The 72,089-nt window shown below is 38.8% G+C and overlaps 2 protein-coding genes across 5 annotated transcripts; one reads left to right on the forward strand and one right to left on the reverse strand.

Moving 5' to 3' along the window:
- Window positions 1-8,671: 8,671 nt before the first annotated feature.
- Window positions 8,672-9,898, forward strand: LOC129238535 (uncharacterized). The gene has a single exon (XM_054873594.1). The coding sequence runs from the start codon at window positions 8,672-8,674 to the stop codon at window positions 9,896-9,898; it is 1,227 nt and encodes a 408-aa protein (XP_054729569.1).
- Window positions 9,899-16,285: 6,387 nt separating this feature from the next.
- On the reverse strand, window positions 16,286-59,130 carry LOC129240835 (probable serine/threonine-protein kinase nek3). Of its 4 annotated transcripts, XM_054876860.1 has the most exons (6): window positions 58,779-59,130; window positions 58,507-58,575; window positions 28,858-28,980; window positions 21,668-23,927; window positions 17,670-18,132; window positions 16,286-17,105 (listed from the first exon to the last, which is right to left on the reverse strand). In XM_054876860.1, the coding sequence occupies exons 1-6, from the start codon at window positions 59,073-59,075 to the stop codon at window positions 16,868-16,870; spliced, it is 3,450 nt and encodes a 1,149-aa protein (XP_054732835.1). In that variant the 5' UTR covers window positions 59,076-59,130; the 3' UTR covers window positions 16,286-16,867. The 4 variants fall into 4 exon arrangements, with proteins under 4 accessions (XP_054732835.1, XP_054732843.1, XP_054732851.1 ...); XM_054876868.1 differs by lacking the exon at window positions 58,507-58,575; XM_054876876.1 differs by lacking the exons at window positions 58,507-58,575; window positions 58,779-59,130 and adding an exon at window positions 38,283-38,384.
- Between the last annotated feature and the right edge of the window lie 12,959 nt (window positions 59,131-72,089).

Below are 72,089 nucleotides of genomic sequence, written 5' to 3' on the forward strand. Positions count from 1 at the left end.
ATAGACTACGTAATCCCTAGTTTTGAGCAGTAAATGCCCGCTCGCAATCCGTCTAAAGTTTTAAAGCCGTCTGTGTAGATATGAGAAGTCCTATGGCCAGGCTTCATGCCTTTGTCTAATCACTCCTCTTCAATTGTAGTACGAAACCTTATCTCTCAATTAAAATACGGAGTCATATAGTCTGTGCAATCTGGACTCCTCTCTCCTATTGAGCTGTGTCCGAAGGTTCGGCGGGTCAATACTCTATCAGCCACTAACCTCCTCGCGGATTTCGCTGCCAGGTTTTCCACCATAAGGTCAATAGGTGGCATGCTGAGTAGCATTTGCAGCGCCACCGTTGGAGTGGTTTTCATCGCTCCTGTTATGCACAGAGCAGCGAGTCGCTGAATTCTTTCCAGAGGCATTCTCGTCCACTATACTAAGCACAGCAATATCGGTCTAACTACTGCTGTGTAGCACCAATACATCGGAGAGGGTGATAGACCCAAGGTGAGGAGTTGCTTGAGGAGTTTTATGAGTGTTCTAAACCTCTTTTGTTTGTACCCCTCCAGTAAAGTTTCACCTCGTAAAGCCTCATAATTTGGTGCCAGTGAATGTTTCTTCGCCTTAGCTCTTCAGTCCTAAGCTTCTCCATATTGGTGTGTCGTCCCATAGCCTCTCTTGCTAGTGCGTCCACTACTTCTTTCCTAGTTACACCCCTGTGTCCTGGAACACAAACTAGACTATTACAATTATGTAGATTTAGTTTCTCGATACACTCAAAGACCAGTGAGTACTTAATCTCACGGAATGTGAGAGCCTTGAGTGCCACCTGGCTGTCGCTCAGAATGGCAGTTCGCTCATTCCGGACATTCCTGTCTAAGTTTATCTCTGCACATAGAGGATGCTGAGAAAACTACCTATTGGCACAGAACGCTTGGTTCTGTGGCTGCAAATTCCATCTTATATGCTTTCTGGTGCCTTCGCACCTCCTTTGTACCAGTGCTGGGTACATTTCTGGATTTTTCTTTCATATGCAGGTGCACTTCGGTTTGCCTTGTTGTCCACTTCAATGTTGACTTATTTGCGAATTTGATGGCTTCATCTCTTACCAAGCTAGCGGTAAGTAAAAGTTGCGGGCTGAGCAATTCCACGTTTTCAGATGACATTATTTTTCCTCAACCAAAATATTTTCCAGTAATATTCAACAGAGCACGCTTGGCTGATTACTGAATAGCCGTATGATGCGGTGTCAACTCGAGCATCACTTCCATCGCAGCCGTAGGGCTGGTTCGTGCCGTCATAGTTATGTAAACGCATGTCAAGCGCTGAAATTGAATTTATGCTGCCCCCGCTGTCAACAGAGCGACTCTCGTTGCCCAAGTAACCACCCCATATTTTATCATTGGTCTTATTATCATGATGTACATTCATCTCAGGATTCTTAGGCTGTTGCCCCTGCTAGATTTTTGCAGATCATGGGAGCCTTTGTTGCTTTGTACAAGGTTTGCGTCAGCATGCCTCTCCCAGTTAAGTTTGGCATCCAGGAAAAGGCCAAAATACTTACCTTCGCTGACAAGTCCAATAGCAACTTCGTCTATGCGGATCTCCCTCATTTCTGATAATCCTTTTTCCTGGTATCAAATATTTTAATAATTTTTTAAATTCTATATCCCATTCATGTTTTTTAGATAGAGTGTAAGTTTGAAACGGCTCAAAACTATAGTCGTTGACTATAGTTGAGAATATCGTTTTTACGCCCACTTTTTAAAAATTGTGTGATGGTAGTAAAACGTTGATGAAAACTCCAGAGGATACAAATTTATTAGAGATAATCACAAAAGGCGGCCTCGGTAGTCTAGCGTAAGTGCACTAACCTGCCATCCCAGAGGTTGTAGGTTCGCACTTTTCTAAATTTACCTACTTTCCCTGTTTCTAAAAAAAAAAAAAACAAAAAAAAAACGCGCAGAAACACCAAATTTAGCGAAGTCTTCAACCAACTGTGTGATCCTTCTGCCTGAAAAATGTGACACACAGATGGCGCTTCAAGCAGTAAGAAGGCGTTGTTTGTAAGCAACGACAGGTAGGCATTCCCACTACTTAGGACTGATAGCGGAGGTCTAATCACCTACCGTGCCATAAATCAAATAGATTAACGAAACCAACGTAAGACAAGTCTTGTTGAGGCTCTATGCTACCGTGAGGAGTGAACAAGGAAAAAAAAATCACTGGAGGAACTATTAAAGGTGGATACCTATCGAGCAAAATAGCTGAGAGCTCGCCAACATTTCTTTGCGACGAAGTTATATATCTTCAGATGAAATATGCAATATGCCAAAATTAAGGAATGAAAATATTTCAGAAGACAAGTCTTTGGGCTCCTCAGCGTCAGACACATATTTCAATATATAGAATTCAACAATTATTTTAGTTGTCTCGGCAGGCACAACGCAAGTTTTTTTGCAATTTCTATTATTTTTGAAGTTCCAGAAATGGCTACATCACATTAGGCTAGTTTTTATGTCAGCACAATTGTGAATGGGACATTTTTTCTTATACCCCCAGATGCAACCAAATACGTTCAAATATTATGAATTTTCTTTGTTAGACTTTGGTCGTCGTTTTGCAGTATTTTCTCAAGTTCTACTGAATTACTTAATCAACTCCAGATATCTACAGCCAAACAGAGCTGTTTTTGCTTTAGAGAAGATTGTTGGAATTTATCGAGTAAATGAACACCCAGTGACCTTGGTCATAGTTAGCAAGGCTAGAAATATTTAAACACCAACGCCACGGGAAATGGATAAAGAGGCAAAGCGAATGGGTCTGGTGGTGAACGAGGACAAAACGAAGTACCTCCTGTCTTCAAACAAACAGTCAGCGCACTCGCGTATCGGCACCCACGTCACTGTAGACAGTTATAATTTCGAGGTTGTAAAAGACTTCGTGTATTTAGGAACCAGCATTAACACCGATAACAATGTCAGCCTTGAAATCCAACGTAGAATCTCTCTTGCCAACAAGTGCTACTTTGGACTAAGTAGGCAATTGAGTAGTAAAGTCCTCTCTCGACGAACAAAACTAACACTCTACAAGACTCTCATCATGCCCGTCTTGTCGGTTGTATGTCGCAGAGGCGTGAACGATGAGCTGTATGAGCTTTACGACGACATAGACATAGCGCAGCGAATAAAGATCCAGCGGCTACGTTGGCTGGGTCATGTCGTCCGAATGGATACAAACGCTCCGGCTTTGAAAGTATTCGATGCGGTACCAGCTGGTGGTAGCAGAGGAAGAGGGCGGCCTCCACTGCGTTGGAAAGATCAGGTGGAGAAGGACTTGGCTTCACTTGGTGTGTCCAACTGGCGCCGGTTAGCACGAGAAAGAAACGACTGGCGCGCTTTGTTAAACTCGGCCAAAATCACGTAAGCGGTTATAGCGCCAATTAAGAAGAAGAAGAACGCCACGGGAAAAGTATTTTTTCAGGACAAAAAGTAGAAAAGATAAAAGAAATTCTATACCTATGATTAAGGTTGGGTTGAGATTAGGTTAGGTTGAAGCGGTTGTCCTGTGGCACACATTCAGGCTCACAGCTCATTGTGATGCCGCGTGGGGAGCTTTCCCTATTTCTCCTAAAACCAGTGTGTGCTTTCAAAAACTTTAGAATACCTCCTATTTCTGCAGAACTGAGATCGTCCAATTCGTTAAAAAATTGTCTGCCCAGAGTAGTAAATCTCCGTCCGGATAGAGCAGGACAATGGCACAGAAGTTGCAAAATTTTCTCTTCCTCTTCCTCATCAAGACAACTTCTACAGTAGTCATGTGCTTGCACACCCATCCTTTGGGCGTGTCTACCTATTAGGCAGTGCCCCGTTACGACTGAGATCAGTGTTTTAAGACTGCGTTTATTTTGGCTTAGCAGAGATTCTGTGCGTTTCGTTTGCTTTCCTTATGATTTCCTCAAGGATAGGTAGCTTACGTATTTGTAAGAGTATGTCTATGTCATTGTCTATGTACTCATCGGTCAATTTGGTGCCGAGTCTCGCTAGCTCATCGCTACAGTTACCCTTCATGTCGCGATGGCCAGGAACCCATGTTATCTTTAAGCGAAATGACTCAGCCATCTCGTTAAGGGGGGATTCTACTGTAAAAATCAAATTTTCATGGATTTTGTTTTCATACTTGTATTAATTTAATTAGTAAAAAAAAGTTTAGCGTTACATAAACACAGGTCTTGAGTGTACAAAAAAATTTTTTAAATTTATTTTCATTTCAAAATGGCAGCTGTACAGCCGCTCCCCCGAAACGCCTTTTGAAATCTGCCCACACTGTCGCGCATTTAAAAAAAATCTGAAATGAAAAAAACCAAATTTTTTTTATTATATATCATTATTTTTAGTTGTTAAGCCTATTACTTGCAAAAAAAAAAATTTTTGTAAAATTTTTGAAGTTTTTTAAAAAATCGACATTTTTTTGTTGTCATTTGGTTATTAAAAAAGGGGTTATAAATAATAAATTTTTTCCCACCATAGCTTTAAAAACTAGTAAATATTGTTAAAAATATACTATCAAAGTTTGAGCTTGATATGTTAATTTTTCACGGAGCTGTGATGTGGGCAATTTTGAAAACGTGGTTTCGAAAAAAACACGCTTAAACAATTTTTCATACTTACAGCTTAATCAGCTATTCCTGCCCCATATAACATTTCGTCTGCTCTTAATATTTCATTATCCTCTTCAAGAAGAGCCTCTGTACGAGCTTTTCGGGCTTCGTGGGTGGATTCAGAGCGACGTTTAACCTTTTTCTTCTCACGACGATTGTGGAGTAGGGAACGTCTTATCTCTTGATCAAGCGCATATGACCGTAAACCGCTCGAGCGCTCAGTTTATACCTGCTTTGCTAAAACTTATATAACTTGAAAACTATTCAAGATTTCTTTTTAAGATTTTCATGGAACATTCTGGAGTTGTTTCTGAGTATGTTTCAACAAAAAGTAAAAAATCGATTTTTTTTAAGTTTTACAGTAGAGGCTCCCCTTAAGAGATGTGCAGCATTTCGTGGCTACCTTGCAGGTTGTCGGCTGTTTTGTGCCGGATTTTATCGCCACTTGGCTATCAGTGAAAATGTAGATATCATTTCCGGATATAGCATCACACTGTACCAGTGTCGCGGCTTGTATTATTGCCATCAGTTCAGCCTGAAAGACACTACAGTAGTCGGGGGGGCCGAATACTGAAGGAGATTCCCAGATTCTCGAAGTATACACCTCCAGGGTATACACACCTATGAGTAAAAGTTCCAGAAAGTTTGATGCATTCATCTTTGAAGTTATCGTAAAACACGATTTTTTATTTTTTGTTGCACTGTTGACCTGCCGATCGTATTTTTCTTATGCTTAAATAGGTATGCTAAAATAGGTATGTAAAAATTTAGATTCTTTATAATGGATTTTCGAATAAGAGGTGTTATTTTGATATTCAAAGAAAAATGCTATTTTTTAATATAAATGATCGGCTGTTTATTTAATTATAAAGAGGAAGGTATGCCGTTAATAGTGGGAAATAGCATCAAGCATATGACCACGCTTACAGGACAACATCCTTTTCATGAAACTTTCCATAACCGAATTGCAAAGTGGTTGCCCTATGTCCTCGATAGCCTTACGTATTCCATTTTTGAGGTCTTGAATCGACCCTGGGCTGCTGGTGTAGACCTTCTCTTTCACGTGGCCCCAAAGAAAAAAGTCACAAGGTGTTAAATCACAAGATCTCGCTGGCCAATTGTGATCATCTCTTCGAGAGATAACAGGATCCGGAAACTTTTCCCGTAAAAGATCAATGGTGTCATTGCTTGTGTGGGACGTAGCGCCGTCTTGTTGTTGTCTAGATCAACACCCTCCAATTCCGGCCATAAAAAACGTTAATCATCTCTAATCTAATCTAAGTAACGCCTGTTATTGGAAAACCCTTATTTAATTATTTATTCCATATATGACTCTCAACAACTTTATGCAATAAATAACATAATTTAAATAAATAATAAATAAGTATGAGCCGCACTGTAACATGGACTTGAAGTTATTTCCACTAATAAGGCAGTCTCGTGAATATTTTGCACACAAGTGCATACCGCTTCCTGGGGAAAGCCGTCAATACAGCACCCTGTATCTTTAATTTTTTCCCATTTATTTTTTATTTGCGGCTTTGAATTACTCCTGATTCACTTGTCCATTTAATAAACTTGCAACGGCGCCCTGCCATCTAATAGCGTTGCAACCCTCAGCCAGCAAAAAATCAATTTAACCCCTCAAATAGGAAGAAAAAAAATCGGAAATAAAATTCAATTATCGCTTTTAAATTAAACTGCCACTTCCGGTTTTGATGACATTATAATCAGTTGGTCGCGCGGAGAGGTCAAAGTGCTTCCAGTGCGGTTGCAACGCTAACACAATACCTGATTGTGCTTGCGTGCGTGTGCGTGTGCGTTGATCGCCTGTCGCATGTCGCTTGTCGCCAGTCACCGCTGCACTTGCAATTGACACGCTCGGCTAATGGCAGTTGGTTAATGGGCGCGGACCGAGCGGTTAACTGCGCTGTTCGTTAGCTGCTTGATTGGTTGCCTATTTCTATACGGCCATTCAGCTGCTGGCTTGACATTGCAATTGATTTCTGCAGTGTTCGCGGGTGTGGCCGAAAACTAATCAATTCTTCATTGTTTTGCGTAAAAGAGGTCGCACCACAGCGGCCTCAAGCCACTACTTATTGGGCTGCCTTGCAACTTACGCTGTTAGTTTTTCGTTTCTGATATTTCTTGCTTTGGCGCGATTTCCCTCATTAGGCTTCCTTATTCGTGGCATATTTATTGAAATTACTATTATACACACATATTTGTATAGCGGTGATGTTGCAAGTGCCCATTGCAGATTTTTTTATTTTATTCCAATTATCTGGACCGTTTTTTTATATGAATTTGCCATAACGCGTTTATAATAAAAAGATCGCTGCGGCCACTTTATAAATAGCGGGCCGAGTTGTGAATCCCGAACCGGCGAGTGCTTTATTTTATAATCCTAAACAACATGGGAGAATCAATAATCATTCAATATTGATTTTGAAAATATTTTTTATACCTTAAATAAAAAAAAAATTATTAAAAAAAAAAATTAAATGATAGAAATATTTTTTTTGCCTTGACATAAATTATAAATCTTCTGTTGGAGGGACTAATTTTGCAACCTCCGTTTATATAAATGCTCGATAGCTGGGAGATGTGTTCACTAACACTATTTTAGAGACACTTAATAGTGTAGGAATCGATCCTGTCGTCCGGCATTCGAAGTGTAGTCAATTAAAAAGGTCATAAATTTAGTTTGGAAAATTACGTTCATTCAACTCAAAGTAAAAAATGTGTGAAAATAATACAAAATTAAGAATCAATTTAATTTTGCTCGATATGACCACGTTTTGCCTTCACTATGGCCTTGAGACGGTCCTGAAACGAATCGCAAGCTGACCGTATGTGACTTGCAGGTATTTTGGCCCACTCGCGAACAATCACTTTTTTCAGCGCCTCGAGACTGGTGAATCTTTTAGCTCGGACTCTGCCCTCCAAAATGATCCAAAGAGAATAATCCATTGGATTCGCATTTGATGAATTTGCGAGTCATTAAGTTGACATTATGAAATTCAGAACGTTGTTTTTTAGCCATTCTTGTTTCAATCGAGCTTTGCCTCCTGGTGGCCAAACGATGACTCAGATTCTCGTATGAACGGTCGGTGAAATACACTATATCGTTTTGGGAGTTAACGAATTGCTCAATTTTGAAAAATTGTTCGGAAATTGACTACTTTCGGCCAAGCAAAGCAACTTCTTCATGCGACATTTGGATCTTGTAAGGCTTGTCCTTGAGATAATTTTTCAGTATGCAGCGAATTCGAAGGTCAGCTATTATTAGTTCTTTTGCCATTTGATTGGCACTTCGTCGGGGATTCCTCTCATGTCGCTTCTTCACTTGTTGACCCATTTTACGTGACATTGCAGTCTATTGCTGACCTCCTCCATGCAGAAGGAATGGAATGAGACAATATTAATGAGGCTATCGAATAGAGGGACTCCTCAAGGTGCATCTTATTGCCTCTCTGGTTGTTAGTTGTGGGTCAAGTACTCACTCGATTTGAAGGTAGAGCTCAAAGACTGGTTGTATTTGCGGCGACGCTCTTAAAACAATATACAACTGTACTAGCCCTTGGGGGAACCTGTTATCCCTATAGGGCGCGTCCCCAGGTGGTGGATAGGGGAACGCCTCCCAGATATGGAAGGTAGGAGAGCAGGTCTCCCGCGAACCAAACAGGTCGAAGACGTAAACTTCGTTAAAAAAACTCCCTCAACCGAAGGTGTGATGCGACCCGTGCCTATTGGGTGGGTTTGGCAGCCGGGGGACTAAATAAGGCTGTCTTCGTACGGAGCCCTCCTGATATCAGGCCGCCTCAGGTTGTAACGGTGGCCTTGTCATGGTATGGGGCGCTGCCATGGTCGACCGGATATTTCCCCTTTATCCTCTTTGGTCACCGCGCATGGCGACATGCGCAGCTCCCTTGGCGGGGCAGGTGACCGTACGAACCAGATGAAATGAAACCACAAAAACTTAAAAATTCGGATGACGGGAAAACAAACACGGAACAAACGGACAAAATGACGGGAAAACATACCGACGCATCGACAGCACGGACTGATAAAAAACCAAACACGCGGACAGAACTACAGGACAAGCAAACAGACAGACAGGAGGAAGCGACGGACGCACTTAAAAAACAGTCAGACAATTGGACAAGACGTACAAGCAAGGACGAACTGAGGATGACGGGGTCACCCTCAGAGGATGAGCTCTTGGCCTCCAGCCAAGAAACAGTTGAGGGCAAAGCTGTGGGCCACAGTACGCCAACAACCATAAATGAACCAACAACATCCGCTAACGCCATGGGGCAAAAGCGCACTAATAAAGGCCCATCAAGGTATAAACTCTACCAGAGGTCTCTCGCTATCCTTGGCAGGATTCGTAAAAACGAAACCGAAAGTAAAGCTCATCCCAAAGATGAGGCTGACAAGGCAAGGTGCCAAAAGGTGGTGGACGAATACCTGGCATTCCAAACCGCCCGAAAGACAGAGGCCAAAAAACGTAACCATTCGCAAGACGAAAACAAGAGGGCCACAAAGAAGCACAAGGTCTCAGATCAGGGTGCGGTTGTCCCCAAACTTACCAAACCATTCAGTGAGGTGGCACGGGACCACCTTCAAATGGCACTGGTGGACGAAACTTCTAACCGCGGCAAACCTGTGCTTGACAAATGGTCGGAGATTGAGGCACGGTTGTCTCGCATAATTGTCGACCATGTCATGGCGAACCCGGAGGGTCAATCCCCAGGTTTCGACTCGGTGGAAGTGGTTCGCGGTTGCCGGGTAATCAAATGTGATGACCAATACTCATTGCATTTCCTTACAAACGTGATTGGCGAAATTCAGAACAGCTGGGATGGCTTGAGGCTCAAGCTCATTCCAGCTAGCGAGATACCACGAAGGCCGAGGGCTCGCATCTGGATACCAAACATGGAGTTTGAAGCCAATCAGTTAATTCCCTATCTCCAGGCTCACAACCGCTCAGTGCCGATGGCCGATTGGTCGATCATCAAAGCGGAGGCTCCGCAAAAGCACAGCGTGTCGTTCCTCCTTCAAATCACAGAAGAGAGCCTTGAACCACTGCAAAAAGTGGAAAATAAACTTCGGTTTGGCATACGGAAGGCCCAGCTGAAGATATTCCGTTCTGCGAATCCGGAGGAGGAGCAGGATGAGGTCGACGGCACCAGCGAACTGCTGATTGGCATGCAGTTAAATGATGCCGAACCTGCGGAAGCAAACCAATAAAAAGATGGTTTTAAAGGTTGTCCAAATTAACCTGCAGCACTCACAAACTTCAACGGACAACCTAACCGTTCTCCTAGGGGAGGAGAACGTTGACATAGCCATAATCCAGGAACCCTGGGTGAGAAGCAACGAGGTGAAGGGGTTCCCTGGAAGAAACTACAATCTGTACTATAAGCGTACTCAAGGTAATCCTAGATCATGTATTGTAGCCAAAAAACACTTAAACATATTTTTAATCCCATCATACAGTTCACAGGATGTGACGGCCGTTGAGGTGGAAGCTGCTGACGGTGTCAGCATCACACTTGCATCCATCTATATGGCACATGATCCGCCAGAACCCCCCGAGGAGGCTTGTGGGCTTGTGCTTGAAGGAGCCAGGAACAAAACCCTGCTACTCGGATGCGACGCCAACGCGAGGCATGCGTTGTGGGGAAGCTCTGAGACAAACGACCGAGGTGAGTCTTTATATAATTTTATTATTAATACTAACTTATCGGTATGTAACAGGGGTAACACTCCCACTTTCACCTTTCCTAGTACGGAGTACTTCAGAGGATGGGAGGAAGTGATTGATGTTACTCTGCTGTCTGAAAATAGCTCAGTAAGGGTAGATAATTGGAGGGTATCCAATAAAAGGTCCTTTTCTGATCATAGTTGGATCCTCTACGATTTAGATCTTAAGGTAGATCCACCCCTACCGTATCGAAATCCTTTAAGAACCAACTGGAAGAGGTTCAAAAATGCAGTTAACAAGAGGATAGGAGAGATTCCTATCCCTCAAATCACTCTCACGGAAAACCTTGAGAGTAGGGTCATAACACTGGAAAAGGCATTTAGTAGGGCCTACAAAACGTCCTGCCCCATAAAATTTAGCAAAAAAATTCACCCTCCTTGGTGGAGCAGTGAGCTCTTAAAACTAAGAGAAAAATCCAGATCAACGTTTAACCTCAGCTACTCGACGGGAAATTGGGAATTGTACAGAGAAAGTCGGAGACAGTACAAGAAGGCAATCAGGGCCGCCAAAAAAGAGAGCTGGAGGGAATTTTGTTCGTCAATCGAATCCACCAGGGATTCTGCTAGGCTCAGCCGTGTTCTTTCCAAAGACCACTCAATGGCTTCTTGGGTCAAGAAACCTGATGGAACTTGGACTGCTACAGCAGAAGAATCGCTAGAGCTTCTGCTAAACACGCATTTTCCGGGATGCATCGCTTACGAAAGTGAGAGGGGAAACATTAGGCGGAGCCAATATAATCCACAGCATCTTGCAAATGAAATTATTACCAAAGAAAAAGTTGCATGGGCAATCAAATCTTTCTCACCCTTTAAATCTCCGGGGCCAGATGGGATCATTCCAAAGATGTTACAGGAAACCTTGGACTAAACTCTACCATGGCTAGAGGAGATTTTTAAAGCGTGTTTAAACTTTGGCCATATTCCAGATAGCTGGAAACTAGTCAGGGTCGTCTTCATACCAAAAGCAGGTAGAAGAGGACATGAATCAGCGAAGGACTTCAGGCCAATCAGTCTTTCGTCTTTCCTGTTAAAAACTTTTGAAAGACTTTTGGATATGCACCTCAGAAGCTCTTTGGAGAGCTCTGGCATATCAACTGCACAACACGCATACCTTAAAGGCAAATCTACGGAGACAGCGCTTCACGAGGTAATCCGAACTATAGAGGGCTCTCTAGAGAGCAAACATTATACCATGGCGGCATTCCTGGATATCGAAGGCGCCTTTAACAATGTTAGCACAGATGCCATCCAACGGGCGTTGATAGACCTGGAGGTGGACAGTTGCGTTAGTAACTGGGTCATCTCCATGCTAGAAACCAGGATCATCAAAGCTAATATGGGTAATATCAACATAACCAAGAAGGTCCACGGGGCACTTTACAAGGGGGAGTATTATCTCCACTTCTTTGGCACATAGCCAAATTGATTAGCAAAATCTTAATAAAACTTGACGGAGGTGGGGTAAAAGTGGTGGCGTACGCTGATGATGTGGTGTTAATGGTGTCAGGACTGTGTCCAAATACGATCAGTGGGATCATCCAAAGGGCGTTAGGCGAGCTTAACTCTTGGGCCACAGGATGTGGGCTAAGTTTAAACCCACGTAAAACAGAACTTATGCTTTTTACCACCAGATACAAGGTACCAACTTTCACCCTACCAAATATCAACGGACAAACTCTGTCACTATCAACCAGTGCAAAGTACTTAGGAGTAATTCTGGACTCCAAACTTAGCTGGAAGTTAAACGTCGAAGAACGGGTAAGGAAAGCAGAAATTGCTTTATATGCCTGCAAACGTATGCTTGGAAGAAGATGGGGTCTTCAACCTAAGCATACATTATGGCTGTATAAGGCAGTTATACGACCCATTCTATCGTATGGTTCGGTAGTTTGGTGGAAAGCTCTAGGGAGAGAGTACAATACCAAATTACTCGGCAGAATACAAAGATCAGCCTGTGCAATAACGGTCGGTGCAATCAGATCATGTCCTAGAGAGGCTCTCAATGCTCTGACAAACGTTATTCCAATAGGCCTACATATAAAGAAGACGGCAACCATGAGTGCATTTAGGTTAAATGAAGCGGGTCGCTGGAAAGAAAAAAACTTATGGTCACGCTAGTCTATTATTGCGACAAACTCAGTTAACCTCGGTGAGGACTGACTACATCGTCCCGATGGCAACGTTCAAAAGGAATTTTGCCACACTCTTTCCATCTAAAAAAGAATGGAATAAGGGATTCTCTCTAAACAACTTCGATACCACAGTCTATACAGATGGCAGTAAAATGGATTGTGGTGTTGGAGCTGGTATATATTCTCATAGACTTGTAATTGAAAAATCTGTGCGTCTCCCTAATACCAGCAGTGTCTTCCAAGCGGAAGTACTAGCAATTGGGGAAGCCTGTAGGTTACTAATCGCAGATTTCTCTTTCAAGGGCAATATCGCTATTCTTTCGGATAGCCAAGCTACAATCCAGGCGCTGGACGCGACTATAACAACCTCTAAAGTGGTGGAGCAAAGTAGGAGTAGCCTCACCAACTTGAGTGAAAACCACAGAGTAACCTTAATTTGGGTCCCGGGACACCGGAACATAGAAGGTAACGAAAAAGCTGATGAACTGGCAAGAGGGGGATCTGCCATGAATAGCGCTCTTGCAGTACCAGTATTCACTCCACTAGGTGCAGTCAAGAATGCAATTTCCCTAAAATACCTTCGAATTGCAGATTGTAGATGGAGAGACCAGACGAAATGCAAAATCAGCAGAACGTTATGGCCCACCTACAACCTCAAGCAACCGTCGACATTAATAAACATGAAACGACGGGACACCTGTAGACTTACGGCAGTCATAACTGGCTTTTGGTCTGTTGGAGAACAAGCAGCCAAAATGGGCATCCCTCACAACACATACTGTCATAGTTGTAAACAACCGGGGGAAAAAGAAACAATCTTCCATTTCCTCTGTGAATGCCCTGCCCTATGGAAGGACAGAATGTTAACCCTGGGCAAACCGCTGTTCGAGAGTCTCGAGCAGCTGTCTGGCTTAGAAGTCAACAACCTAATAAGGTTCCTAAACCGCACAGACTGGATATAGTCCTGCTGTAAATAACTGGTAAACAATTTGGTAACGAGGATGTGGCAACAAAATGGTGCGGAAGCGCTAGTTGGATTCTGGATGAATCACCACTCTAACCAACCAACCAACTAGCAATGCTGGTCTGAGTGTCAATGCTGAAAAAACGGACTTACAAAGACACCCCCGCTATATCCGCAGGCGTAGCGAAAAAATGAGAGCCCAACTGTATAAATCTTTGCCCGACGAGAGCAGGGCAGCTGAGAAGAAGGTGTTGATATAATTCCACCTCGTCCTAAAGAGAGCTTCTACAGAACCGACTTGAGGCACTCCCAAGTCTCACCGCATGAACACCTAAAGGATAATGCCCTATAAGGATACCCACCAAATTCGAGAGCTGGGGCTTTGTTAGCTTTAAAAGTTCCCTCGCGCGTCCCCGATCTTCCCCTTGTTAGAAGGATCTCGCGACCTTGCACGTTTGTGCACTAGCCCAGGGCTCGCTGAGTTGACTCGAGGCCCATCTTTCCAGGAGTAGACCACAGGTTCTTAAGAGAACCCCAATCCTCTCATTTCGTGACAAAACCGTATCCAAAGTTCCCTGTCTAGGCAGCTCATCAGCTCAGCAATTTCCCTCTATGCCGCTCTGACCGGGAACCCAAGTGAGCCTGATGTCGAAGTAATCGGATTTAATCGAGAGAGAAGCCAGACATTCCCCGACCAATCTCGAATGCACAAGCAACGAGCCCAAGGCCCTAATTGCCGATTGGCTATCGGATTAAATATTTACTTCCTTAACGGTAATTACCGAGGTAAGCAACCAATCCACTACTTCCTTAATTGCGGCTAGCTCCGCTTGGAAAACACTACAGTGGTCCGGGAGCCTAAATTTAAGTTTGATGGGAGGCTACTTACATAATACTCCCCTACCAACCCTTCCGTCCAACTTCGAGCCACCCGTGAACATGTTTGCCATGCCTTGCCACCAAATGTTGAACTCCCCACTCATCCCTTGAGGGAATACAGTGATCCAGAACCTTGGGGATGAACTCAAAATTTTTAAGAATACTAGAGTATCCGTAACTTAAGTCTAGCCTATGGCCCGAACACCTTAGTCTGATTGCGGCTTGTACAGTGGTAGTTTTTCCTACAATATCCACGGGTGCCACATTCAGCATAGCGTTAAGCGCTAGAGTAGGAGTGGTACGGAGCGCCCTACTGATTCCAATGAGGGCAGACCTTTGTACCCTCTTCAGCTTCTTAACTGATACCATTCTTTCTAGTGATATCCACCAGACAAGGACTCCGTACAGCAAGATTGGTTTCATAATCGTGTTATAAAGCCAAAAAGTGACTTTAGGTGAGAGGCTCCATCTTTTGCCGATAGCGCTCTTGCAACCATACTCGTACAAGGCGACTGCCCATTTTGGCTGCTTGTTCTCCAACAGACCAAAAGCCAGTTATGACTGCCGTTAGTCTCCAGGTGTCCCGTCGTTTCATGCTTATTAATGCCAACGATTGCTTGAGGTTGTAGGTGGGCCTTAGCGTTCTGCTAATTTTCCATTTCGTCTAGTTTCTCCATCTACAATCTGCAATTCGGAGGTATAGGGTGGGCCATGTAAAATTTGCTTTTTGAATCGGCTATAAAAAAAACTAATCAATATTTTTTCAAACTTTTTTTTTTATTTTGAAGATTGAACATTGTCATTTATGAATGAAAAATAATATCGTTCAAATGACTGCCACGACAGGCTTTACAGTAGGCCATACGATCAACCCAATTTTTAAGCACATTTTCGATTGTTTGGGCTCCAATTTCATGAATGGCAACTTCGATTTCGTGTTTTAAAGCACCAATCGTCTCTGGATGGTTCGCATAGCATTTGTCCTTAATGGCTCCTCACAAAAAATTGTCCAAAGGGCTTAAATCACAGCTCCGAGGTGGCCAATTGATATCGGAATTTCGGCTGATTATTCGGTTTTCAAAAACGGTAGCCAAAAGTTCGAGTGTAACTTTGGCAGTGTGACAAGTTGCATCGTCCTGTTGAAACTAAATGTCGTCCAAGTCATCCTCTTTAATTTTTGGAAACAAAAACTGTAACCGCGGAAGAAGAAGAAGACTCACTACTTTGGAAATAGGTTTTCAATATTTCCCAATTTTGTTCAAGCGTATAGCGTCCCATTTCGTAAATGCCAAACCTTTAAGTAAATTATGAACACATTTGACATTTCATTTGTGTTACCATTCTCAAAAAAATAGGTGGTTCAAAAAGCAAACACTATATGGCCCACCCTGTATTTTTGGGAAATTGCACTCTTGAGTGCACCTAATGGTGTGAATACCGATTCTGCAAAAGCGTTTTTCATGGCAGTTCCCCCTCTTGCCAGTTCAACTGCTTTTTCGTTGCCTTCAATGTTCCGATGTCCTGGCACCCAGATTAAGGTAACTTTATGGTTTTCACTCAAGGTGTTGAGGCTATTCCTACTTTGTTCCACCACTTTAGAGATTGTTGTAGGCGAGTCCAGTGCCTGGATTGCAGCTTGGCTATCCGAAAGAATAGCGATATTGCCCTTAAAAGAGAAATCTGTGATTAGTAGCCTAGAAGCTTCCCCAATCGCCAGTACTTCCGCCTATATGAAGATACTGAGTATGAAGATGAGGAGCGCGCTTTCTTCCCACACCGGCTTCTTCTTGGCACACCGAAAGAACAGCTCTGCAACGAGCTATTGGTGTATTTACACTTGAAGAAATAATCGAGAAAACTATATTATGATAGACGAAGAAAAATCGCGTAAATCACTGAAATTCAAAATTGCATATCCATTTTATTTGGAACTTACATTTTCTTAAATAGATAATTTTAAATGAAATCCAGCTTTCACTTCTTAAACACTATTAACATAATGTTTCCACTTCCTTTAATCAGCAAATTTTGCTGAGATATTTAATTTTTATTTTATGTCGCTCATTCCTTTATTTTGTATTCTTACTTCATTTGCCCAGCGCGCCCAACATAATTACGGAATATGTCCGACGCAAGTGCAACTACGCCACGCTTTGTTTGACCTGGACTAGCAGCGCCATTGTTGTTGTTTGCGCTAATGCTAATGTCATAGCTGTAGTTGTTTTTCCATGTATAATCGCTAAACCTCGTTGGCCTGGTAGGTAGGTAGTCCTATTTATTGACCTCGTTGCTCTACGCCTGCCAAGTGGCATTGTTGTTGTTGCTGTTGGTGACTCATGCTTGCCGCCAATGTGGTTTCAAGCTGCGGCCAAGCTATTGCTGCTGCAAGTAAATGGCGTTAGTGCTTGCGCTGTTGTTGTTGTCGTTGTTGTGGTTGCACTTTGATGTCGCTTGTGCTTGTTGTTGTAGTGGCTGTCACTATTTTGTTGTGGTTCCTTTGGGTTCGGCCACGGCGCTGCTCGCCGACCATTGTGCTGTGACTGTTGTTGGCAGCGGCGGCGGCCACTGTTGTAGTTGCAGCTCAATCGCCACCATTTGCGCTTCTTTGCCCGGCACCAGTGTCGTGTCACCAATGCCATTTAATCGCATTTTCAACACATAATCAGCACTTTCCGCTGCGGTTGCTTGCAACAACGCTGTGGCATGGATGGAATTACTGAAATAAAAAGTAAAAAAAAAAACAGGGTTGAGAATAATAAAGTGTTTTTTTTAATGCGGTTGAGTGAAGTGAAATTTTTGTTTGCTTTTGAAAATTAATTTTTTTTTTTTAGTTTTTAGATTTTTTTTTCACAATTTTTTTATTTCACTGCTGTTAAACATGAAAGTTCTTAAATTTTTATTTTAAAAATTTTTTTTATAAAATGAAATTAAGACTCGCGTACTGCAAGCGCGGCCTCAGCGTCGTCGATCTTAAGTGGATTTGAAATTATCGCACAAAATGCGCTTCGAGCATCATTCAAATGCCAGCTCAGGCACTCGAGCGTTCTTTTCACTAACTACCCCTCTCGCGCGCGTTTCCATATCTACTCTACTTTGACTTTGGCTTTTCGTATGGATTTTATTTTTGCGCTGTGGCAAAGACATGCGTTCAAGTGATGCCATTCTTTTAGTTTTCGCTTTTTTGCATTTTTGTGGCGGCCACTAGTGGCACAAAACAATGCACTTGCACAAGAATCACAAGCAAACACACACACACATACATAGACAATAGTATACTTACTCATGCGCTTTTAATCTAATCCAACATTCCCTAGTTTGCTCCAGTTGCTTCTCAATATGCTTTGAGTGCGCCTCCTCCGCTGTGTGCCTGCTGGCCTTCTCCACGCCTTTGTGCTCATTCTGGCTATCGATGGCGTATGACTCGCCGTCGTCGTAGTTCACGCTGCTCCTCTTATGAGCCGCTCGTCCACACGCATCACTGAACGCATTGTCCTCATTGCAGTTGCTCTTAGTGTTAGTATTGCTGTTGTTATTGTTGTTTTCATTGTTATAGTGTTGGTTGTTGTTGTTGCTGCTGCTGCTGCTGTTATTTGTGCTTTCGTTTTTGCATGCTTCCAATATGAGTACCGCATCAGCGACTGGCTGGCTCAGCGGCACTGCGATATGCGCGCCCTCTTCGCCACCAAAATTCAATATGGGCAGGCGATGCGCCACCTTGACATGTCGCTGTAAAAGTGATGATGCTGCAATTGCGTTAAGAAAGAAAAGGCGAAATTCAGAGAAATTTAAAATTGAAAAGGATTTAATGGCAACGAAAAAACATAAAAGGCATCTAACGGCAATAAAAAAATAATTAAGGAAATCATTTGATAGACCGCTGCGTTTTGCATGTAAGCAATTTTTGGGTGCTGCTGATGCATGGATGCATGAGAATATCAGAAACAAAAAAACAAAAAAACAAGGCATAATCATCCACCCTAAGGCGATGAATGTCTTTAACCCTTTAACACCCTCGCCATTAAGCTGAACTCAACTCTCTGTTTAAAGTTCACAAATTCTATAGAGTGACAATTTTTCTCAAACTTTAAGTAAAAAGAATAAAAGCTGCTTGAAGTGGCATATCCGTAGATGCTCCATAGCCATTAAAGAGTTAAAGAATTGTTTGAAAGCTCAACCACCGGTTCAGTTTTTTCTACGTAAGCTCCAGTTTCATTTCTCATCACCTGTCAATTTGCCTACCTTTCGGTGTCTGTTTTTTTCAGTTGCAGCGGAGCAGTATAAAAAATGCAGTGAAGCTTTAGCAAATTAAAACTATACACTCATATTGTTGTTGTTGTTCAACTAAGTAATTGAAAATTTATCGAGCAATGGCATACATATATTTGTGCTGCTGAAAAAGTGCGCGAAGCATTTGACTAATTGCAATCCAGGTTTTCTGTTTTAGTTTCTTTAATGCGCAAGAATGGTCGAAATGCAGGTATCTCTGTGAATCATCTGTTTCTTTAACACTGACAGCGCACAAAATCTTGACTGCGCGTGGGTTCCCAGTCACTGTGAATTTCATCAATATTGGAAACTTTTGCAAACCTTTTTTCCAAAATGAGTGCTTTATTATCTAAAAGTCTGAAATACAGCCCCCATTACGCGTATTGTAGGCAATTTTCCTCAAAAATTTCATGAGACTGGCTTGCCGCAAGGCGAAAACATTTACGATTTCTGAATTTCGTGCGAGGCGTAGAGATGGGAATGCCGCTGATGGGGCCGACGGTATGCAACTCAAAAATAGCTGCAGAAACTTTGCTTTAGCGAGGTAGTGAAGCAAGTCGGGGGTTTGATAGTACGAGAATAACTTCTTAAGTTTTTAAGTATGACAACAACAGTGTGAGTATAAGCGTTTTGTCCTACGTTATTCTGTATAACTCCGTGGTTCTATTGGTACAGAAGTTTTCAAACAGTGAGTTAAAAGGAAGGGTTGCGCAACATTATAAAATGGGGGAGAGCTAGAGTCTGCCAGCCTCGGTTGAGCATCAAACAGTGGTAGAGGTTTCTGGATTATTGCAGTACTTCTAAAGTGCTGTCTTTGTTGTCTTTACACAAAGGCAGCGTGCAACCCTATAATAAACTTATGCAAATACAGCCAGACAGCTGTAAAGGTAGTTGCATCATCTAATTTTTTATTATCTAACGACTGGCTGCCTGTAAACATACGGTTGCATATCTTTTCGGTTTCTGGCTTCAAGACAATAGAGGGAAGCTAAGTGCTTGATGCGATGACCAGAAAGCTATTGGTATGATTTTTGCCAAAATCTTATCGAGGAGGATGCAAATATCAGTTTGTATTTTAATAACAATGTCATTATGCTCTATTCTCGAGTCCAGGAGTTGCACTCAACCTTCTTCTTTTTGTTTGGTGCGTTAACCGCTTACGCCGAGTTTAACAAAGCGGGCCAGTCGTTTCATCTCGTGCTAACCGGCGCCAGTTGGACACACCAAGTGAAGTCAAAGTCTTTCTCCTCTTGGCCTGTTCAACGCAGAGGAGGTCTTCCGCTTCCTCTACTACCACCAGCTGGTACCGCATCAAATACTTTCAGAGCCAGAGCATTTGTATCCATTCGGACCCAGCCAACGTAGTCGCTGGATCTCTATCGTCTGCGAAATTCGCCGTTGCCAACGTGCGAAGGCCAAAAAATCTTACGCAGAATCTTTCTTTCAAACACTCCAAGCGTCGCTTCATTGGATGTTCTCATCGTCCACGCCTCTGCGCCATACCTTAGGACGGGCATGATGAGAGCCTTGTAGAGTGTTAGTTTTGTTCGTCGAGAGAGGACTTTACTACTAATTTGCTTACTTAGTCCAAAGTAGCACTTGTTGGCAAGAGAGAACGTTGGATTTCCATCATTATCGGTGTTAATGCTGGTTCCTAAATAAACGAAGTCTTTTACAACCTCGAAATTATAACTGTCTACAGTGACGTGGGTGCCGATACGCAAGTGCGCCGACTGTTTGTTTGAAGACAGGAGGTACTTCGTTTTGTCCTCGTTCACCACCAAACCCATTCACTTTGCCTCTTTATCCAGTTTTGATAAGGCAGAACTAACAGCGCGGTTGTTAAGGCCGATGCTGTTAATATCCTCAAGCAATTGTGCTCTCTTATAAAAAATTGTGCCTGAGCGATTAAGTTCTGCGGCTCGCACGATTGCTTTCAGCATCAGGTTAAAGAAGTCATCGGACAGGTCATTCTGCATAGCCGTATTAGTTTTGCAGGCATACCAAATTCAGACATCGCATTCATTCAAATCCATTGACTGTGTAAAAAGTGAAGATGAAGCCAATTCCATTTTTCAATTCCAATTGAATTTTTAAACTCCTTGGATGTGCCTGGTTTACCACCGCACAATTTACGCCTAAAAGTTGGCTCCGTAGTAATCATGCTTCGAAATATAAGTCCCCCAAAACTTTGCAACGGCACGCGTTTGGTGGTAAATAAATTGATGAACAATGTGATTTACGCGATGGCACTCTAAGGGAAATTCGAAGGTGAAGAAGTTATCAATCCGATGATCCCAACCGCTCTTCCGTTTGAGTTTAAAAGACTTCAATTTCCGATCCGTCTTGCATTCGCCATGACCATTAACAAATCACAAGGTCAATCCTTGAAAGTTTGTGGTCTGAATTTAGAAAATCAATGTTTCTCATATGGTCAATTATATTTATGTGGCATGTTCACGGGTCGGAAAACCATCTGCGTTTTTCGTTCTTGCACCTGATAATAAAACAAAAAATGTCGTGTATCACAAGGTGCTTAACTGAACAGTGCAATCTATTAAGGCTTCATTGAAATACTTGACTAATAAAAAACTTAATAAAACCAAAAATTCTGCTTTTTTATTGCCTCTAGGGCGGAACAATTTTCGCCGGGTCAGCTGGTATGAAATAAATTTGAAGCTTAGAATAATTTCTTACGCTTATGTGCTGTACCAACACAAATGCCCTTTAAGAGATTGCGGTTCTCTCAATTTGAGAATCCAGATGACACCTAAAAAGTGGAGCTCAAAGCATTGCTGAAATTCGCGAAAAGCATTGATAACCTAATAATTCAACTCACAAGGGATCGAAATCCATCAGGTGTCGTTACAAAACCAAATGGTCAACATGTGGCTTCAAACCAGCTTGAATGACGCAACATAAACCACGAATAATCACACATACATTTATTCATGAGGATAATTTTCTTAATATAATTTTCTTTCCTTACTCAAAAATTTAAAACCAACTTACCATTAAAAATACCATTGCAATCGTCAAAGGGACATCGATAGTGCGTTGCAGCTTTACGAGACTTACGGCACAATGAAGTCGATTTCGAAGGGGACAAATCAGATGGCGTTGAAGACAACGACGACACTGATGACGTGAGTGTCATTACAGCAGCGGACGGAGGGTCAGAGCTGAATGAAGAATTAATGGAAGTAGCAGCGGCAGGTTGATACGCTTCAGCGGGCACATCAGCCATTGAAGGTAGCGGCGATTCGTCGGATGCTGATGCTGATGAAAACGATGATGACGCCAGGGACGATAACGAACGCAATGACGAAGTTATTGACGATGGTTGCCCCAAGCTGGTCATTGGAGATAGCAGCGCATTTTTGTTTACGGTAATGGTAGTAATTTTTGTATGTTTTTGCTGCCTTCTGTGCTGTTCAATTGTTGCAGCTAAATCGTTTGGGTCCAGTGAGCTGGAGAATACACCGGAAGAGATTGAGGATGCAGGTGTTAGAATCGAATGTGATGAGTCAACGATGTCGCTGCTGTTGCTGCTGCTGTTGTTGTTGTTGCTGCTGCCATTGGAGGAGGAGGAGGAGGAGGAGGAGGAGGAGGAGGAGGAGGAGGTGGAGGTGGAGGAGCTCTTTCGGTTGTTTGTTGAATTGCTATTGCAGCACATCTTCAAATTCATAGTAGGAGACAAGGAAGCTGTTGCTGTTTGCCAGCAGCTTTTGTTTAAATATTCAATGGAACGGCTCAACGTGTGACCGCTGGAACGTTGTTTGTCCACAGAGCGCAGTGCCGATGATGGACAGCTGCAGTTTTCATAATTGCTGTTGTTGTAGCTGGCAAAAGCGCTTTGAGGCGGTTGCGGGCTGCGCTGCCAAAACGGACAACGTTTCACGGTGTTGATGTTGCTTGGTGGGGGTGTTGAGGGTGTTGGAGGGGAATATGTTAGCACTTCTGCTACGCCAACACATTTGCTGCAACCAGTTAAATACTGTTGTTGTTGTTGTTGTTGCCACGTACTCAATATCAGTTGCGGTGAATTTTTTCCATTTCGTGCTTCCCCTGCTTCTTCTCCCTCTCCCAGCTGGCGCTTTTCGCCTGCTGGTTTCTGCTGTTGCTGAAATGTTGCACCGTACTGCGGCAGTGCCGATAAATCATTTGTAGTCGGTGTCGTTGCCGATAAAAGCTTTGACATGGCATTTACGTGTGCAACATCATTTGTTGCTGTTGAATTTAAAATTGTTTTCTTTGCTGTCGCACAATTCAATGGCATTGTCATCGTCTGCGTACGCGCCGGTATTTCCGTTATTGTTGTTGTGGCTGTTGTGGTTATACCTTCGTCGGAGCCAAGTGTCCCGGCGCTATTGTTCTCGCTCAATGTCGAGTGGTTTTGCGAATCTTTTAGCACTCGCTCCACATCCTCGATGGCATTGTTAACAGATCGATTTGAAGATAATTGCAATGTGTGTGTGGGGCACGCTGCTCTAACTGTCATACCAGTCGCTGGGGTCGTTGCACCATCCGCACACGCCAATCCATTAACACCGCCACCCGCCCCAATAAGGCTGCTACTCAACTGTCCATTCCTAGTCGTTTTTGTTTTCGCTGCAACACTTGTGGAGAGATTCTCCATGGACGCTGCTTTGCCACGCCATAACTTCATTAGAATCTTTTTTCTGCTGCTCTCACGCTTCACTGCGCTCGCACTGGCACTGCCCTCTGCGTTAGGAGCTGTGACTGCTGCCTCCGCGCCCCGGTCAATGGTCGCGGCCTCTGTCTCCGTTCTAAATCTAAAATGCCCAGGCTGTCCGCCACCAGGCGCCACATCTTGACTTTGACATTGTCCCTCCTTTGTTTGCGTCTGTCGCCTGCGCCAGCGCTTCTTCGCCTGCACTCGCTCTTCGCCAATGCTTTGTTTGGCCGCTTCAGCGCGCCGCAAACGCCGACTCATCACTTGCGCTCCCTCTCCGAAAAGCTTCTGGCGCAATTTGTCTTCATTGGTGCTGCACAAATTGTATGCGCCCGTGATGGCTGTATAGATTTGCTCGGCAATTAAAGCGCGCTGTGGCGTGTAGCGATCCCGACAGACAGGACACTTTTCTGCACGTATGCGGCAGTTGAGACAGAGCAAGTGCCCATTCTGGCACTGCATCGCCGGTGGGGTGATGGTGTCCATGCAGACGGGACACTCGATTATGGTCAATACGGATTGCACAATGGTGGCGAGACGCTGCAGGGTGCGTGGCATCGGTGCACAGCAAATGCTCTGCGTATGTCGATGCGTTGGGGCGGGGATGAAAGCAGACCAGAGGCGAAAATGTAGAAATAAAAGCGGAGAAAAAATAGATGTAATTATTTATAATGCGAGTGCGGATGTACAAATGAATGATTGAATATCTACGAGTAGGTATGAAGTGATTGAGTGCTGAGTGTTGAGTGCACTTGCGTAGTTTTTCGACTAGTCATTAATCATAATTACACTGCACAACCGGGGAGAAAAAATATGGCATGCAGCGGCTTATGGTAAAGGGTGGCAAGAAATGACAGCTGTCATACACCTTTTTTTGAAGTTTACGTTTGAATCTTATTTTAGAGAATGGGTGGGGCTAAAAATGCTACGCTTTCAAACCAAATCACAAATTCTTTACGGTTGTGGTATAAAATACGTTCAAGAATTTTATACGTGAAATTCTGAGGGGAACGTTTTTGGAGGCGTAAGCCGTTGCGTTTGCACGAATAAAATCAACATTAAAACAATAACAAGAGAAAAATATTATTTGATTTAAAATATTTATTGATTGCCAAGAATTAATTAATTAGCGAAGCTATCGCATGTCAAATTGAGTTGATAAAAAAAGTTAATCTCCTTTTCCGATATGGCAAATCGATACTCTAAATTTTTTGCTGGAATGTTGGTACAACTGCCCTCTATAGAGTCGCTGAGTTTATGGTGACCTGTCAATTAGCTTGTTTTTGGCATTAAATTATATCAGCCAACCGCAGGTGAGCTCTGTGATTTTCACTATATATAAAAATATCGAGCGAAGAATTTGTCTTAAATTTTGAGTTTTGAACGGGATTTCGTTTGCCGAATCGTTGAAAATGTTGCAGAAAGTCTATGGCGAGTGTACTATATCAAAAACACGGACCAATGAGTGGTATAAGGCTTTTTCAGAGGGCCGGGAAGTCGTGAAAGATTTGGTCGACCATCATCGTCTTCAACGGATGAAAATGTCGGCAAAGCCAGGGAAATGGTGCTGGAAAATCGTCATTCAAGCTTGAAGAAAGCAGCTCGTGAACTTAGCGTGTCTCACGAATCAATTCGCAACATTTCGCACCATCAATTGGGCATAAGACTCGTGGCTGCTCGACTCGTTCCAAGAGAGTTAAATTTCTTTCAAAAAATTCATCGGAAGAAGGTGGCTGAAGATATGCTTGAGCAAGTGAATTTGCATCAGCGCATCATAACAGGTGATGAGACGTATGTATACGAGTTTGGCATGCAAACCAATCAACATGCAACCAGTCGGCGGAATGGCGCTATCCACATGAGCCGAAACCCAAAAAACTAGGTCAAAGTCGGTCAAAAGTGAAAGTCATGCTACGCGTTTTCTTTGACTTTCATGGTGCTGTGCACTCGAAATTGGTTCCAAATGGCTCTGCGGTAAACCAAGAATATTATGTGGAAGTTATACGACATTTGAGAGAGAATGTGCGTAGGAAACGACCCAATTTGCGGAAAGAAAACTCATGGATCTTGCGCCGTGATGACGCACCGTCTCTCAAGGCTCATATTGTGAACATGTTTTTGCTCGAAAACTTGACAAATATCAACGCACGACCAAAGTATTCAGCGGATTTAGCCCCCTGTGACTTTTTTCTTTTCCCAAAACTTATGGAGAATTCGCTGAAGGAGCTGAAGAAGATCGCCTGCAAAAGTGCTTCGTTGACGGGACTAATCGCAGACTAATTGGGATTTGTCTACTGCTTCGAATGGAGCCTATTTTGAAGGCGACAAAATAAATTTTGATGATAAAAAATAGTTTTTCGAAGCAAAAATATTAAGAAAGTTTGCCCTAAAATTCATTTTTTTAAGCATTTTATTCCGCAAATTTTTTTTTTTTTAATTTTTTTTAATTCATGCCCGCCGATTGAGAAGCCCCGCTGCGACCTTCCTGGAACAATTGAGTGTACATCCGCCATTTTAAATGATTAAAATAAAAAAAAAGTTTTTATATTATTTTAATGTATAAATAAACCGTATGCCAATTTTGAAAAAAATATATTGACCTCTTCATTTTAAATAATTTTAATGAAAATCAGGGATAATATGGCCGTTTACAAGTATCTGTCCCCTTAGAGGCGAATTTATTGTTGTTGAACGAATTTTTGTTTGCCGTTTTACATACATTTTTCTTAAGGCGTTACCAAAGGGTAATCGTGGGTCGCCTAGGGTACAGGTTTTGCTCGCAGTTCATGTGGTTTTCTGTGCTTTTCTTTGTGATTGTATCCAAAATATTCATTCATATTTTGTGGGCATTCATAAATTTGGTGCTTCCAGAGGGCTACAGTTGCAACAATTGCTTGATTACATTCAAGAGCACGATGATGCAGGGGATGACAATAAACTAAACAACTGTCATTTACATCGAACCTCCTATTGATGGTAACATATCTGGCGATGGCGCAGAATGTGAGGGAGTCCCAGATAATGTTTTCCCAACCCAGCTAAAAAGTTATGAAAATTGGCTTGTTTTCATAGGTTTGACTCCCGAGAATTTGGATGGTTAGCAGGTCGGATGCTATATCCTGTGCCGACCGAAAGCACTCCAAGATGACGATGAATTATATCGTTGACATTTTTGACTGGAACCTCTGTATAATATTAAGATTTGATTTTGAAGCTGAAGCCCCAGATTTGCACTTCATATGCTCAAAGTGGTTTCAATATTGCTTTATTTGTGAGCAGCTTATTATCCAGTAAATGCTCTGATTTATGGGTAGATCGGGGACGCTCAAGGGAACTCCTAAGGCTAACAAAGCCCCAGCTCTCGAATTTGGTGGGTATCCTTACCGGACATTGTCCGTTAGGTGTTCATGCCGTGAGACTTGGTATTGCCTCAAGTCCGTTCTCCTTCTTCCTTCCCTTCTCCTTTTTCCTCTCTCATGTATGGCACCACAACGAACGAATTTTCAATATTTGTCCAAGTGTGCCCTTAGCTGGGGCAGCCATTTAACCTGATCTAACCTATCGTGCTTTGTTTGGGAGAGTGGGGTAAGAAGTATCATTGCGAAGCGTAAAAGTTATTTGCGCTTACTTTGTTTTACGCCATTTGCCGAGCCATTTGCTAAGGTTGTCAAGGTTTTGCTGAAATGAATTTCACGCAGTAGAAGCGTGACTATTTCTAGCCATACAAGAGTGTCATCTGTACATATATGTAGCCGTATGTGGGATAGCTGTTAAAGGAAGGTCGGCAGTGAAAAGCGTATAAAGTAGTGGTCCCAGGACACTTCATTGATGCACACCTGCTGTGATTTTAAAGATATTCGTAATTTCTTCATTTATTTGAACTCGAAAATGTCTCCTTTGAAGTATGATTTTAGTAGCATAAGGAAATTATGAGGAAGATTCATTTTTAGTTTGTACAGGGTGTGATTGTAAAGTAATGAGCCTTTCCGCGCGGAGCGTCTGCCAAGCGATCAACCGAATCGGCTGATGGGGCAAAATGATTGTTGGACCTTCCCCTTCCACTAGAAACCGGTCCCAGTTCGCTGGCAGCAGCGGTGCAGTCAACATCGCTCCTCGCGTGAAAGCTGTTTTTAAAGTGTGTTAAGATTTTGCAGTAGCGAAAAACCAGCGATCGTTGGAGCAACGTTACTCTACCGAATTTTGCGTTAAACTAAACAGTTTGTACCTCCAGGAAGTAGTGTAAACGCGGAATTTTACAAAGAAGTGCTCCTTCGGCTGAAAAACCGCGTCGCCCGGGTTTGGCCCTACCTCGTCAACAATTGGATCCTTCATCACGACAATGCGCCGGCGAACACCGCCTTCCTCTGCGCCTCTGCATTGGCCAACATGGGGGTTCCGGTGCTTCCCCACCCTCCCTACAGCCTAGACCTGCCCCATCCGGACTTCTTCTTGTTCCCGCACCTGAAAAGAAAACTGAAGGGGAGGCGTTTCGACTCCATCGAGGCGATCCAAAAAACTGTGACAGACGAATTGAACGCGATTCCGGCGCATGAGTTTAAAAAATGTTTCCTGCAGTGGAAGGACCGCTACCAGCGGTGTATTAACGCTCAATGGTCCTATTTTGAAGAATATTAGTTGTATAAGCCAAAAGGTTTAATAAAACTGCTTAAAAAAAATAGGGCTCATTACTTTTCAATCAAACCCTGTATAGCAGCTCCGCGTGCCACACCTTGTCCAATGGTTGTGGTATTTGCAGAAAGATGGCAACTCAGTATTCCTTATTTTTGAATGTTTCTGCGGCGAAATTTTGTATATAGTTGACCTGCTCGATGGTGGAATAAGGTTTCTTTAGTCGAAGCTGGTGCGTAGGCATAAGATTGCTTTGTACAGTTATAGGATTGAGTCGTTTTAGTAGGAGTTTTTCGAAGGCTTTCAATAAAAGAGGAAGCAGACTTAATGGTCTTGGCACAACACTTGACAGGTTTTAATATTTTTTAAAAATAATAATTAACTAATTTTTCACAATAACTAAATCCATCAGTTCACTTACTTTAGTACACTTTTGACTTGAACATTGGCGAATGTTAGGCTATGTAGTCTACAAGGACCTAAGTCAATGTACCCTTTTTCTGCATATGTTTGGAAGCAGTAACTACATACCTGTATAATCTGAAATTACTACACTTTTTAATTAAATTTTTATATTTGCTTATTTTAAATTTTTATGCATTGCCTAGCACAAATTTTACTAGAATGTTTTTTTTTTTTGCAGATATACAAGTAAAATATGACTTTTCGACCGCAAAATGAGAGCACACGCAATCTCTGCGAGACCATCACCAGCACTTTGTTGTTATTTCTGTACAAACTACGCCATAATTTAACAACATCATATTACGCATATACCTGCATATGTAGTGCATGCACACATACGTCAATCTAGGATATGAAGTTGTGTGTGTGTGTGAATGGGTGGTTTATATGTACATGCATATGGTAAACTTACCTCCGGGTCACATTTGAAATCACTACCACAGTTCCAGATCAACAACGTGACATGCCCTGATTTGGCTTGGACCAATTTTGCAATATCCGTTATGCGCTGCCCCAACACGTCTTCGCCATTAACCTGAAAATGAAATTTGAAAAATGTTATTTTCCACATTTTGCAAACGAACAAAACACACGCACACAAATGCGCTCATCGAAATATTCCCTACAGGAAAAAGGTGAACCAGCGAAACGAATGCCTAATTTAGGACTAGTATGATTTCGCTATTTGTGAAGCACTTTGGTACTTATGTTGAGTTGTAGTCTTGGTATTAATCGTCAAGGAGCAATGGTTTCAAAGAGGGAAAGTAAGTGCAAATATTGTCTTTTCCCGCATTATATTACCGTGGCAAAAATTCAAAAAATAAAACACAAAAAAAATTTTTTTTAACTCCAACGGTGCCCAACAAATTCAACTTACTGAGCCAAACAACAACAACAACAATACAAGTTACAGTGACATCGTTCTTGGAATGACAAAACATAAGCGCCTTCGCCTTTGATAGTAGAATAAGTCGGAGTACTTAAAAACAAAAAAAAAAAAACAAAAATATTCGCATATTTGGCTAAATAAGCCACAATTAAATGTAATTTTAAGAAAATTTAATTCAAAATTCGGGGTTCGGAAAAATTCACATTCAGTAATTTTAGATTTTAGTTTGCTTACAAAGTGAAAGACGAAGTTAAAGACGTTACGCAAGCTTGAAACAATGCGGCACTGTTTTAAATGACGAATCGCTTACTGTAGAGAATTATTTACATTTCATCCATCGAATTGTTTGCGACTGGAGAATAAACGCGAGTTACTTTTAAAAATTTACTAGTGTCACTAGAGAGGCAACATCATCGATTTGATTTTTTCAAGACACATTGCACTCGAAACACCACCTTTCATTTCCTACTTTTCCTATCATCGTTCTATTCTATCCTATAAAGTAATTACAAAAACATTAAAACAACAGGTATTATTAACAACTAGTTCGGTATATAAAGGGTGGTTAAGTTTCAAGGGCCGGTGTTGATTTTGAATCAAATAAAATTTTTTTAAGAAATTATTGTCATTTCTCTTTATTATCATAATATTGGTATAGCTCAATTACGTATGGAACACAATATCGACGAAATGGCTTCCGCGGTCTCCTCCTCCACACCTCCATCCGATGGTCCAAATTTCCAACACAACATAACATAACATAACATAACATAACATAACATAACATAACATAACATAACATAACATAACATAACATAACGTGACATAACATAACATAACATAACATAACATAACATAACATAACATAACATAACATAACATAACATAACATAACATAACATAACATAACATAACATAACATAACATAACATAACATAACATAACATAACATAACATAACATAACATAACATAACATAACATAACATAACATAACATAACATAACATAACATAACATAACATAACATAACATAACATAACATAACATAACATAACATAACATAACATAACATAACATAACATAACATAACATAACATAACATAACATAACATAACATAACATAACATAACATAACATAACATAACATAACATAACATAACATAACATAACATAACATAACATAACATAACATAACATAACATAACATAACATAACATAACATAACATAACATAACATAACATAACATAACATAACATAACATAACATAACATAACATAACATAACATAACATAACATAACATAACATAACATAACATAACATAACATAACATAACATAACATAACATAACATAACATAACATAACATAACATAACATAACATAACATAACATAACATAACATAACATAACATAACATAACATAACATAACATAACATAACATAACATAACATAACATAACATAACATAACATAACATAACATAACATAACATAACATAACATAACATAACATAACATAACATAACATAACATAACATAACATAACATAACATAACATAACATAACATAACATAACATAACATAACATAACATAACATAACATAACATAACATAACATAACATAACATAACATAACATAACATAACATAACATAACATAACATAACATAACATAACATAACATAACATAACATAACATAACATAACATAACATAACTCCGTGTGGAGTTGTCTGTCTGTCTCCCATCGGACGCGTCCCCAGGTGGCGGATCGGGGAAGGCTCGGCATCATGCAGTGTAAGTGTGAAATAAAATACCACTCGCGGACCAAAACAGACAAACACCTGCTTGGAGGTGCGGATAGTTCAACTATACAAGCTACGGTAGGAGGGCTAGCAACCTACTTACCCAAACAAAACCAAAACCCAGAAGTGTCTGCCGCAGATTGAGCGGCTCTCTGGTCAGCGTCTGTTCTCCATGTAAGGAGCGGCTGTACCAATCGTGTAATGCGAAAAAGCTGGGGCTATGAGCCTCTGTTACCTGAGTATGCGGAGTGGAATCTTGCAAAAATGGCTTTCAGAAGGGTTCATGGCCTCTTCCGCTCCGTTAAAATCTGGCAAGCCTCATAAAGCGCTCAAAGTGCGTAGTCTTAAATGACCACGTAGGTTGGGTTGAGATTACTCCCCATTAATTACGGTTGGAAGTCTGGCACTAAACACTGGACCCCATAAGGGCCAATGTCAACCCTCGCATGTCCTCCCTGTTTACAAAGATAACCATGGGACTTACGGTAACTGCCTACACGCGCTGAGATAGCGGCTGTGAGTTGGGGCCCATACAGCAGGACAACACAAACATAAATAAAAACAAAAACAACGATGTAAACAGCTCTACTAAGATGGTAACAGAAGAAGCTATGGAGGCTTTCAGGAGGAGCTCCGTGATTGTAAGGACCAATCCGCAACCAGCAGCAACAACAGGCAACACAACGGAGAGCAGCTTGCCAGCAACGACTACCCAGCGGCGAACAGGTGTATCAACGCTGGAGATGAAAGGTCGAGATGGCACGGCCGGGACGCCGACGACCCATCATTTCAAAAAAGTCACTGACGCTCCTAAGTCGCAACAAAATCCGACTTCCTGCAGCACTGATACAAAACAAAGCAGACAATTTGAATTGATTGACATACTTGGAAGAGAAATTGATGGACTTATCCAATACCATAACGACGCATTTTTTCGTGCGTGCAGCCAGCTAAATCGAATTATAAGACGTTATCACGTCAAAATTTGAATGAATTTCTGTCTCATTTCAAATGAATGACCAGGGGTCGCATAGGGGAAGGGTTACTTTTCCTAAAATTTTGATTATGATTTTATGTGGTTTAAGGTGTCACACCACTTCCCCCCTCCGCCAGCTACCCCAAAAGCAGCGGGCAAATAAGTAAACATTTTCCATTTGGACATCTACCTTAAAGTCACAAACAATCTTTCAGCGGTTATGATCGTAGTTTTATTGAGACTTTTTCAAAATGTAACCAAACGTATTAATTGACATTCTTGGATATTCGAAAAAATGCTGTTCGTTTTTCTGTAGCTCTTCATACAATACAAATTGGTGAAATTCTCTTGATAAATTTATTTCGTGAATTTATTTCTTTTCTCTTTCCCTGCTCTACACTATCGGAATTGTGGAAAGAAACATTAGAGTCCTTCACATCAAGTTCATTAAGGAATCGTAAAGAAATTGTGAAACGCTTAAGCAATCCATTATCTTAATTATCCCAAGCAAAAATTCCCCAAGCTTGTTGTGTCCAAAATCAAAAAAGATGTTTTCGTAGATCGCTACATTAAAAACCTAATTGAAAGATGAATCCTCTACTTCGACCTACACCTAGCGAAGTATTAAAACAGTCATGGAACTCTTTTGTTGATGTCGCAAAAAATTCCGAAATCCATTGACATTCGCAAAACAAAAAAAAAAATAAAAGTGTTGTTGAAGTGCTATTATCAAATGGAATGAATTACGAGTATATGTCGTAATTATCGTATTTTCTTCACCCACATTTGAACTTTTTACCCGAAAATTTGGGTTTAGTTTGTGATGTTACCAAGAAGGATGTGAGCCCACTTTGCTCGCAAATTACTTTTGAAGCTTTATGAGATAAGCTCTGGATTTTCAGTACAAAAGGAAAGCCAGCTGCACCAAAAAACACTGCTGTTTCAATGAAAACAATTATAAGAATCGAAGTGAATATTTTAGTTTGTAGGAAAATGTGGATTTTATATTTAGCTCTTTATCTAAGAACTGAGATATGATAAAAAATTTTCTTTACTCCTCTTGTATTGATGTTTTTCCACAAATGGAGGCGCCTACAGTTTTTTGCCTCCTCCAAATCGCAGGTGATTTTGCATGAGGAGCTTTTTCGTTATAAAACAGCAGACATCTATCGGAAACTTAGTATTTTAAATAAATTTGCATATTTTAAACTAAATTTTGTATTTATAATTTCAGCGATGAAAGATATTTTAATACGTACTTATTGCAGTTTTTTTAATATATTCTTATATTTGATATACAGGGTTTGATTGAAAAGTAATGAGCCTTCCCGCGCAGAGCGTCTGCCAAGCGCTCAACCGAATCGGCTGGTGAGGGAAAATGATTGTTGAACCTTCCCCTTCCATTAGAAACCGGTCCTAGTTCGCTGGCAACAGCGGTGCAGTCAACATCGCTCCGCGCATGAAAACTGTTCTAAAAGTGTGTTAGGATTGTGTGTTAGAATGCAACGATCGTTGGAGCAACGTTACTCAATCAAATTTTGCGTAAAGCTAAACAAAACGAGTACCGAAACCATTGGGCTAGTCAAGGAGGCTTACGGGGGCCAATCTCTGTCCAGTGCTCAGGTAAAACGGTGGCATAAGTCGTTCAAGGAAGGCCGGGAGGACGTCGAGGACGAACAGCGATCTGGAAGGCCTTCCGCACACCGCCTTCCTCTGCACTAGCCAAGATGGGTGTTCCGGTGCTTCCCACCCTCCCTACAGCCCAGACCTGTCCCCTCCGGACTTCTTCTTGTTCCCGCACCTGAAAGGAAAGCTGAAGGGGAGGCGTTTCGACTCCATCGAGGCGATCCAAAAAACTGTGACAACCAAATTGAACGCAGTGGAAGGACCGCTACCAGCGGTGTATTGACGCTCAAGGGTCCTATTTTGAAGAATATTAGTTGTATTAGCCAAAAGGTTTAATAAAACTGCTTAAAAAAAATAAGGCTCATTACTTTTCAATCAAACCCTGTATCAGTTGAAAATGCGTAAAATAATTAATTAAAGAAGTGGTTTTTTTAAATAGTATTTTGCACGGCTCTTCAATGATTGAGAGACTGTATATTTCTGAATTAAGTTATTGTTGTTATTGGTTTGTTATTATTATTATTATTGTTGTTGTTCATGTTGCCTTTGTTGGTGTTGTTATTATTGTTACCACTATTACTTTTACTGTTGTTCTTGTTGTTGTTTTTGTTGCAGTTGTTGCTGTTGTTTTTGTTGATGACGGTTGCTGTTGTTATTATTTTTGTTGTTAGTGTTGTTGCTTTATGGTTTGTTGTTGTTATTTTTGTTTCAGCAACATAAACATCCCCCATGCATATACGAGGAATACTGCTGAAGTTATATTCTTTGGCCGGATATACGCCCGAGTCGTTCCGGGAACGTAGAACCGACTATCGTGGGAACGCTGTATGAAGTCATTAGCAACGGCTGCAACAGATATCCATAATATCCAAGCAACCATTCTCTAGAGTTATGACAGTCTATTTATTTAGCATATGGAACTTTTTATACGCTGCTCCTCCAATTGTAAACATCCTCTTTATTTAGTTTTTGTTTTTTTTTTATAAGCATTTATTAGCAATATAATTATGAATATTTCTGTATTTAGTACAACGCGAATGGTAACTATTTGTTGCTTAACAATATTTAAATTTTTGTAAACATATTTTATTTTCCATGCTTACTGTTTTTAATGCTGCCACAAACAATTGTCGATTTCATTTCAAACATTCCTTGCGATCGGCAAACCATTTCTCTCAATGTTCCACATTTTTTTGAACAATACTCAGGGAAACACTTTTTTTCGACCAATCGAGCATTTTGGATCGAATCGATGTGACTTGTCTATTTCTTACAGATCCATTCATGCATAGTTGACTTGTCAATTTAGTAATAAAGGGTTTTCCAATAAGAGGTGTTATTCCCGTACAAGATCAATGGTTTCGTTGCTTGTGTGGCACGTGGCGCCGTCTTGTTGAAAATAAGCGTTGTCCAGATCAATATCATCCAATTCCGGCCATAAAAAATCGTTAATCATCTCTCGATGCATCGTGCAATCCATTCACCATAACTGTTGCTCCAGCTTTTCGAAAAAGGAAGGTCCAAGGACTCCGCCGGACCATAAACCGCACCAAACAATCACACGTTGAGGATAGAGAGGCTTTTCAACAATAACTCTTGGATTTTCTGAGCCCCAGATCCGACAATTTTGCTTGTTGACGAAGCCACCGAGGTGGAAATGGGCCTCATAACTCAAGATGATTTTTCGATGGAATTTCGGATAATTTTCATGCATTTCAACGACCCAACCAGCAAAGACACGCCGTTGTTCTTGTGTTAACTGGACTTTATAAGCCTTAAGACCCAAATCTTTATGCAACATACGGTGTAATGACATTTGTGGAGTGCCCAATTCCAAAGAACGACGAGGAATGGACAAACCTGGGTTTTCCTCAACACTTTCGGCTACAATAGCAATATTTTCGGCTGTTCTTGAGCGACGTGCACGGGTTTTATTCTTCACATCACTAACTTGTCTCAATAACTCGAATTTTTTCATCAATTTCTGTACTGCGGTCAGACAAGGTGCTTAACGATGACCCAAATATGTTCGAGTTTTACGAACCGCCTCTGCCAAATTTTCACCATTTTTGTAGTGAATTTTAATGAAGTGAATTGCAATGCGTTGTTTAAGCGAGTATCGTTCCATTTTTATGAATGGCGTAGTTTCTACTTGTCAAATATCAAAAAGTGACATCTACCGAAATAGCGGGCTATTTAAAATAACACCTGTTATTGGCAAACCCTTTAGTTTAAAACTATCAATAAAGGGTATAATTAACACTGGGACATTGCCGTGTAAAATTCATCAGTAGTTTATACGAGCAAGAGAAGAAACGCCAACTAGTTATGGTTCTAAATTCACCAGAAGCGCAACAGTCTGATTGCAGTGTAGATTTCTCTAAAGGGGCTCATATGCGCGCTTACATTTACATACTTACATACATATATTCATATACATAAAAGGATATATAGAGTAATAGAACAAAATGTAAAGAAATCAGCAAAAAAAAGCAAACCAAAAAAAAAAAATTAAATAAACGTCAAAGGTAGTAAAGAAAGCAAAGCTTGTTGAAACTGCCAACAACTACATAGAAGCGAATGCATGATGTGCAAGTGTGGTTGAGTGTGAATGAATGTGAATGAGCGGCAAGCGAGAGTGAATTTGTGGTTAGATACTCCTCCTCGTTTGTGTTATTGGCCGAATTATTGCACGTTGCTTCTGCATTTACCAAATCAATGACAGCATTACAACAACATACTACTGCAGTCACACACGCCCACGCAAGCAGAGACGGAAGGATCTGCAAATTGTACGTGAATGCACATTAAGCCAGTCTCAATTTTTATTCTGCGCTATCAGTTGGTGTGAAACATAAATTATTTCGAAAAAAGAAAAAAAATGGTTTGCAAATTAATTGAATTTTAAAAATTTTAAATTTAATTGAAGATTTTTAATAATTTCATATTTCACAAAGTTTTAATCTGAGTATAAATGGTTTGCAAATTAATTGAATTTTAAAAATTTAAAATTTAATTGAAGATTTTTAATAATTTCATATTTCACAAAGTTTTAATCTGAGTATACATAATTTAAGAGCGGTATTTGTTGTTATTTTCAAAAGCTGGGATCATTTCAATTGTGCTAACTTGGTTACCTAGTACATTGAGCTGGCACTTGTGTCCTTCGGAAGCCTTAGCCGATTAGTTCCCTGAATTTTAATTTCTGAGTGAATTTAGAGTAAAGCAAAAAAAGGCATCTCAGGCAAGCCAAGCTTTTTGGTTTTTTTGTTCGGTACAGAGAACATAAATTCGTTAGGCAAAGCTGCTGTGTATAGCTGAAAAGAGGTACTGGCTTGTCAATTGTTCCAATTAGTTCTGTCTGCTGAGACATGATAAGTTATCCCAGTAAGATATGTTTTTCTTTTGCGGATGAGAAGGTTTAAAAATCCTAATAGGCATCATTAAAGCTGTCGTCGCAGCAATGGTGTGCTCGGGCACTAAAAAACTCGCCCTCATTTAGAACCGTCATCCACAATGGAACCGATTTCGCATTACTTCATATAGTCAGATTTTTTGATCGGCTATTCTTCTATCTAGGCCCATAACCAGTTGAAATATTTGAAGAAAAATGCACAAGACCGCCAGAAAAAAAGGAGAGGAGTTGCCGAAATTAACGCGATTTTTGAGCCATTTGAAAATTGCATTTTATTATATAAAAATTTAATGGGCTATAAAACTGCATGCCAGAATTTCTGATTTAAAATTCTCATACAAAAATAGAAAACTTCGATTGATATAAATTTTTTTAATTTTCACAAGTCTGAAACTGGAATTTGTATGGGGGCAATAGCTTTTTGCACAGCCTGAACTACATTGCAGAAGTAAAAAATCACGATCGCTTACCCTTCAACTTAAATGGGCTACCATTCACACACAGCCGCAGTCACTGGAATTCCACTGGCATCTCAATGAAGCTCATAGAAGATGTCATTTATTTTCTTACAAAATCCTATAAGAAAGGGATTGAGTAGATGCTGTATTGAAATCTTGCAAACTTTGGTTCACAGTAAATTGACTTCAGGCAGTGCGAATTGTGTTACTCTAATAGCTTTTGTTATTTACATTCTGTTACTCTAACATCTTTGTTATTTAAATTCTGTTACGCTAACAGCTTTGTTATTAACTTTCTGTTACTCTAACAGCTTTCTTATTTATCTCTAATTTATCATTTCTCTCACTACGTTAGGCTCTCATTTACTTTTAAGCAAAGCTTGGAATTTCAATCTTAAGATCATTGTTGAGAAAACCACAAGTTTCAAACGACGACCCTGCATTTTTATTCACATTACTCTCGTGCAGCACAAACACCAATACAAAGAAATCCAAAGCCTCCTTGTGGTAAAAGTTGATTTGGACCTTTTCAGAATCATTAAGATATTTTTCCCTTGACATTTTGATGAATATCTTAAAATGCGTATTATTAAAATAATTTTGCACTTTAATAGTTAAAAAAACTTAGCAATTAACAATTTAACACAAAAAAAGAGTTAGTTTTTATTCACTTCAATTTTTTCGGCTTTCTTATTCAAGTAATTTAAATTAAATGGTCTTATTTTTGTATGATAATTAAGCAGCAACAATTTGTGTTAAGTATAACAACAGCAACAGCAACGGCATCAGAACTTGAATTTTGCATGCAATCTAAATCACCGTTACTTTGACAAGAAGTATGAGTTAGCTGTTGTTGCGAGCAATGCTTTGAGAAAGGGAGAGAGTAATGAATGCATTAAAACAAGGAATATACAGGGTGAACGGTATGAAGTGTTACCAACTTCACACTGCTTGTATCTGCAAAACAGCTCATGACATTAACGTCAAAGTTGTTCTAATGACAGTTCAATATATTGTTTATAAGCCATCAAAAGCATTTGTGTCTCAGTTTTGTTGAATTTTTTTTTTCCTGTGATGGAATTCAAGCGTAATAGTGTGATTGCGTTATTGGTTTTGGCTGGAAAATCACAACCAGCCATTGTTCGTGAACTCAGTCACCTCAAAGTGAATAAAATGTTTGTGCATCGCACTATAAAACGTAACAATGATACTGGTAGCATTGCAAAACGCGATTGAGGTGGACCAAAAAAAACCGCAACAGCGCCAGAAATGGTTCGGAAAGTGAAGGCTCGACTTGAACGAAATCCACGTCGAAGTGGAAGAAAAATGGCCAAAGAACTGAAAATATCGCAAGACAGCATTCGACGCATATTGAAAAACGGCCCAAGGTTAAGGCTTACTAGTTCCAAAAAACACTCGACCTTTCACCCCAGCAAAAAAAAAGTTCGGTGCGAAAGAGCAAAGGAGTTGTTGCGCTTGCACGAACGTGGCGAATTTCCTAACATTGTGTTTTCTGATGGAAAAAATTTCCCAATTGAGCAGTTCATAAACACTCAAAACGATCGTGTTCACTTGATCGAACGCTCATACGAGAATTTGACCCTACGTATGTCCACTCGAAGCGATTTCCCATCGCTAGTAATGGTTTGGGCCGCAGTGACCGCTGATGGACGCTCTCCAATCGTTTTTATCGAGCTGCGACTTATTACCTGGAAAATGTTTTAGAAGCTGCTTTAGAGCCATGGTCCATTTTGGAGAGCAAGGTGAGGACTAAAAATATGCCAGTATGGATGCGCTGAAAAAAGCGATTATACGAGAATGGGCCAAAATACCTCAAGATCACACTGATGCAGCATGCATTTTTTGACCGTTTGAAGGCTATAGTCAATCAAAAGGTGGTCATATCGATCTAAAGTGAATATATAATAAAATTGTAAACATTTTTGAACAATTTTGTCTTTGAAATAAATAAAAACTAATTTCACACAAGAAAGTTATTGTGTTTTGGTAACACTTCATATCGTTCACCCTGTAGTACAGCTAAAATAAATAATGCGTTTATACGAATTTGTGGTACTGTAGAAATCCAAACCTGTATTCGGAGAGAGACACTTTGTAGGTTTCTCCTCCAAACTCAATCGCGTTTTAGTTATTATACCAATTATTTATGCACTCACTCACAATAAGATAAATTTAAAATGATTTACCATAACTCAGGTTTACATAGCCTCCAAGGCGGAGGATTGGATTCACTTTGCTTCGGGTATAAGAAAAGTCTTAGTTGAACAAAAAATTCGTTTTGGCTCCTATAATTTTTTGCTAGGGGAAAAACAACGGGGAAGCGTCGCTGGTAACATATAGAATTTTTTATAACAGAATAATAACAGAATGTAATACCATAATAGAATGATAACAGAATATAATACCGTGCAACAAATTATTCCATGCGAGTGTAAAAGTTATTCCGAAAAAATTCATATGCAGATAAAACTATAGATTTTGTGTAGTAATGCTGCATAACCAATTTTTCATTTTCTCACCAATTTAATGTTTTATAGCCCTTGAAAGTTTTAGGTTTCAAAAGACTAAAGCTTCAAAAAATCATTTTAAATACTTATGCTTATTTGATGATATCAACATGGATCTCATTAAAGAGGAGCTTTTCAATTATTAAGAAAAAAAATATTTACTTTTAATCTCCGTTCCGCTTGTTTTTACAAAAACGTAAAACAAAAAGATACCTAAACTTTCCTCCCATGAAATAAAGTTACACAATGGATTCTACAAAAAATTCATATGTGTTTGTGCAAAAAATTAACAAACAAATTTTTTTAATAGCTGAATATATCCTCACTCAATTGATATCAATTTTAAAAGCATAGAGTGAGTGAAAATATTAAAATCCTTTACAAATTTAATTGATGAGGAAATGAAAAACTGATTAAATGGCATTGCTATATAAAACTTATGTTTTTACGCGCATATTAAATTCCTCTTGGATAACAAAAAATGTTAATTTTTGTTACACGGTGTTATTATACAAATCAATAACGCCTTTTTTTACTAGCAGAGGATTATAAATATACCAGGTGGCGCAAAATTATTATTTTTTTTATACAATATTTTATATTTTATTTTTTCATTTTTCATATTTCATATTTTAGTTTTTTTTTTTCATTCAAAAAATTTAAAAACTCAGTATTTCTTATGGACTATGAAAACCATATTAATCCTAAATAATTCAACCAAAAATAAACTCAATTTTTCATTATTCACTTTTTTCATTGTATTGGAAAACCGTAACGTTTCTTAAATTTTACCGAGAAAGAATGTTAAAAAATACTTGAGCACTCGTTAAACAATTCATTTAGTAAAAATGTGAAATGGTAGTTTTTTGAAGGAAAATCCCAAAAATCATGATTTGAAAGCGAATTAAATTCTCTCCAAGTTCTAGAAATCGGAGCAATCTAAGCATAATTAGTTCTAACCATCCCTAACCAGAAAATATTATGAATTCGTAAGTTTCGCTAAGGAGTATTGAAATTAATTTTCTCGAGTAGCGATGGGAAGTCAATCACCCCACTTATTCAAGCAAAACCGAAGGTGAATGAGATAATAAATTTCCTACTATATGATGATTTTAGATTAATGATCGAACACCGAATTTTATTGGATGGAATTGGATCAGAAAAATTCAAAGAATGCAACGAATAACGCACAAAAGTTTTCGGGATACGTTCAAGCCTGCTAATATAAGAAGCATAATATGGTTTCCTAATAAAGACGACGTATTCCAACTGCGAATGCACCAGAGATGTAGGTATATAACAACTTTAGAGTGCATGGCGCAACAGAGGGCTGGAGATTTTTATTTTGATCTTCGCGAGCTCCACTGCTGGTCTAACACAATGACTGAAAACTTCCGGGCGTAACACATAGATGGCACTATACATTATTTTTCAGTTAGTACTAATCTTAAGGGGTTATATATACTCGTACAGATAGAATTTTCAAAAAATCGATTTTTTTAATTTTTTTTCTTAATGTAAATATGTTTAAGAAGAAATCTAATATCGTTCCGGTGAATATTTTCGAAGTTACATACAAATTTGAAAAGGCGTTTCCGAGTGCTTGTAAAGTGCTTTTCAAATTTTAAACGCGTTTTTCTCAAAATGATGTTTTCAAAGTCGATGAGCAACATTTCTCAAAAACGGCTAAACCGATTAAATATATTTTTTAGTAATTGTCGGAGATTTTTTCTCGCCGATAAATATTTTTGAAGTGAAACTTCTTAGGCGTCGATGGACGAGCAAGAATGGAGAGTAAAATTTCAAGGTCATGCAACGTCTTGGGCATTTTCGTTCCGTGAGAGAGAAAAAAGATATAACGTAGAGGAAAAGGAGAGAGAGCGCCATACCTTATATATATCTTAGATATACTTTAGGCTATTCACGTCTCCCTCCGTGCTTTCTCCCACTCCTACGCTAAGGCTATAGTGCAAGTCGTACGACGTTACTCGTATTGTAGGAGCAAGAGATGACCACTTATACATTATACACAAGGCGTTACAATATAACAGAGATAGAAAGACAGTGACGCGTAAAGGTACAGCACTAACGCAACATATTGATAGAATAAGATAGATAGTATTGGGTATTCACGTTATAGTGTTAGACGTTCACGGCTAACTGTGTTATAAAATTTAAACGGCCGAATGTTCGAGGAGGAGGAGTGGCAATATACCTAAATCAATATGATACTGTAAATATTGTAACGCCAAACATAGAAATGACTGCCATGCAATCTCAATTATATTCATCAATAGTAATACCAGTTGACGATATTTGTATTGCAGAGTGCCAAACACCAAATGGACAAGTCATTATTCTAGCGGCTATTTACATATCACCGAACCAAAAAATACACGATATATTATATTTTATACATCGCACATTATTAGTCTACAGTCACGCTGGTGCTAATGCGCTTGGTGCTCTCAGTAAAGGAGAAGATAAGATGCCGCTAATTCTCGGGGGTGATTTTAATGTTAATTTTGCATCTAATGATGCAGTAGAATTAACAAATTTTCTACCCGAGACATTTGGTCTACATATAAATAATAATATAAATGAATCGACTACTAAATCCGGAACTACAATAGATGCAATTTTGTCTCTTAATATCGATAATGTACAATCAAAGACATATAATATATTTCATATTTTAGTTATCATAAACCAATCGTAACATTAGTACCTATTGAAGCATCTAACGATGACAATGTAAATAATAATTAAATAGAATATTTCATATATTAAATTAGTACCATTAGATTTTCTAAAAATGTTGTAAAATTTAGTGAGTGACGACGTTAATGTAAAATGAACGGATTTTTTTTTTGTAAATTTTGTCTATTTGTATTCTCTGCAAATGTTGTGAATTTATTTAGATATATGTATATTTTTTCTTTATCTCTCTCTCATTCTCTTGCGTCTCTCTCTCTCTTTCTTCGTCTGCCTTGAAAGTTTCACTTCTGTTATGTGTACTACGCTACACTCACTTTTTTTTATAAGCAAAAATCTATTTTTTTTGTTTGCGAAACCGCCACTTTGTCAAAAATATGTTTGTTTAGTTTGCTTATTCCTTCGATTAATTACTGGATTTAATATCACTTTAACGAACTCTGTTTGGTTTTTTAATTTCAGAGGTTCCAGTTCAGAGATATAGCGGTCACAGGCAAAACGTCTTTTTTGAGAGGAGCTCCCGGTGATCAGCTGTACCTCCTTTCAAAATGAATGTTTTTACTAATAATAAGTCCTAAAATACAGTTAAAAGATAGCATTACATGGGTAAAATTTTTTATAATAGATCAATAAATAAAGTTCGTGAGTTAGTGTACTAAGAAGGACGCTACTTTGGTGTTTTCATTTTACACTGTTTCTTGATGGGAAAAATACCGTACAAGCGAAGCAATAACTTGAAAAGTATTATGGGGACTCCTCTCTCCTAAAACGATGGTTTGCAGACTTCAAACGTGGTCGTAGAGACACCGATGATGCACAACGCAGTGGACATCCAAATGAGGCCAGAAAACATCAACATAATCCACAAAATCGTTTTGAGTGATCAAAAAGTAAAGTTGCGTGAGTTAGCTGACATCGTAAAGATATCAAAAGAACGTCTTGGCTTTATATTGGATGGGCATTTGACTATAAGAAAGCTTTGTTCGAAGTGGGTTGATGATTCTGAGCAGTGCCAAACTACATTAATTGTTCTTCGAATGGCTCCCACATCCACCGCATTCGCCAGATTTGGCTTCCAGCGACTACTGGCTGTTCGCAGAACTAAAAAAAATGCTCGCCGGTAAGAAATTTCGCTCGCATGAAGAGGTTAACGCTGAAACTGCGACTTATTTTGTGGCAAAACATAAATAATTCTACAAAAGTGGTATTGAAATGTTAGAGCGGCGTCGGAATGATTCCTTTGGTCATGAAAGGTATTACGTTGAGTAAGAAAAATAATCTTGAATAAAAAATACGTGGTTTCTTTGTTAGGCCTCGGAATTTTCAGCCCATGTGTTATTTGTATACTACAACTGTCTATGTTTTTTTTTTTTTTTGTTTTTATTCCTTGTTCGCTCCTCTCAGGAGCATAGAGCCTCGACAAGACTCAGTCTTGCGTTATTTTCTGACATTGGTGATTAGCCAGCCTCTACCAGTCCTAAGTAGTGGGAATGCCCACCTATCGCTGCTTGGGAACAACGCCTTCTTACTGCTTGGAGCGCCATCTGTGTCTCACATTTTTCTGGCAGAAGGATCGCATATATGGTTGAGGACTTCGCTAAATTTCGTGTGTCTGCGCTATTACCGCGCTCGCCCGCTTACTCTGTTTGTTTTTCTTTTTTTTTTGCCTGTTTTAGGAGCCGTTTTTTTGGGGTTGTGGAATGGAATTGAAGGATTTTTTCTTATTTTTGTTTAAGAAACAGGGAAAGTTGGTAAAGTAAATTTGCAAAAGTGCGAGGACCGTGCTTTACGTGGGATTCGAACCCACAACCTCTGTGATGGTAGGCTAGTGCACCTACGCTAGACTATCAAGGCTGTCTAGTTTACAAGTGTCAAATATCATTGTCGTACGACGCCATTTGAAAAAAATATTCTTCCGATAGGGCGATTAATTTTGCGCCACATTTTACTACCAATGCGCACTCAGTTTTTCTTCATTGCCTTTGGAAGTTACTCTTACCAACCGTATTAAAAAGTTTGAAGAAAATAGCTTTTGAGCTAACAAATGGGCAAATCCTATACATTTTTATAAATTACATTTTATCAAAAATAATTCAATTCTTCATACACAATTTTTTGCGCTTTAATATCAAAGTCGGCTGATATGAGTAACTTTCAGGTGCATTTTAACAGAAATGGCGAATTAATTTAGAAATATTTAAGTCCATTGCATTACATTAACTTCACATTATACGAAAATTATATTATTTCGTATCCCTGAATTTCTCTTAAAGCAAATGTTTTTCAAATAAAAATATCTCCCATACAATCTCACACACCCTAATGCAAGTTCTGTACTAACAAGTGTGCAGTACCACCACAAGCGGTTTTTGCACATACATACATACATATAAACATAAATGTGTTCAGGTGAACATATGTTCATACACATATGCCAATATGTGTGCTCTGCCGCCGATGCGACACGTTCGTCCGGAAATGTCGATCGAAAATGGTAATGATTTGTTGGGTGTCAAAACCACAAAATGGAAAATCGAGAGCTTAAATTGACGATATTTTGCCTGAATGTTAGAGAAAGATTCCATTGTTGTTTTTAGTGCATTTGTAGTTGCTGCCTAGAGGGGCATATGCATGCTAGAGAGGCATAGGTTTCATATAAACACATCAATTCGGAGAGTTAACGTCAAGCGTTACACTAATTTTGAGTTGTGTGTGGGAAAGAAGTGAGTTCGGTTCACTACGGCCAACCAATAGCGACTTCTGCTATGCCAAATTGAGTTTATTAACTACTGAACTGCTTTATCGACCTTCCAAATGCATGAAAATACAAGTGTATTCTACTACTTATATGTTTGTTACATGCACGTGTGTGTTTCTTTCGGTAAGCAAACATTAAACTTTAAAAACCTGTTCTATTCATTTACGCAGCTTCCGCCAATGTTAGCTTTTATTATTGTATTTTATTATTTATTTTAATACTGTAATTTTTTATTGTGCTTTTTGTTTCTCCTATAACTCACATTGCTATTACATTCTATGGCTTGCTGTTGACTACGCATGCTGGTGTACACATGTACATACATACACGTGCTTAATGGTTACATATGGATGTAACATACTCTATGGAAGTGGTTCTCTATGATCTCCCCTGAACCTGACCTTGTTGTTGATTTCGTTGATTAAGTGCGCACTCAAATTTTATGCTGCTTCATGTGTGTACTTGTACTACATTTTAAATAAGCGAGAGAGAGAGAATGGAGGCTGTTTGGGGTGTGCTCATGTACATGTTTGTGCGTATGTACGTGTAACTGTCATTTTACATGATTACAATGCGGAAGAGTCACGAAATATTATGCGTAGAAGACTGAGTTGAAGCTTAGAAATAACTTTTGAATGTAAACGCAAATTATAGAAATTATTTATAGTCAGAACAAGCTTTTGCAAACTAAGGAAATATACTGTAACATAGGGTGGTCTAAAAGGTTTGTTAACCAATTTCGCGGTACACAAATTTGAATGCGAATAACTGGGATCTGATAAAAATACTATGGGGTGTGAAATGTGATATTTTCTAGATTTTCGTTGAGAAATCTTTTGTATATATTCTAGACCAAATAACGTAGAAACATTAAAAAAAGTATTAAAAATAAAAAAAAATTAGAAATGATTTATTTATAAGAATTTGTGAAATAAAATAAATTTAATAAGTAAATACACGAAAGCCGCATTAGCTTCGAAGCCTTTAGTTGAAAAAATTAAAAATGTGTATTACTTCATTAACTCATTTATAAAAACAAGTATTTGAATTTCCACAGAAACATTTGAACATTTCGGTCACTTAATTAAACTTTTTATTTTTACTTATTGTCAATAAAAAAAGAATATTGGCAGGTCGACCACGATATTTGTGATGTTTACGGCCTTAATAAGTCCAAAAGTTGGCGACTTAATAACTAGCAGGCGAAATTGGTTACCAATTTTCATTCTAAAAAATTTTATGTCAACGTTAAACCGCGCTCTGGTCAACCAATCATTGAAAGAGTTCATGAAATTTTAGAAAACATTAAAGAAAGCCAGCAACGTAAAGGGTGATCAGATCCGAGGTGCTTTCTCCAGAGGTTTTCTTTGACAGATCGCCCGTCACTAATGTCAAACTAAATACAGGTAGCCCTCCTTCAATACGGCAAAGTACTGTACTTCTACACCTGCGGCGAGGGGGAAGAAGGAAGAAACAGTGTTGCCACTGAAATGTTTATATTTCTATCTCAGTGAGCGTTGGAGAAATTATTTCTTTTCATCTCCGTGACCTGAAAACAAAAGTGTCTAACGCTGCTGTTCGGCAGTCTGCGTCGAGCAACCTTGTGTTAAAGAATAATTTTTTAACATTAAGTTTCAGTCCGAGAAAGATAAAAAAGCAACATTCAAGAAGAAAATTATTTCTTTAGATGTAAGGAAACACATCTTGGATTGTCTTTTGAAAGGAGAAAAAGCGTCTAACATTGGAAGAAGCCTTAATTTGAATGAAGAAACAGTCCGGACTATCCAGAAAAAGGAAAAGGAAATAAGAAGTACAGTTGCTGTACGATCAAAACGTGCAGTTCGCCTCCGGGCGTCAATAATTGAGAAAATGGAAAAGTCACTCTGAATTAGGATTGATGATTGCTGCAAAAAAAACGTCCATTATATGGCAATTTTATCAAACAAAAAGCACTAAAAATTTACAAACATCTTAAATAACAAGGAAATTCCGCTATCAACTCAGATTTTGTGGCAAGTAAAGGTTGGTTCGAAAAATTCAAAAAGCGTTTTGCAATTCATAGCATACAGGTAAGAATCCAAGAAGAGTCAGCGTCGGCTGATCACGAAGCCGCTAGGCCGTATCCAGAAAATTTTAAAAACATTATATTTAGAAGAGCGAGGATGCGCAGCAGTTCAAGTTTTCAATGCCGCCAAAACTGGGCTTTGGCTTTTTATCTAACGATCGTCTAACACTCCTTTTGTGCAGCAATGTATAGGGGCACTTTATGACAAAACCCTTACTAGTTTTTAGATCTTTAAATTCTCGTGCACTTAAGGGGACAGATACCTGTAAAATTTCGAAAAAAAAAAATTTTTTTTTTTCATAAAATGTTAATATAATCTTTTAAGAATATTTCAAAAAATTTGTAGAACGTAAATTTAAGTATTTCTTATATTATAGATCAACCGTGACGACTATATTCTTTGCGTTCGAGCGATCTCCCTGAAATTTTGCACACATATTTTTTATGATACTAATTTCTATGTGAAAATTTTTCGAAAAAATAATTTTTTCGAAGCAAAACTAGTAAGAAAATTCGCCCCAAAATTAATTTTTTTGGAAGCATTTTATTCCGCGATTTTTTCCCCCATTTTTGTTTAATTCATATTGAAATTATGACATTAATAAATAAAAAACTTTTCGGCTTTTTGTATTCAGGTCACTGACACCGATGCTACAATGCCCGCCGATTGAGAAGCCGCTGCGCCCTTCCTGGAAGAATTAAGTGTACATCCGCCATTTTAAACGACTCAAATAAAAACAAAAATTTGTATATTATTTTAAAGCCAATTTTGAGAAAAATATATTGAATTCTTCATTTTAAATAATTTTAAAGAAAACCAGGGACAATATGGTCATTTACAGCTATCTGTCCCCTTAAAGAGGAAGAGAAAGAGACAACCTTGCACCTTCTGCGCCATTGTCCTGCTCTATCCAGACGGAGATTTGCTATTCTAGGCAGACAATTTTGACGTGATAACGTCTTATAATTCGATTTAGCCGTCTGCACGCACGAAAAAATGTGTCGTTATCTTGCTCAATGGTCGTTACCTTGCATGAACTGCAAGCGAAAGCGCGGAGCGAACGATAAAGAGCACAACTTTCGGCAACTTTCGACATCTTGCTCTCTGCTTAAGTGAGCGTATATATGTATGTATATGCGCGTTTGTATATAAATTCACATACTTGTATTTGCATATGCCTTCTTCCTGTGTGCATGGTAATGAACCATTTCTCTGTTGAGAATAGGACGATGATAGAAAAAGTAGGAAATGAAAGGGAGTGTTTCGAGTGTAATGTGTCTTGAAAAAGGCAAATCGATGATGTTGCCTCTTAGTGTTGTTGACTTATTAACGTCTGATGCACAATCGAAATTGAACATATCTTTCATGAATTTGATAAATGTTTCGTAATTTTTCACGTTTGTGTAAATGAAACTTGACCTATTCCATTGCGATTCCATTTACCTCCTCCTCTATATCCATACAAAATATCTATCAAACAAATAAAATTAAAATTTTGTTTTGAAAATTTCAACCATTACATCAGTATTTTCTTATGACATTGTCACGTTAAACTATCGTCAGTAAACAGACTTTACAGACAACCTCTTTTTTAACGAATTGAAAGATCTTAGTTCCGCAGAAATAGTAGGTATTCTAAAAATTTGTGAAAAGCACACACTGTTATTAAGAGAAATAGGGAAATCTCCCCACGCGGCATCACAATGGGCTATGAGCCTTAGTGCATCCCACAGGATAATCGCTTCACATTTGTGACTGTACTGGTAATGGTTGCAAAATATAAATAAACGAAAATGTTAACAAAACTCAGCTGATTTTTTAGCTCTCAGTAATGTTATCAACTGCTACTGCTATCGCACTGTTAATGTTATTACCCACACCAATGTTATCCCATTGCTAAAAAGGGATCACTTAGCAAGAGCCTTTTCGTCGTTCTCATCTTCTCGGCCTTCTGAGACGTTGCTTTGGTCCAAAGTAGCGTCTCCGTATGACACAGTCAACATTTGGAATGCATCCGCACACTTAATTTCGTTTTTCACACAAAATTGGATACAGGTTCTTTGATCCATATTTTTGAATAGGTAAAAGGAAGACGAACATTCAAAATGGCCGAACTCGTCGGCATGAGTGAGAGACATGAGTACCAACATATCGCCACAAAAAAATCGAAATTCGAATATACGTAACCTGCGAAAATTCAAAATTCGCGATACTTTTTCAACACACTTCGTATACAGCGTTCGTTGTTGACTTCAGTCTTATCTTGACTTCAAAGGCCCACTTGAGGGTGGCGCGCTACGATAACACCCATGAAAAAAATACACAAATATGCTTTTAAAAATAATTATTTAATTATAATTACTAATAAAAATAATAATAATCAGACATTTTATATTTTCAAGCTCGATATTTGCTAAATAGTTGCATTTTATGCAAAGTGGAATGGCGAGCAAAAGTGAATACAGTAGTAGAGATTCCATCAAAAATGCAAGTTGATAAAGAGAACTAATGAAATAAAAACCTAGTTTCTCAATACTCCCATAAAATGTTAAAAGTTTAGATTTTGACAAATCTAAATCTGACTTACATGTAAAAGGTGGCGCAAAATTAATCATCCTATCGGAAGATTTATTATATTAGTTTGAAGAAACTGTGGGACTCCATTAAGTTTGCGTATAATACAAAACTTTATTCAAGATGTTTACATAATTTTTTTCCTTTTTATAGGTAGCTTCCTAATGCCTCTCTCATAGAAGTCTTTGTCCTTATTGGCGAAAACTTTAGTAATCGATTTTCATAATCTTCTGTTGATACCAATTTTTTATCACGCAGGAAGCTTTACAAGGAGAGAAAAAGCAGGGAGTAGCTAAGTGTCAGGTCCGAACTAGATGTTGGAAGCACTAAAACTTTCCAACCAAGCTCTTGGAGTTTTTGGCGAGTCACTATAAGCGTAGGTGGCCTTGCGTTAGCCTGATGGAACACATCACCTCTTCTGTTGTCCAATTCGGACTGTTTGCTCAATTGTTAGCTTCAAACGGTTCAGCTCTGCACAGTAGAAAATTTAGTGTTTGACCATACGAAAGCAACTCATAGTTAATAAATGATTCCTTTCAAGTCCCATCAAAATACACAGTAGAACCTTTCTGGCCGTTAGTCGTGGTCAAACCACCATTTGAGCTGCTTTATCATGCTTTGACCACGATCGTTTTCGTACAATATTGTCGTATGTGGCCCATTTCTTATCTCCAGTCCCCATCCGTTTAAGAAATGGGTCGATTCCATTTCATTAGGCAAAGGCTTCGCTGATGGAATTTCGTTCTGTGATTTTTTTTTGGTGTTAATTGGTATGTCGCCTTAACATTGAACTTCTTTTTGAAACCAGCTAACCAGCTTAGCACAAATAGTGTAAAACAGTTTAATGGTCGATCTTTAGTTCCTGGGCATTGGAAAAACTGCAAACATTCCGGTCAACCTCGATTATTTTTGTGATTTTATCGACATTTTCTGAGCGGAATCAAAGAAACTAAAATTGCACGTAATTGGCTGTTGCAGTATTGGCACCATAAACACCCTTCACATCCACCATTCAGAAGTCTGGCTTACATTTTCGTCTTTCTCAAAGAAAAACTGTAAAGGATAACGAATTTTCTCTTTGTTAACTTCCATTGCTCACAACCTGTAACGCACAACTGAATGGAACGAGCAAAAACCAGCAAGGAAATTTTTGTAGTGTCAAATGTCAACTCCACTACGAGGGTAAACTTTAAATGGTTTGATCGATATTTTATGAGCCATCACCGAGAAAGTCAATCATATTTGACACTTGTGAACTAAAAACATCTGCAGCATTGAAACAGACAAGCAGTGGAGCGCTTAAAAATCAAAATGAAGATTTCCATCTTCCAAAATAATTTTTTTTACTTATTGAAATAGTCATTCAAACACAAAACTGACTGATTAATTTATTAATTTATTCATTTATTAATTTATTAAAAAGTTTATTTATTAAAAAAGTTATTCAAAATCAACATTGGATGATTAATTTTGCGCCCCCTTGAATATCGATATTGATTACCTAATCGAATATCAGCGCAATCCGTGCATAGGCAACCTCCCCGTACTCATAGCACTTTGGCCTTTATAATTTCGTAATCTCTTATGCAAATTTTAGCGAGTAAAACAGAAGTTTAAAAGCGTAATTTAAAAAGCATTTCATACCAGGTTTGATTACGTGAAGCAACGCTCGTTAGGAACCTATTTACTATTAATATCTCACTTGTGCAAACGCTGAAAAGTAATTATTTAACTAATTAATAAAGGGTTTTCCAAAAAGAGCTAGTGGTTGTTGGAACGAAATAAGATGAGATGTGTGCGAAGTATTAATGATTTTTACTTATTTATTTTTTTTTTACTTAACACTTTTTTTATTGGTCATTTGTGTGGCATACATGCATGAAATATAATATTTATCATATGGCCGCTGCAAGCTTAGAGCGGCTGTGGAGTAGAATTTTTAGTGCCCCACAGCAAATCCACTGCTGAATCTGTAGGCATTGTTTCACTTTTTAAATCTGCGACTTCAGAAAGATATATAGAAAATTGTCTGGAATTTTCATAGTTCAAACTTTGTATAAGTAGATCCATAGACTCGTACTTTAAAGCTGTTATATACCTCTCTTATGCGTTCATTACTAGAAAATGCTGGCCTTATTTGAGCCCAATATTATGCATATCAAAGGCTTGTCATAGGCTTGAAGGTATCCAAAAAGCCTTCGCTTTCCGTTCCTTGCTGATCCAATTCAATACTATTATATAAAAGCTGGTGTATGCTAAGTAACCTAAAATCGTCAGATAGTAGAAGGACTATTCTCCTACTCATATTCGTTGTTGATTTGATTAGTGGGGCGATTGACTCTCCATCTTTACGCGACAAAATTTAATTGCAATTTCAATATTCCTCAAGTTTGGATTAGATCAGATTAGATTAGATTAGATTAGATTAGATTGGATTAGATTAGATTAGATTAGATTAGATTAGATTAGATTAGATTAGATTAGATTAGATTAGATTAGATTAGATTAGATTAGATTAGATTAGATTAGATTAGATTAGATTAGATTAGATTAGATTAGATTAGATTAGATTAGATTAGATTAGATTAGATTAGATTAGATTAGATTAGATTAGATTAGATTAGATTAGATTAGATTAGATTAGATTAGATTAGATTAGATTAGATTAGATTAGATTAGATTAGATTAGATTAGATTAGATTAGATTAGATTAGATTAGATTAGATTAGATTAGATTAGATTAGATTAGATTAGATTAGATTAGATTAGATTAGATTAGATTAGATTAGATTAGATTAGATTAGATTAGATTAGATTAGATTAGATTAGATTAGATTGGATTAGGTTAAATTAGATTAGATTAGATTAGATTAGATTAGATTAGATTAGATTAGATTAGATTAGATTAGATTAGATTAGATTAGATTAGATTAGATTAGATTAGATTAGATTAGATTAGATTAGATTAGATTAGATTAGATTAGATTAGATTAGATTAGATTAGATTAGATTAGATTAGATTAGATTAGATTGGATTAGGTTAAATTAGATTAGATTAGATTAGATTAGATTAGATTAGATTAGATTAAATTAAGTTTGACTTGTGTAGGCTGGAAAAGTCCAAACACTCAGTTATGAAGACTATTGAACTACAGAGTATGACTTAAGAGATCCGAAAAAGGAAGAATATGAAAGAAAATTGGTCTGAGGTCACTATTTCGCATATCTTGTGGATTCAATGATGTCTCTAAAATATCCTAAAAGGAAGAGTATGATCTAAGATATCCAGATACCCAGTATATCGCAACTCAACGGCCTAAGTCTGTTTCTAGAAAACGCCAGCCAGCTACAGAGAAAATGCTCAACATTAGAACTCTCAAGTCCTTCCCCTAAGATTTAGGAGAAAGATCGCTAGTTTCCTATTTGGTTCTTTCACAAAGCACTTGACTACTCTGCAGGAGTCCAACTCAGCAAACGTCTTCTATGGGTAGACGTTATGAAATCGCCAATCCATAATTCAATCGATGCAGAATTGTCACCCAGAAAGAGTTCAGAGCTTAGTGTTATGCTTGCAAAGCCTTCATTAGCCAGTTTATCAGCCAACTCGAACCCTGTAATACCGCAGTGTACAGGCACTCAAATAAGATACAATTTGTTTCGTCTTTGGCATCTTTGGCATCTTTGTTCAATTTTGTCTTACATTCACCGACTAATTTCGAAGAGCAGACTGGGTTAGCAAAAGCTTTAGTGTATCTTGACTGTCACTACAGTGCTTAAAACGAATTACGCTCCCAATGCTCCAATTTCTATAAGCTTGAGAGACTTTATTTCGCTTTGAAATCCTCTGGCCTTGATTTTTCTTCCACAATGAATTGTTTGACGAGATTTTCTGATTTCTCTCATTTTTTTCTCTGTAGACTATAAGACATCTGGAGTAGTATTCAAGCAGAAGTTCTCGGGGTAGGCAAATTTGGCAGGATAATTAAAAACCATGAGACAAAAATCGTCAGACAATACAAAAGCGCACACGACAAATCTTCCATCTGGGTACCTGGCCATAGGAGCATAGTGGGAAATGAGAAAGCTGATGAACTCGCAAGACTGGGGCATCCTATAATGAGTCTGAAGTGGTAGAAATAGGCTGTACCCAAGGCGTATGCAAAAGAGAGGACTTCACGCTATTCGAGCAGGTCATTGACAGATACACTAACACAAAATAACTGAATAAACATAGCCCAATTTCAACAAATCCAGAAGTGACGAATTGCTAAGAAGGCCAGGAGCAGATATATTCAGAATTCTTCTTCTTCTTAGTTGGCGCGTTAACCACTTACGTGACTTTGGCTGAGGTGAACAAAATGCGCCAGTCGTTTCTTTCTCATACTAACCGGCACCAGGTGGACACACCAAGTGAAGCCAAGTCCTTCTCCACAACTCTTCTCCCCCGCTATCTCAAACTGGTACCATATCGAAGAGCCGGAGCGTCTAATTGGATCTGGGCTGTGTCACTCAGGCAACTTTTTCACTACCACCATAAAACATTTTACAATTTTTTCGTTCAAACGAAATATTTTTGAGTGAACTATTTAGCATTAGCCTGATTTTCATTTTCTCTAAGAAATACTGCATTTCTGGATTATTAGTAATTAAAATAAATTAATAAATAAAATAAATTATTTAATTAAATGCAAGCATCTTAATGATCAATTTACGGCACCTCCGCGAGGGATAACCCAAACAACAACAAAAAACATGAAATCGTACATAATAAAGTTTTCACTTGCCATCTTCCTCAATCGTATAACTTCTCAGAGTGATTTGGCATAGGTGGCTGGTTAGTAAACCACCGATTTGATGAGCTCCGCCAACACAAAAAAAGAACAAACAAAGTGAACTACCCTCCTCAGCCTCTCAACATTGCCTCATCCTTATTGAAAGACCCTTTAGTTGTGTACATTTTCATAAACAAACAATGAGTTTACATATTTATCCACATGTTTTACTAATTTTTTTTTTTCGATTTTTGCTGGCGAAATTATCAGCGACCCACTTGATTCTGCTTCTTCTTAGCGTTCGTTACGCTGCTTCGTTGACGTTTGCATTTGATGCAGAAATGCAGGCTAATTACGCGCATTGTTCGCCGTATTTCCAGTTGTTTTTGCACATTTCTTTATTTATAAATATAAATTTTATTTTTAGCTTGTTTTTGTTTTTTATAGGCAAAAATCTTCTGAAAATACGCCATCGATGGAGTGACGCGCGCATTTCATGTAATTCTCTTTCATGATTTATATGCAGCTCATGCAGAGGACAACAAATATGTTTTTGCTGATTTTATTTTTAATACCAAATTAGCATTTTTCATCGCACTTGCAATATTGTCAGGCCTACTTCTACATTTGGCAGGCGTTCAATATTAATTCTACAGTGTGCCCGAAACGACTTTAAATGGTGAAAAGTTGGGCAATAGTTTTTTTTTTTTTTTTGGGTCTTTGAAATGCACAGCTTTGTTGATTTGTTTAGCCAAATGCGAAGAGTCGTTTTAAAATATATTAGAAAAATTCTACTTATACTATACGGTTTTTCAATAAGGGCGGGTAGATGTTGAAATGGAATAAAATGGCGTTTGCTGTGTGGCACGTAGCGCCATCCTGCTGGAACCACATGTCGTCTAGGTCCATATGGTTCAATATGGGCCATAAGAAATTGGAAGGGCCACCACGTCTACCGAAAAATGGGCGCAATGCGCGCAACGTTTTCGTTAATGAACACTCATTTTGATAATAAACTTTTATCATTTGAACGTTCTGTTCAATCGTGTAACTTGCCATGATTTGGCATAAAAAACTGAATAATAAACAAAAGATTTGACAGATGTCACCAAAACAAAATGGCTGCCACAGGGCGCCAAAATCGACCCACGCCAATTTATAAATTGAGCAGCTGATACGGCAGTCGGGCGGTAGAGTTAATTAGCTCAAAGCGACTGAGTGATCTGATTTGTTTGAACGTGGTCCTCAATTTTTCTTAAAGTGGTGACATTTGTAGGCTTGAGTATAATAAGAAGTCAAGTAATTTTAATTTTATTTCTTTTACTCTACAATTTTGAGATATATTCAGTTTTTAAAAAATTTGGTAATAAGTTCTTGTTGAACATTTTTCAAGACTTTTCTTTGTCATTTGTGAAACAAGCCCGCTATCAGATTTTCTTCTTGTAAAACAACTAAAAATTAAAAAATTAAAAAAAAAGTTAAATTTTTCACTTAAAAATCAATTTACTTTTGCACTATATGACCACCTTTTGCCTTGACTGAGGCCTTGAACGGTCCAGAAAAAAAAATTATTAAAAAGAATTAAATAATAAAAAAAAATTTAAAAAAAATTACAAAAAAATTTAAAACAAAATTTAAAAAATATTAAAAAAAAACAATTAAAAAAAAAAATAAAATGCATCTGCTTCAAAACACATTAAATAAAGGCGACTCAATAAAATAAAAAAATTTGCTTGAAAAGACATGAAATAAAGGCTACTTAAAACAAATTGAGATTTTCATCTTTAGTCAAAATATTAAGGGGGAACGCCACTGTGAAAATTCAAAAAAATCGATTTTTTTTTGCATAAATTGTTAGTACGACTACTCAAGAAAATGTGGTAAAATTTTTAAAGCGAAACTCGCTTTATTCCCGATTCTATGTGCACTAAAGGGAGTGCCCGTCGGTTCGGCCCCGTAGCGCTTACGATACGATGCTTTATTTTAAAGGCGTTTTTCTCGAAACGCCTTTTTTTGATACGGTGGCAAAGATTCTTCGAAGACTAATGAACCGATTTTAATTTTCTTTATTTCAAAATTTTTGTTATCGCATTGTATTCTCGTTGTACGTATGTACGTAGCCGATATTCAAAATTTTGAAAATAACAATTTTTTTTGGCCTGTTGAAAAACAGAAAAATGGTGAAAAACACACATCGAAATTCAAATTATCACCATTTTGTCAAAAAAAACAAAAAAAAAAAAAACGGCTGCGTACAACAATAGCCACTATTGTATATTGTAGATTAATAAAATTTTTGGTTGTTTGATTTCAGATGATTATTCATTGCTGTATCGCTGCCACCAGATGACGTCATTTTTTTTAACTCGTTACTTTTGTTTACATAAATTTGTAAATTTTCAATCTTTTTTAATAAAAATTTACTTCAACATAGTTTAATACATATGTAATAAATTGCTTTTTGTACGATCCTCGAATAATCATCTATTTACATCATCATCATCTACTTACAAAAAATCGACTATGTTTTGACGACCGACAGTGGCGTTCCCCCTTAAAGTTGTCTTTACTAATATTGGTAGCAAGGCTAATTTATTAAAGTTGGTAACGGTAAATCAGCTGATTTTTTTTTTAACAGCACCACTTCTAAAAAAAATGTTTCACCAAATTGATTTGCAATAAATCGATTGTTAAGCGCGTTGAATGGCAAGATTGCCGTCTTGTGCGAACGAAATGTCGTCGATGTTTAGCTCATTAATTTTTCGAAACAAAACTCGATTGCGCTCGCCAAAATAGTAGCTCCCTTTCTCATTGCCAAGGAAATAAAGATCGATGATACCGCCACAGCTCTAAGAACTTTGTGAATAGATTTATTTTTTTAGAATAAATTTTCACAATTTGGAAGCGTTTTTCTGGCGTTGTACGATTCATGATGACTTGGTAAGCCTGACGGAAGAAAAATGTCATCAGAGTTGTCGATATCGTTAATTTTTATGCAGCTCAAAAAACACGCGTTATAATGAGAGTTAGGGGAAATATTTGTTCCACATATATTTTTTTTTAGTTTTACGAGACCTACAACTAGTGCTATAGGTCCCTACAAAATTACCTGAAATTTTTTTTTGTGATCACAAACTTAATCTTATTCCAGCGTGACCATTTCCTACGAAATTTTGTGTGTGTCTTATGTTAAACTATTTTTTGTTTTATTTTTTCATAAAATAGATTCCGAGTTTTTCTTAGTTCATATTTTGTAATATTCTTTTTGTTACTTTTTTACTGTAGTTATGAATGCATGCATCATTTCTCAATTTCAAGCTAAAAAATTTTATGAAAAAAATAACAAATTAAAGAGTCTCATTCACACATCCAAATAAGTACAAAAATATTAAATGAAAATGAATTGCATTTTTAGTGCTTGAAAACAATTTTTTAATTTATGTTTTACTTTATTACTTCGTAACTCGTTATGTTGCACTGACCTCCAAAACACAATCGCCCGCCTGCAGGCCGCTCATTTCCGCCGCCGTATGTGCATCGACCGCACTCACCTAATGGCAATGGAAAACGAGAATGAATGCATGAATGAAAAACCGTACTGGCAAATAAAATTAATTATGAAATCACACAGCAATGCATTGCGTTTTTTTTTTTCAATTTCATGTGCTAAGAATTTTTCTACACGAATTTCACAAAGCGCGCACCCACGCGCAGCTACTTTCCGGCAGTACTCAGCCAGGTCACTCATACGCACCCACGGGTAGGGGTCCCATTTGGTGCGCGTCAAATTGAAACCGCACGAACCGGTGACCGACTTTCGTATGCGCAACAAACGCACCGAGGGTTCGTTGCTATCAGAACCAAGGGTGGCTTTGTTGTTTCTATGATTTTCACGCTGCTCTTCTTCCGCATTATTTGGCACTTCCTTTGCACATTTCATATTCGAGAAATCGTGCGTATACGCTTGCGGAGTATGCGTAACCTCTGCATTCCTATAATTTTGCTGCTTTTCAGCGATTTGCTGACAATCACTTGTATATTCGTATTTCATTTTCAATGATTTTCTATCACATTTACATACGCCCGTAACTTCAATTGTATTGTAACAGCCGCGGCGTTCAAATTCTACTGACTTTTCAATGACCAGCAAATTGTCTTCACACTGGTGCTAGTGATTCAGGTGCACAATACGTGTATACACACGTACTTACCTACATACAGGCAAACACACATACAAACATTCATACATGCAAACACACATACAAACATTCATACATGCATACACACATACACACACACATACGTACATATAAGTGCGCCTAAATATGACAAAGTGCGGTACGCTCCAATCGCTCTGACCAGTCAGCATCAGCTGAGTGCTTTTATTCTCAATTTGCATACTCACCTTTAGTTGGTGAGCGCTAGTAGAATATGTTTGCACGAACAATTTTCACGTATGCGGGTATGTGTGCGTTCAAATGGCTTTGCTCATTTGAGAGACTTGAATTCTTGCTCTACGCAACAATTGTTTATCCATTCTAGGGCTGAGTAAGTAGAACAAAAATAAATAAGTACCAACCAAAAATGCTCTTTGGACAAGTTTATAAGATAATTAAGGTATTTAAATTACTGGTTTGTTTTATTTACAACGCTCTCAAGGCGACAACTTAATCGTAAAACCGGTAAAAAGAAAAAGACAAAATTATTTTTATCTTCTGGGTGCATAAGAAGTATTGAAGAAATCTTGAAGTCGTTAATATTTTTTATACTCGCATTCTCTTGTGTAATAGTATTCCACTTTGTGCACATAACGGTTGTTTTTGCAAGAAAAATTCTATTAGTATATACAGGGTTTGATTGAAAAGTAATGAGCCTTATTTTTTTTTTGAGCAATTTTATTAAACCTTTTTGTTTATGCAACTAAATTCTTCAAAATAGGATCCTTGGGCGTCAATACACCGCTGGTAGCAATCCTTCCACTGCAGGAAACATTTTTTAAACTCATTCGCCGGAATCGCGTTCAATTCGGCTGTCACAGTTTTTTGGATCGCCTCGATGGAGTTGAAACGCCTCCCCAGCTTTCTTTTCAGGAGCGCGAACAAGGAGAAGTCCGGATGGGACTGGTGTGGGCTGTAGGGAGGGTGGAGAAGCACCGGAACCCCCATCTTGGCCAACGCAAAGGTGCAGAGGAAGGCGGTGTGCGCCGGCGCATTGTCGTGATGAAGGGTCCAATTGTTGACGGGGTCGGGCCGAGCCCGGGCGACGCGGTTTTTCAGCCGAAGGAGCACTTCTTTATAAAATGCCGCATTTACAGTGCTTCCTGGAGGTACAAACTCTTTGTGGACGATGCCTCGAGAGTCGCAAAAGATGATCAGCATGGTTTTGACGTTGGATTTCGACATGCGCGCCTTTTTGAAACGACTTGTGCCACCGTTTCACCTGGGCACTGGACAGAGATTGGTCCCCGTAAGCCTCCTTGAGTATCCCAAGGTACTCTTCGGTACTCGTTTTGTTTAGCTTTACGCAAAATTCGATCGAGTAACGTTCCTCCAACGATCGCTGCATTTTCGCCACTGCAAAATCCTAACACACTTATAAAACAACTTTCACGCGCGGAGCAATGTTTGACTGCACCGCTGTTGCCAGCGAACTGGGGCCGGTTTCTAATGGAAGGGGAAGGTCCAACGATAATTTTCCCCCACCAGCCGATTCAGTTGATCGCTTGGTAGACGCTCCGCGTGGGAAGGCTCATTACTTTTCAATCAAGCCCTGTACATTTTTTTATAATTCTTTTTTAGCCCTGCCTTGGACACCTTTTTTAACTCTTTGCGGTGCACTGAAAAAAAAATCGCAAAAATTAAACACAAAGATTTTTTTATTTCATTTATTCGAGACATTTAATGAAGAAAATGTTTATCCTTGCAGGATTTTGTGCAAGGATGTGGTACGATTTTTATACCATCGCGCATAGAGTGCGAGGATTATTTATGAAACTCATTGAAACAAGTTATTGTTTTGCTGAGGCAAAGTGGCACATTACAAGTTGAGCACATCCACTGAGTCCTTCTTTGGTGGCTTGTCGTGCTGCAGTACGCACATCTACGTAAGGTTGTTCTGACTGGTTGGTGAAATGACGAAATGTAGGCTTGGATCCACATACGGTTTTGCTTTTCTTTATGCGAACTCTAGCTTGCTTTTTATTTTTGGTTCGAAGAGTAGGTGGTGAGACTGAACTGCATTGAATTGAAATCAAATCAATTTTGAAGTACTTAAGGGGTAAGAGGTACCCTATACTTTTAGAAATAATAAAATAATTCACGAATGAAATATCAAGAAAGTGAAAATATATTCGGTGCCACCAATTGCGGCTTTTCCTATTCAGCTCGTAGTACTTATTTAGCTGATCTAACTTGTCGTGTATTATTTCAGATTTTTCGATTTCTTTGACAGAACTATCGCTTTGGCGTTGTTTTACCTTTATAAATTTACTCGGATCATGAAAGTTAGATAAAGCTGTAACCTCTCTTTTGTCAATGTCTTCATAAATTTTATAACAGAATCACTAATTTGCCAATCATAGTCGCCCCGTTTTAACTGCTTACCAGGTCTAATATCGGTAGGAAGAAATTTTCGATTGGTTCGCACTGTTCCGCAGCCATTTATCAAGTGCTTTTTCAGTGCAAGAATCAAGTTGAACGAAGTGAAAAAATTATCGAAAAACACTTTATGGTGTTTACCCCCAAAATCAGTAGTTACGTCGAGAATGACCCGTTCTCCAACTTTATTTTTCGACTAGATCTCCTTTTTTACCCGTATATATCTCGAAGCGATAGACATAACCGATGCTGTCACACAACATACAAGTTTTTGTCCTCTTCCGCATATACTGGATCAAAGTTGATCGTCCTATTAAAACAGTTTCTGTAGAATAAAAATATCAACGTATCTAAAAAAAATTACCTTTGAATCTTATCATTGATTCGTCTACCGCAAGGTATTCGCCAGGATTGCAGCACAGTTTGAAGCGTTCTTGCAGCATATCCGAATATGATTGAACTTAGTTTCTTGAATGATGGTGATCCTCCTTTTGGCATTTTTGGCATTATAGAAGAGTCGTGCAAATGCAAATAAATTTAATAAAATAAAATTCAGTCAAATCTTTTCACGGGCATTGTTTTGGATATATAGCTATCGTTTAGTTCTGGGCGAGATGACCTGTAATCTCGATAACTGGCCTGATGCTTTATTCCTATCAAAAAATTGATTCCAATAAATGCATATATTTCTGACACACTTGTTTGAATGTATGACTTACCAGTTTGCTGGGCAGGCAAATTAGTTTGGAATAGTACCAACTAATGCAAGCCCTACAGCAGCCAGGCGCTTAGCTCTATTTCATGTGACGTTATCGGCTATTATTGTACGGCCACTGTTCGCAAATTGGATGGCTAATTGTACCATCACATTTTTCCCTTGATCAAATTCACACTCTTCTTCTTCTGATTGGCTATAACATAGTTTTTCTATTCATTGTGTGCAACTAAGTTCCCGCTGTTTGTCAATAGATGCCACCAGCAGTGTGTGCTAGTCGATTCTAACATAACCTAAACGCCATAAACCAAGCTCAGACATATGAAAAAACAAACTGCTTCGACTCATTAGTGATTTTGTTTTGGTATCATACACTTTTGGTTTTGTGAAAATGTCTGATTTTTCATTCGAAAAAAAAACAGCGGTTGAAGCGCATCGAGAGCTATAAAGAGCTTACGGAGATGCTGCTTTAAGTGAAACAACGTGTCGAGATTGGTTCCGTCGCTTCAAGGACGGTGATTTTAATGTTGACGACCGTCCGCGTGGAGGGAAGTCAAAAACCTTCGAAGATGCTGAATTGGAGACATTGCTTAATGAGGATCCGTGTCAAAAGCAAGAAGAGCTTGTTTCAGTATTAGGAGTTACCCGCCAATCCATTTCCAAGCGATTCCATGCTTTGGGAATAACCCAGAAACAGGGGACTTGGGTTCCTTATGAGTTAAAACCAAGGGATGTTGAACGTCGTTTTTTCGCCTGTGAACAACTGCTCTAGCGGCAAAAAAGCGAAAACGAAGGGGTTTCTTAATCTCATCGTGACGGGTGATGAAAATGGATTCATTACGGCAATCCAAAGAAAGGAAAGTCATGGGGACTGCGCGGTCACGCTTCTACGTCGTCGCTTCAGCCGAATATTCACGCTGCGAAGGTTATGCTATGTATTTGATGGGGCCAAGTTGGTGTTATTTATTATGAACTGTTAAAACCAAGCGAAACCATCAGTGGGGATCGGTATCGACTTCAATTGATGCGATTGAGCCGAGCACTGCGTGAGAAGCGGCCGCAATACGCAGAGAGGCATGAAAAAGTGATTCTACAGCATGACAACGCTTGGCCTCACGTTGCCAAACCCATTAAAACCTACCTGGAAACACTAAAATGGGAAATCCTACCCCCCCCCCGCCATATTCTCCAGATCTCCAAATATTGCGCCGTCCGATTATCACCTGTTCCGATCGATGGCAAATAGTCTAGCTGACCAGCAGCTCCATTCATTTGAAGACAGCAAAAAATGGGTTGCTCCGTGGATAGCCTCAAAAGATGAACAGTTTTACCGCGACGGTGTACGAGGTCTACCAGAAGGGTGGGAAAAAGTTGTAGCCAGCGATGGGCAATACTTTCAATGATTCACTTGTAACCATATTTTCAAAATAAAGTTGTAGTTTCATCAAAAGAGCAACGATAACTTAGTTTTTAAAACAAAATCTAGGCGCGTCTTTTGAGAGACCCTGTTCAATTTGGAAAAGTGGAATGGAAACTGAAATAAGGTAATCTACTAGGCAGGATTTGCATGCCTCAGAAAAAACGGAATCGGTGGAGTGAAAGTAAAAGTCTAGTAAAAGGGGACTATTGCCACGCCACCCAGTAAAGAACCCACAACTGGTGCTTAGAGAAATAGGGACACAATCGATATGCAGAAAAGCTGCACAACTCTACGATTTTTGCAATGAAGTAAGGGAATGGAGGGACATCTAAATTGAATTTTCAGACTCAAATTAATTAATTGATTCAACAAATTACGGTTAACCAAAGCACTGGCAGATGCAGTGAAACACAGCAGGAGTTTTCTTCAAAATTATTTTATTGTATGAAACTAAAGGGTGGTTAAGTTTCAAGGGCCGGTGTTGATTTTGAATAAAGTAAAATTTTTTCAGAAAATTATTGTCACTTCTCTTTGTTATGATAATATTGGTACGGCTCATTTATGTATAGCCTCGGTGGCACACCTCCATCCGATGGTCCAAGTTTTCGATGACGCTGAGGCATAATTGAGGTTCTATGCGATTAATGTGCCGAATTATCTCATCCTTTAGCTCTTGAATTGTTGCTGGCTTATCGACGTACACCTTCTTTTTCAAATAACCCCAAAGAAAGAAGTCCAACGGTATCAAATCACATGATCTTGGCGGCCAATTGACATCGCCGCGACGTGAGATTATTCGACCATCAAATTTTTCGCGCAAATGAGCCATTGTTTCGTTAGCTGTGTGACAAGTGGCACCGTCCTGTTGAAACCACACATCGTCCACATCCATATTTTCCAATTCGCGCCATAAAAGTTTCGTTATCATCTCACGATAGCGAACACTATTCACAGTAACAACCTGGCCGGCCTCATGTTGGAAAAAATACGGCCCAATGATGCCGCCGGCCCATAAACCGCACCAAACAGTCACACTTTGTGGGTGCATTGGTTATTCGGCAATCACTCTTGGATTATCATTGGCCCAAATGCGGCAATTCTGCTTATTGACGAATCCACTGAGGTGAAAATGTGCCTCATCACTGAAGATGATTTTCTTCACGAAGTGCGCGATATGCATTTTGACTTGAACGGCCGTTTTCATAATAAGTCTGAATAACTTTAAAGCGTTGCTCGATTGTGTATCTTTCCATGGTTCAAATTGAATTAGTCTAGAATTGAAAGATATCAAAAGAAATGCAGAAAAAAATTTTACGTTTAGGTCTGGTTCACATTCAACATTGGCCCTTAAAATTTAACCAGACTTTACTAAAGCACGCTCGCTGAGTATTTTATAGTCTATCCATTTATGGCATGTGCAATTTATAAACTGAATCCAATATTATTAACTTGCGTTTTACTAAATTTCCGCAAGAAATTTATTTGCTTCATATCTTCATTGAAATTTCATTTCTTAATGGAGATCTCCAATAAAAATTTGTCTCAATTGAATTTGAGAATTATGAAATTATTAAATTCAATATTACAACAGTCATTTGCAAAAACAAAGCAACAAAAACAACACAAAACAAAAAAAAATAATAATTGCCTGTGTGCGATGTTTGATAAAATTATATAATAAATTCACTGTTCGTCAGACAGCTGTGGAAAATTAAATATTTGCTGTATTTTTGTTTGTCGATGCATTTCGCACAGAGTTACAAAATTACTGTTATATGAAAAGATGTATGTATGCGTTGCTGGTATATTACGTAACACTTGAACAAATACAAATGCAATCGTTTGTAGCTTCATGATTTTATTATTATGTAATAAATCAGTGAAATCAGGCAATTTTCTCATTAGAATTTAGCAACAACTATTTTTCTTAGCACTGAAAATTTCGTGTGACTAATTTGGATAATTACAGTGCAATTAGTTTTTTTTTTCTCCTTTATTTATACGAGTATATACAGGGTTAGACACTCGAAGTGCAACCAATAAAAAGGGCTACAAATTTATTTTGGAAAATTACTTTTATTCAATTCAAAATAAAAAAAATGTAAAAATAACACAAAATTAAGTTTGAATTTACTTTTGCTCGATATGACCACCTTTTGCCTTGTCTATAGCCTTGAGACAGTCCAGAAATGAATCGCGAGCTGGCCGAATGTGACTTGCAGGTATTTTGGCCCACTCGCGGACAACGGTTTTTTCAGCGCCTCGAGAGTGGTGAATCTTTTAGTTTGGATCCGGCTCTCCAAAATGGCCCAAAGTGAGTAATCCAATGCGTCTGGTGAATTTGAGAGCCATTTTGTGGACATTATGAACTTCGGCACGTTGTTTTTTAGCCATTCTTAGTTCACTCGAGCTTTGTGAGACGGTGCCGAATGCCGATGAAACGTCCATGGTCTGCCACAGAAATATTTGTCTACCCACGCCATCAAAGCAAGAAATCTCCAGAATACTTTCCCGATAATATTTCGCATTTACCTTACGCCAGGCTCGCCAGGCTCGATGAAAACGATTAGAGAGCCCTCATCTTCGGTGACAGCGGCCATTACCTGTGGTGGGTGCTGCCTCCTGGTGGCCAATCGATAACTTAAATTCTCTTGTGAACGGTCGTTCAAATAACCCCATCGTTTTGGGAGTTTACGAATTGTTCCATTTGAAAAATTTTCTCGTCAGAAAACACAAAGTTCGGAAATTGACCGCTTTCGACGAAGTGAAGCAACTCATTTGCTTTCTCAAGTCTGACTTGTTGCTGCTTCGGTGTGAGATCATGCGCATTTTGGATCTTGTAAGGCTTGACTTTGAGATCATGTTTCAGTACGCGGCGGATGCTATGGTCAGATATTTTCTGTTCTTCCGCCATTTGATTGGCACTTCGTCGGGGATTTCGCTCAAGTCGCTTCTTAGCTTTTTCAACCATTTCACGTGACGTTGCAGTCTTTTAATGACCCCCTCCATGACGTTTCGCGATGCTTTCATTGTAACGAGTAATGGTGCGATAAACAAAGACTATTTTTACTTCAAGGTACTCCAGCTCACGAACAATCGCTGGTTGTGATTTACCAGCCAAATATAATGCAAGCGCTCAATTACGTTTGAGATCCATTACTGATATTCCTTTTTCGCGTTTAGTCTCGGCAAAATGCTTCCGCGGGGAGTGATTTCCCCGACGAAGTGCCACTCAAATGGCAAAAGAACTGAAGATATCCGACCGTAGCATCCGCCGCACACTGAAAAATTATCTCAAAGTCAAGCTTTACGAGATCCCAAAGGCGCATGATTTCACACCAAAACAACAACAAGTCAGACTTGAGAGAGCGAAGGAGTTGCTTCGCTTGATAAGCAATTTTTTCAAATTGAGCAAATCCTAAACTCCCAAAACGATAAGGTTTATTTTACAGACCGTTCATACGAGAATTTGAGTCATCGATTAGGCACCAGGAGGCCTCAGGTAACGGTTTGGGCAGCTGTAACCGCAGATGGGCGCTGTCCAATCGTTTTTCATAACGTCCACTCAATGGCTTTCAAATTCAACAGATGCGAAGCGATGGATTATGCTCTTTGGGCCGTTTTGGGAGCAAGGCCCAAACTCACCAGAAAAAGATTCACCAGTCTCGAGGCGCTGAAAAAAGCCATTATCCGCGAGTGGGCCAAAGTACCTACAAGTCACACTTGGACGGCTTGTGATTCGTTTTAGGACCATCTTAAGGCCACCGTCAAGGCAAAAGGTGGTCAAATCGAGCGAAAGTTAATTGATTCTTAATTTTGTATTATTTTCACACATTTTTTACTTTGAATTGAATTGAATTTTCCAAACTAAATTTATGGCCTTTATAATTGGTTACACTTCGAGTGGCAGACCCGGTTTGTAGGTTTATATATCTCTGTGAACCATTTAACCTGCGTACAGTTTATTTTGCTCTCATAGAAGCCATATAATAGAGTTTTTCATTCTTCATTCTTAGATTAATTTATTGTTTTTTTATGTTTTTGTATGTCAAATTCACAAAATTTTTTTTTTATTATCTACAGAATTTAGTGAATTTAGAATTACTAAAGAAAATACAAAACAATATCAACGAAGAAAAGCGCAAGCTCATGTTGCCATCGTAACCAACTGCCCTACTTAGTACCAGCGAAAGTGTCGCACATAGGAGACAGACAATGGAAGATATACTTTTTTCCATTATCTCTTTTGTAACAGTATTTTTAACACACAACAATTGGGCAGCGATCATTTTTGATACTAGCGTACTCAATCGGCGATAAATTGTGCAGTGCGAATGAAAATTGTGGCTTAATTTTTCACACCTTTGTGTAAAATTTTGTAAATGAAATCCATTGAACAAATAAACCGCAGTCAAGCATGACAACAATTTTAGTCTTTTTTCGATGCAAATACAATACATTTTTGTATATAGTATATATATAAGAAGATACGTGTGTATGAATGTGTGAGCCATTGAACTGTTTACTTTGAAAGTGCTGTAAGTTCATTTTTTTGTTAAATTTAGAAATCAACTAAGAACTGCAATTTCGTGCAAGCAATACAAGGCTAATATTGGAAATTATTCAAATAGTTTTATAAATATAAATTTAAATTAATAAAAATATGTAAATAATTTTAACTTATGACCCTTAAATAACACTCGGTTGCAACACTAATAAATGGGTTCAATAAATGCACTTCCTAAAAACAAAAATTTTTTTCTAAGGTAGTTTTGATTCCTTAAAAGCCAAAATTATCAATTTCTTAGATTTTTTTTGTTTAGGTATTTTTACACATTACATTTACATTTTAACGTGAAATATATTTGGGGCAAACCATCTTATCGACCTAAGCTATGTAAGTGTCACTTTTATAAGGAATGGGGATTTTACTAAAAGTAACTGAAACTACCGCTGATGGCCTTTGGATCAGCTTTGAAGTTTTAGTTGAAAGAAAGATTGTCGATAAGCGGCAGTTTAAACCAAAAGTTTGTTGATGTGTGAATCATCAGCATCATCGTCATTGTGTGCGAATGAAAGTCGGAAATCACATTTACGCTCTGCTATAGTAACTTTTCCCCTTTAACCCATTAATGCCGCGGGACAGAATTCGCTGACCGGTTTTTGTGATGTTTTGTGCTCGAGCCGTTTGATACCAAAGGAGGTTTCAGACAGGGTGACTCGCTGTCGTGGGACTTCTTTAACCCGATGTTGTAGAGCATCGTACGAGCCGCAGAACTTAATCGCTCAGGCACAATACGCTCCGGCTCTGAAAGTATTTGATGCGGTACCAGCTGGTGGTAGCAGAGGAAGAGGGCGGCCTCCTCTGCGTTGGAAAGACCAGGAGGAGAAGGACTTGCCTTCACTTGGTGAGTCCAATTGGCGCCGGCTAGCATGAGAAAGAAACGACTGGCGCACTTTGTTAAAGTCGGACAAAATCGCGTAAGCGGTTATCGCGCCAATTAAGAAGAAGAATATGCACCAGTACTGTTGCCCTCTATGTGACAAAAAATTAAACACATTTTTTTCTTTCTCACCACGCCCATTCCTGTTTACTGTAGTTTATAAAATATTGAGTTGGGGAGTAAGTTCATAGCGTTTTCATATTTTCTTTTATTTCCCAACGATTTGTCTGCTGGTTGGGGCAAGTAATCTTTCGATAGATCTCTTTCTGCATTACAAAACTCTTTTAATTGTATTTTTAAATTATTTAATTTTTTATTATTTAAATGGAATACCCAAGAGGCAAAAACCAACATTTTCAGCACCTGCTCTTTTTTGCCTTTCATCGATGAAAAAGCTGCCGAAGCAGCCCGGGATATTTGCGTCGTGTATGGAGAAGGTGTCATAGGCGAGTCTAAGGCACGAAAACGGTTTGTAAAGTTCAAAAATAACGATTTTTACGTCGATGACACGACCCGCAGCGGAATGCCTTCGGAACTCGATGAAGAACGCCTCAAATCACTTTGGAAGGAGACCGATGTTGACCATACCCGTCGTCAATTGGCGGAAAAAATGAGTTGCGTTCATAAAACGATTCTCAATCACCTTCACCCAATGTAATTTACCGAAAAATTACGAGCCTAGGTGCCTCACGAGCTCTACGAAAAACAAACAAAGAAAGTCGCCTTCAAATTGCTTCTCAACTTCTCGCACGCCATCGAGCAATACGCTGTCGTAAACAGCGCTTTTAGTACCGAATCGTCACGGGAGATGAGAAAGGGTGCCCATACATCAATATGAAGCAAAGGAGGGGTTTTTCTCCTAGGAAGGTCATATGGATCTCCACGGCTATGATAAGACCTATTATCACCTATTATCACGCATCAATGGTATGGATGAGTAGACTTCCTCTCGTGGAAGTCAGGAGACTATCGAGACTACAACGCACTGTAACCATCTGTTGCGTCAGAGCTTTTCCGACTGCGTTGGGCCCGGCATTAGATGCTCTGGTTAGTCTACCACCACTTGATGATTTCATGCAAGAAGAGGCCTTGAAGGCCATCTGCAGACTGAAATACAATGGGAATTGGTACGGCCTCTGTCCGGCATTGGACAACAGAGTAGGCGTGGACTTCGATCCAACGGTTCTCGCCATGCCTCTTAACTCCATGTTTTCCAGAGTCGTGCTTAACAAAAGATACAATGTGGTGCTGCTAGAGGCTCAACTGTGGCCAAACTCAGAAAATTAGCCCGCAAACACTGTTCTCGCATTTTCACGGGTGGCTCTAGGACCGAGCATGGTTCCTGCTCTGATGCCTACGTGGAATCAAGCGAGATAAAACTAGACTTCGCTCTTGGAATGCATGATTCTGTGTTTCAGGTGGAGGTGTATGCTGTTCAAGAAGCGAGGAACTTTGTTGTGGAAAACAAATGGAGAGGCAGATCTGTAGGTGTCTGCAGCGATAGTCAAGATGCGCTCATGGCCATAGACAGCCCCCCCAAACAATTCAAGGGTAGTCGAGCCCTGTAAATCCAGGCTGAACTATGTCGTTAGAAATAATAGCCTAATGTTAACATTAACGAGATCTCTGACTCTTTAGCCAGAATGAAGCGAACTTCCTTGGCCCGCAGCCCGTTCTGCCACCCTCTTCTGCAGTCATCAGAGCCACAGTTAACAAATGGATTACTTCAACCCACAAGCGAGCTTGGCAGGCTGAGAAAAGCTGCAGACGAACAAAACTGATGTTACCTGTCATGTGCGACCGACTGTCGCAAATTCTCCTGTCACTAAGCATTGGCGACTGTAGGAGGCTGGTTGGACTGATGTCGGGCCACTTTCTATGGGCAAAGCACATCGAAAAGGTAGGCATCTCAGACACTGCCATCTGCCCAGCATGTGGAGAGGAGCGTGAAACGATGGTCCACTTTCTGTGCGTCTGCCCCGCCTTCGCTCGAATCAGGCTTGAGGTCTTTGGCACTGATGTTTTAAGTAGCGACCACCTTGGCTCTTTGGCACCACAAGATCTACTCAGATTTCTTCGGAGGTCGGGTAGATTTAATGAAAATTAAAAAGGGAGTTCGAGTGCAGTAGAATGGACTTAATTGTGCCAGAGTGCTGTACTTGCTAATCTGATCCGATAAAAAAAAAATAAAAAATTTGCGCATTTTATTTGGAACAAATTTTTAATGTCAAGTTATTTGTATTTCTTTATTATTTAATAAATTATTAGTAATTTACCCATCTTTCTCCACGGATAATAATTTTTCTAATTTTCAAATGTTTTCTATGCTTTGCAACTACTTTTTACATATGTATGTATGTCTCCGTGCGAAAACAAAAAAACATCAAATTATATTATATAAAACTTTTTCAAAATTTTTCTTTTGCGATTCTTATTGATAATTAAATAAAACTTTTTGCATCAATTTTTTTTTCAGCGCTTTATTAATTTATGCATTCAAATGTAAGTCCAGTGGCTGCAAAAATCGGTATTAATTTTTCCGTTAAAAATTTTCAAAGAAAATCCAATTTTTCTGTCCTTTTTAAAGCACAGCTGGCGCGAGTGGGTTAAGCCGCAGATATGATTTTTGTTTTAGTTACTCCATATCATATTATCAGCCGTCTACGTAACCGACTTTTTTTTACTTTAAATATTTTAAATTTCTTTTAAGGATTCCTATTGATAATTAAATAAAACTATTTTCACAGTGAAAAAGAAAATTAAAAAAAAAAAAAAAATTGAAAAAAAAAAATTTTGAAAAAAAAATTTTGAAAACAAAACTTTGAAAAAAAACAAATTTTGGGGAAAAAAAATTAAAAAAAAAAATTTCAAAAAAAGGAATAAAAAAAAT

Source organism: Anastrepha obliqua, chromosome 1 (assembly GCF_027943255.1).
Source record: "Anastrepha obliqua isolate idAnaObli1 chromosome 1, idAnaObli1_1.0, whole genome shotgun sequence".
Taxonomy (NCBI): domain Eukaryota; kingdom Metazoa; phylum Arthropoda; class Insecta; order Diptera; family Tephritidae; genus Anastrepha; species Anastrepha obliqua.

Bases quoted from the DNA above. Each gene is read 5' to 3' on its own strand.
- LOC129238535 (XM_054873594.1), top strand. From the start codon at position 8,672: ATGACGGGAAAACATACCGACGCATCGACAGCACGGACTGATAAAAAA.
- LOC129240835 (XM_054876860.1), bottom strand. From the start codon at position 59,075: ATGAAATACGAATATACAAGTGATTGTCAGCAAATCGCTGAAAAGCAG. The intron at 23,928-28,857 runs GTAAGTTTACCA...CGACATACGCAG, and splicing joins ATTTCAAATGTGACCCGGAG to AGCATTTGCTGTGCACCGAT. The intron at 17,106-17,669 runs GTAAGTATACTA...TTTTTATTTCAG, and splicing joins ATTAGATTAAAAGCGCATGA to TAATTCCATCCATGCCACAG.